Source organism: Amblyomma maculatum, chromosome 1 (assembly GCF_055883805.1).
Source record: "Amblyomma maculatum isolate TAMU_Amacu chromosome 1, ASM5588380v1, whole genome shotgun sequence".
Lineage (NCBI taxonomy): Eukaryota > Metazoa > Arthropoda > Arachnida > Ixodida > Ixodidae > Amblyomma > Amblyomma maculatum.
This window is the reverse complement of record NC_139344.1, coordinates 478,082,118-478,154,206: the sequence shown is the minus strand read 5'-3', so window position 1 is coordinate 478,154,206 and position 72,089 is coordinate 478,082,118. Positions and strand designations below refer to the sequence as shown.

Genomic DNA, 72,089 nt, shown 5'->3' with positions numbered 1-72,089 from the left:
CAGAAGTTGGACTTCTACGGTATACTTGAGTGTGGACTACACCACTGCTTTGTGGTGTTCCACAAGGCAGCATATTGGGCCCCTTGCTATTTAACCTGTATATTAATGACATTGTTAACATTAATCAGAACGCCAAATTTCTTATATACGCAGATGATACTAGCATATTTTTTTCTAGCAATAATATCGATAAACTCATCTCTGATTGTAATGACACCATAGTTCCACTGCAGCAATGGTCCTCATCCAATTGCATGAAGATTAACGAAAATAAAACAAAAGCTGTTGTCTTCCGGCCGAAAAATAAACCTGTGCCTCATGCCGATATTGTTTTAAACTCTCATCCTGTTGACATTGTTGATCATTTCAAATGTCTAGGTGTGATATTCACTGCCAATCTGTCCTGGGAAACTCATGTGAATTTTGTATTAGCCAAACTTGCTCGGATAACCGGTGTAGTCGGTCGTCTCCGATACATGCTCTCTACTAAAACAAAACTATTGGTCTATAATTCTCTTTTCTATTCGCACGCCAACTACTGCCAACTAGTCTGGGGCACAACTACATTCTCTAACACACAAAAAATATTCCGTATGAAAAACGATATCTGCGCCACGTGTACAATGCTGGTTATAATGCAACCACTGCAGAATTTTTTCACAGTGCTCATGTTATTACAGTTCACAAGCTATACCGCTACCGTTTGAGTGCTCGGTATAAATATGAAGTGAAAAAAAAAATATTCACAGCCTGGACGCCTTGGCACATTTAGAAACAAATTAGAAGTGTTATAATACTAGACGTGGAGAAAAATGGAAGGTTGCTGCACCACGCTTGAATTCTAGTATGCAGCGTTTGTGTTATTCTCTCCCATCTCTTATAAACTATTATCAATCACTGAATTTTGATTTATTTAGCTGTTTCACTGTTAAACTCAGAGACATGTTTGCTGATTGACTAAGCTGACCATCTTTTCTAGTGTTTGTTTTATCTAGCATTTCTTTTCTTCTGCATAGAACAAGTGTCTTGCTATGCTTATCGCTTGTTTACTTTTTGTGCTGACGATGTTTGTTTTACCTGGCTCAGGACCTTTTCTTTTATTCCGCATTGATTAAGTGTTGATTTGTTTATCGCGTGTTGATTATCTGGGGTTGCCTAGATGCTGCCTTATATATGGGGCTGCGAACTCGTCAAGCCGCCAAGTGGCAGCTTTTTTTCCGTAGCCCTCCATCTGTATAGCACCTGATGGAAATAAAGATTTATTATTATTATTTATTATTATTATTATTATTATTATTATTATTATTATTAAGTTTTAAGTCGTTATGTGCACAAGCTTACTGCGCCTTTCTTTTTTTAACATACACTGAGATTGCCAGTGCATGGCCAGCTTTGTGTTTAGTCACCATCTAAACGCAGACACCAAGGCTAGAATCGAAGTAGGGTTCTTCAAATCTAACAGTCAAGTTCCATAAACTGGGCCACTGCGTTGTGCTCAGACAACATGAGTACCCCCAGGCTGCCGAGCTGCAAGCTGTGATGTGAATGATGTAATTTTGGGCCTAGGAACAACACAAAGGCTTGGTAATGAGAAATTAGGGAGAGAACAAGGCAACTAACGAAGGAAACAGTTTATTTTGCAAGAGGAAATTACTGAAAAAAATTATTCTTGAAAAAAAAAAAACTCAACATAAGCAACAAGCATGCAAATGCTTGCTGCGCACTGGCCTTATTAGACAGTGACCAACTAGCATGAGCGTCTTGCTGCTGGCTGAAAACATTTTGCATGCACTTGCACAATGAAATCAGCAAAGATGTTCATAGAATGGCTGAAAAAAGAAACATGCAGTAGACTGATATCAGTGAGCACAAATAGTCTTAATATTACCTGTCAGCATTTCGAAACAAGGACCACTGAATAGGAATGCTGCATGTTCGAACTTAATGCAATTTTATACTAGAGTATTTAATAAAAATTGCATTGCAATATTCTAAATGTTACACAGATACCTCGTGAAAGATTCAGTGCGCTATGCATCACATTGTGAAATACAGAACAGCAATTTAATAATAATAATATATTATACTTTATTTTTTCTTTAATACAAGGAAAGGGAAGGAGCAGCCGCTAAAAAGCTGCTTCGAAGAGTAGCTTAATGGGGCGGCTTCCCCTGTATATGACGGCATTTAACAGTAGAGAAGTCACGCTTACACAATGAATAAATAATGAATGGAGAAATAATTACATTACAAAAAAGCACAAGGTAAATTAGGAAAAATACACGAAAATAATACAGAGACAAGCTGGAAGACAGAACACTTAATTTAAAAATATGTATTCATAGAAACATTTTGCAGATTAATTTAATGGGAGGAAAAAAGAAATCGTGACCACTATAAGGAAAGTATTGATTTAATATGGTAGGAAGCCTGAAGCGAAGCATCTGCTTGACATAGTTCGTCCGGCACGCTGTAACGTGCCAATGCTCCGGGTTATGGGTGTCGTATGTGTTTATGTTGTCTTGAAGCACTGCTATGAGTGTCAGTGTGTTGTCCTTTTTATTGATGTCTTGTTTATATAATCACAAAAGCCTGTAGGTATACAAAGACGTTACTTTACCTATTTTTAGCTCCTTAACTATTGGTCCTGTATGTTCGAGGTAAGAAGCTTTAGCAATATTTCGTATTGTACGTTTTTGAAGGAGTATTAACTTTGTAATGTTTTTTGCTGTTGTAGCCCATACTAGCAAGGAGTAGTTCAGAACTGACGAAAATAGTGAATTATAAAGCATAATGTTAATGGTAAGTGGATATACTGGAAAATGTGTGTGTTGAGAACCTATTGTGCATGGTAGTTTGTTGACTAAATATTTTATATGAACATCCCATGTCACGTGTTCTGAGAAGTACACGCCTAACGTTTTCACAGAGTGCGCAATTTCAATTTTTGTGCCACTGAGTACTATTGATAAAGCTCGATTGCTTTATTTCTAGGATGAAAGAGAACTGCTTTTGTTTTATTGTCATTGAGCTTTAGACTGTTTTGACACTCCCAGTGTTCAGTGTTTTCCAGGTTATGTTAGCCCGACTGGATAGCTCTATGCCTGAGTGACCAGAGGAAAATAGACTTGTATCATCAGCGTAAATAATGCGTTTTGCAGAAGAATCTATGGAAACAAGATCATTAATGTAGAGAATAAAAAGAAAGGGGACTAAAAGACTGCCTTGCGGTATTTCTCTGTATATCATATCGGTGGGCATGTTCCCCCCCACCCTTTTTTTTCCTGAAGTTTCGTTTAAACCCAGCCAAACACCCCATTAAAATTGCAGCATCCCATCTACTTTCAATAGGTTAACTATTGTCAATATGAGCTGCACATGCAGTTAAAAAATCACAGTGTTCGGATATCAGCAAGGACAAAGAACATACTTTCATTAACGGTATTTAACATCCCTAATGAAATCAGGTACGAAGGAGAGCGCATAAATACGTCAACGACCATTTATTGGTGCTGGGTGTTGTGACCGTGACCTACTTGCCTGCTGTAATCATTAAAGGTATTAACAGCGCTGAAAACCTCATGCCTGGATCCTTTGTTGGGGGCTTTCACTTAACAGCAAAAGCAAAGATTAAGATGCTAAACAAGCGACGATACTGCACTTATAGAGCTGACGTGACGAACAGTATGCAATTTTGTTCTGCTGTACCAGAATCGAGCTATTTTTCTGCCGAAATATTTAAATTTCTGTAAGCAGAAATGTGTTGGAGCAAAATGCTTTCAAACTTGGCATATTGCATTCATTACATTCAATTGTTGGCCTTTTGTGATTCACACAAGTATTTCAATGATGACCATTTGGAAGTGAAGTTCGGCATAGCACAACCACAAGGAAATGTGTACAAACAAATAATATATCATGATACAGAATCTTAACAGAATAGCCTGTTGTGCACATTGTTTCCATGCCCTCCGCCTGCTCAATAACCTAAAGAAAAATTAAGCAATGTAAAAAGATCATGAGCCTTAAAGGGTTGAATGTTGAAGGAGTGTAGTTTGTCATGTAAAATATTGTGATGCTGCTATCTGAAAAAGCCTGGGCCAACGGCAAATAACGATGAGACGGTTTTCAGCGTTTTGTACATGGCACAGGCCGAGCGGGAGTACATGAAGTCATGGGTAGTACCAGCACCTTGCATGAAAACAATTGCTTTAATATAAAAATATGCAACCGAAAAGCAAAGCCCCCGATGCAATGTACGGTAGCACCTTATGAAGCACCATTTTGTGAGGGCGATGATAGTGGAAATGAAATATTGTAACGGGTTTGCGCCAAACGTCCAGGCAACGCCCTGAGCCTAGAAGACTGCCGTAGTCCGAGAGCGGTCCGAGCAGCGGTCTGAGCGCGGTTCCAGGCAACCAACTTCGTCGTCTACGCCAATCAGCAACCACTTCATCGTCTACGCCAACTAGCCACTGATTGTCTCCGCTTCGTCGTCGACTACAGCTTGTATCAATATGTTACCTTATGTATTGTGTCCAATTTGCAAAAGCAAATTGCAAACCAGTATGTCCAATTTGCAAAAGCTTTTTGTTCTGCAGAACAAAATGCTACGCGTTATAACAAATTCCTCCTATGACGTCCCAACCCGTCCCATACAGATGAAATACAAAATAATTCCAGTACTTAAGCTGTTCGAGTACAGGTTTGCTTGTTTTTATAAAAAACATACCACTCGAAATGACCATTTTTGTCCCGCATTGTACAGCTGATGCCACACAACACGCCCTATGCTACAAGAAACCCTGAAATGTTTGAGGTACCCAGATGTAGAACAAACTATGGTTTTGCTATGTTGAAATATATACTGCCAATGTGTTTGCACACTTTTCTTTAAAGCAACATGAGCAAAATGACTTTTTCTTTCCTCCGAGAAATGTTCACTGATTAGGTTGTATTGATAAGGAATGCGTCTATCGACAATTCATTTTTACTTTTTCCTTGTCATTGTGTATTTGTTTTCGGTTTCAAAGCACTGTCTCATTTTGTAACGCGTGAGTTGCTCATTTTATACCGCACAAACTGCCGCTGCTGTTCATCGTCGACCTTACGGGTGGCGAAGCCCGTCAAGCTGTCATTGCGAACTGCTTTTTTTTCGTCACCCGCTCTTTTTGTACGACAAAAGCGGAATAAACATTCATTCATTCATTCATTGAAGAGCTTTTCTTCCCTTCTGTGGTGTTGTGAGCATAACTCTTTTGATCATCGATTTCTTCATCAGAATGAATACCCATGTAAAACTTGGTAACTTTTGTGTCCAACCTGTATAGCAATGAATTATTGATTATTATGGAATTGTAAGAGTGATTTAGCTACCCTGCTATACTGGTTGTCTTGATGTTATCATAGAGGGGCTCTGGCATAGCTCCCACTCTCACACTACATGTGTTCACATTCCATTAGGTAATTGTCCTGTGTCTCCCCTATGAGGGAGAGTACCCCTTGCCAAAAGTGTCAAATACTGCCTGTGTGTTGTGCGACGTCAGTGCATGCTAAAGGACCCTAGGTGGTCGAAATTTCTCGAGGCCTTCACTACGTCTCTCATAGCTTGAGTCGCTGTGGGACACCAAACCCCACGAAGCAAACCAATCGTCTGTGCCATTACAAGCCCCTCATTTTGCTACACTTTCTTTGCCAACACTGACAACATTTATTTTTATTTATTTATTTATTTACAACACTGTAAATCCTTACCGGCTGGTACAGGGTTGGAAATAAAGAGAAAACACAGAATAAAGGCACGATCATTACTGCAGGCAATACAATTCTAGTTTTTACTTGAAAGCCTCAGCTGGGCTAGTGTTATAAAAAATGTTGGGGGTTCAGGTTGCTAAATTCAACAACGGTTTTCGGAAGGAACGAGTGCTTAAACAGGCCAATTCTAGGTGTGTACGGCATGATGGCAAATTATTAGTACGGGCTGATAATCTTCGTGGGTTTGGATATACAGAGTAGAGTCTAAGTTAAACTTATTTTCATGGAGCATATAAAGAAACTTGAGGTGCGCAATTTATTCTACATGTTGCTAGTTCAGGTAGTTAAACTTGGATGCATAGAGCAGTCACTGACCGTGCTTTTTGGTAAGCGGAAATTATAGATCTTAAGGCTAATCGTTGCACCCTCTCGAGTTTATTGATCTGATACTGGCAATGTGGGTCCCATATAATACTTGCATGTTCTAACTTACGTCAGACCATACTTTTAAAATGCTTGAAGGTTAACATCAGGTGTTGAGTGTTTCAGTTTTAAGAAGCCAAGGTATCGTTGAGCTGGACCAAATATCTGATCAATGTGTACGCCCCAGTTTAAAGTTTCAGTAATTGTGACGCCTAAGTATATTAATTTGTTGTTAATATATAGGTACACAGTAGGGGAGATTTCTTGCTGGTTATGGCAACAGATTTCATTGGGTTGATTTGCATATCCAGTTTCATGCACCAATAATAGACTTTTTTCAAAGACTAATTCAGCAACATTTGATCGTCATCAGTTTTTACGTGGCAAAACAAGAGCAAATTGTGTGCGAACAGCCGCACTTCCACATGACAGTCTATATCTTCAGCAATGTCGTCATGTATATTAAAAATAATACCGGACCTAAAACAGAAGCTTGCGATACACCGGATGATACATGAGAAGTGGATGAATGTTCGCCGGCTATTTCTACAAATTGTTTCCTGCCGGAAAGGTAAGCGCGTACCAAGTTAATAATCTGGAAATCAATGCCATATGCATGCATTTCTTTAAGCAGTTTATCATGACACACTTTGTCAAAAGCTTTGCGTGGGTCTAATGCAATAACATCTGTCTGTTTCTTTGCTGCGAAGGTACGAACAGATTCAATAAGTTCAGTTATTCTCAATAAGTGACGTCGAAAACCATGTTGCCTGGGGTAAAACAGATTGTTATTTTCGAGCAAGTCCATTAAATGTTTAGCTATAACATTATCGAGTAGTTTGCACGAAATAGATATAATAGATATAAACGGATACTTTTACCAGATTTATGAACTGGAGTAACCCTCGCAAGCAGCCAATCACTCGAAATAGAACATTCACGCAGAGATACAGTAAAAACCTTCACCAAGAACTCTGAGACCCATTCGCAATAATGACTGAGGAATTCATTAGGTATTATATCGGGACCTGATGGCGTTTTCGGGTCCATCTTTAGTAACAAAGACAACACTCTTTCCTTCGAGATACCAATGTTTTGATCCTTATTACAATCAGTGTTGGTCTTATACATTGCTACCGTTGTACTATCGTCAGGCCTTAGGACAAAGACAGAGCTGAAGAAACTGTTAAACGCGTTCGCATTTATGGATGGAGTAATGCCGATATTTTCATTCACCTCGCCACCATTCAAATCAGGTTTATTTATTTATTTATTTTATGTATTGCATACTGCCAGCCTGAATGTCAGGCTTTAGGCAGGAGTGGGTGGTACAGAAGAATACAATTCGCGAGAATACATAGTACATTCAGTCTTGCGAATGACGACAACGAAAAAAAAAGGCATATCACTCGCACAGAGCAAAAAGAACGAAAAAAGTGAAGTGTAAACACCATGATATGACAATGTGAAACACCGCTATCTATCATGGAATGCACTCAGAAAAGAAGACAACGTCGAACACTCAACCACATTTGCAGGTAGGTCGTTCCAAGTACGGATAGTTTTAGGAAAATTGAGGCTTTGAACACATTTGTTCTGCACGAAAAATCGCTCACTTTCTTAGAATGAAACGAACGGGTTTGTCGTTGGGTAACTGAATGAAAGTATGTATTTCTATCTATGACAAGCTGGTTGTGGTAGATCAAATAAAACATGTTTAATCTTTCTTGGCATCGTCTTGCCTGCAGGGTTTCTAAATTAGCTGTTTATAAAAGTGCTGTTGGGGATGTTTTCCAGCTATAACAATTGTATATGAACCTGACACATTTACGCTGGACATTTTCAAGTTTGGTGACATTGATCTTTGTGTGCGGATCCCAAACAACTGCCGCATATTCTAAAACCGGTCTAATGAAAGATTTGTAGGCAAGAAGTCTGATTTCTGCTGGGGATTTAGCAAGGGTTCTCTTCAAATATCCAAGTTTCCTCATAGCTTTATTTACAGTGTACGTTATGTGGTCATTCCATTTTAAATCTGACGTGATTATAACTCCTAGATATTTGTAATTATTTACCCGAGATAACGTGTTGTTATCGACGTTGTAGCAGAACTTCAGCGGATTGACTTTTCGAGGCACAGTCATAGCTACTGTTTTGTTGTAGTTTATGCACATTTGCCAAGTTTTGCACCAGACCTGAATTTTACTCAAGGACGTATTTAACAGTACCTGATCATTCTGGCTGTAAATCTTGTGATAAAGTATACAATCATCGGCGAACAGGCGTATTTTATTCGATATGTCGGAAGCAATGTCGTTTATAAAAAGCAAAAAAAGTAATGGTCAAAGGACGGAACCCTGAGGAACGCCGGACTCAACAGGCGCGGAATCCAAACTGATTCCATCAATGGATACAGTCTGACGCCAGAATGAAAGATATGCCGCTAGCCATGAGAGGAATGAATCCTTTTTAAGGATAGGTTTCAATTTTAAAAACAGTTTTTGATGGCGTACGCGATCAAACGCTTTCTCAAAATCTAGAAATATTATGTCTACTTGACTACCCCTATCTAATGCTGCTGCGAGATCATGGACAGTTTCTATTAGTTGTGTTACCGTAGAATGTTTGCGACGGAAGCCATGCTGTCGGCTATCAATAATGCCAATCTGCTCAGCAAAAGTAGAAATGTGTGCAAATATAATGTGTTCAAATGCCTTTATACAAGTACATAGCAAGGAAATGGGCCTATATGATGAAACAAGAAGCCGGTCCTCTGCTTTCGGTATCGGGGTAATTTTTGCATGTTTCCAATCGCTTGGAAGTTCTGCGCGTGACAATGATTTTTCAAATATCAGACATAAGTACTTAGCGGACCATTCAGCGTAACGGAAAAGAAAGGAAGGAGGAATGCCGTCAATCCCCGGCGACTTTTTAACATCTAGATTGAGCAGAAGTGTTAGTACTCCTTCTTCACTGATAGCTGGAATATTTATCAGAGGAATTTCGGCAAAAGCGTTGAACTGCGGAGTAACGCCATCATCCTTGGTAAAAACAGAACAGAAATAAAGGTTTAAGGCATCAGCTACTTCCCCTTGATCCGTTACGACATTACCATTGATCAACAGATTCGAAAATGATTGCTTCTATGGCGACAAGTGACGCCAAAAGTTTTGCGGGGACTCTGTAAGAAACTGTTTTAGACGTACACTTTGATAATGGTTTTTGCTCTTTTTTATTGCATTCTTCAGAAACAGACGCAGTTCAGATAAGTGGTGTGCGCCCGCAGGAGAAGGGCGCTGTAGATATTTCTTTCTTGCTTTTTTAACCTTTCGCCCTGCATGGGCTATTTCTTTTGTCATCCAAGGTTTAGAAGTGCGTTTTATGACCTTTCTCTGGGGAATGAAGTGCTTTATGCAGTGCATAACTAGACCTTTGAAGATTTATCATAACACATCAACGGATATGCTACTACATTCATTTTTGGCAACAAAAGAAGAGAACGAATTGTCCAATGCATCAAGTACATCCACATCACTAGCGCGAGAAAAATCGAGTACAACCGTTTCCCTCTGTTTCAGCTTAAAAACATTATTCAATTTCAAGGTAAGGGACACTATTTTGTGGTCAGGAATCCCTTCAAAAATATGCACACTTGGATTCATATGTACGACCTTGTCATTCCCGAGAAATAAATCTAATGTCGACACACTTCCGCCGTGAACACGGGTAGGTAGTTTCACTAATTGCGTTAAATTGTGCATTGGAAGTACGTCAACAAAGAGTTCACCAGAATGAGAGCGCGCTTTTGGGAACTCATTTGCCGAATCGACATCCGGTACGTTAAAGTCTCCTGTCAACAGAATGCTACAAGATTGGTTCCTATGTCTGCATAGAAATTCATTCAGGTTTTCAAAAAATGCAGGACTAGAGTTAGGAGGACGATAAAATCCACCAATTAGAAGATGGAAACCATCCAGTACAATCTTGACGATGACGCACTCCATTCCAATAGGGTCAGGTAGTCTGGACGCACTCAAGCACTCCTTAAAAAGTATGGCTACTCCGCCACCTCGGGAATCTCTGTCGTTACGGTAAATTCCGTAACCTGCTGGAGTGATTTCAGCATCGCTTATATCTGGATGTAACCATGTTTCTGTAATGACTATTATTTGCGGGCTGTGGACCATAACAATACTTTCCAGATAGGTAACGCCAGAACTTATGAGGCGAACTTTGCAAATATGCTTGTAATGTGGTAGAAAAATACAATCTTCTAGCTTTCTGTAGCTCTTCTCGCACCGCCATACTAAATTTAGCAATAAGAATCGGGTTTGTTAAAATTGTTTGCCGTGCACGCAGTAGTTTTCGTTTTAAGTGAATTATGTTATGCTTTATCCATAGACTGGGTCTTTCTACTCATCGAATTTTTGTGGGTGCAAATTGAACCATACAGTCATGAACAACAGTTTTAAAATATGTCCATAAAATGCCTACATCTATAGTATTGGGGATTTGGTCGAGTGCAAACTCTAAATTGTCAAGTATTGAAGTATCGTCAGCTTGATTAAAGTTATAAGCAGTTACCCTTTTGTTGCGTGTAATGTTGTTATCCAACCAAATGTTCGCCACAGCTGTGATCAGAAATTCCATCCTCTATAGTTACATCGTACTGGAAAATACCGTCTGGTAGAAGTAAGTCCAGTATTCCGCTGCTCTGCCCTTGCACTCGAGTTGCTGGATTAGAACCACCTGATTAGACCATGCTTAGCCATTACTTCTAACGCGTAATTTTCATGCAATTTTTCTACTTTTCCTGGGATTCAAAATTTCCAGTCTACACCTGGCAGGTTGAAGTCACCCAACAGTACAATTCTGCTGCGCTTATTGGTAATATAATCATCTGTCTTCTGATAAAGTTCAAAAGAGCTACCAGGGGGCCTGTACAATATGCCAATTATCAATGCGGTATCCTTAAGAAATAACGTTCACCATACACTTTCATGGTCATCTATGGGATGGAGATGTTTGTAGGTTAAAGTTTTCTTAATTAACAAGGCGACGCCACCATCTCTTGGTTTTGGGTCTTCCCTGAGGACATGATAGTAGGGTGGAAAAAATTCGTCGTCCTGTACGTGGTCGTGCAACCAAGTTTCTGTGCCAGCAATTAAGTGCGGTTCGTGCAACACTGACAAAAATTCTAATAGTTCAGGCTTATTAACAATGCTGCGGGCATTAACATTTAGCAGACTGAGTTTCTTATTGAATATTTGTCAATGGTCTTTACCGGATAAGCTGCCGTGAGTGCTGCTCAGCTTAACACGACTGTTAGTTTCCATGTTCCAGGTATAGGCTACACGATTTACTGTCGGTTTGTCACGGATAAGTTTAACTTTTGCGCCTGCGTCTTTTGCTGATTACCTCAGCAGCTTTCACAGTAACATAATACATAAATAAATAATACATAAAGAACAAGCCATGGTTCAGAGCTGGATTTTGCTACAGCACATTTTTATCCTGATCATGCAGCCTGAGAAAAAGGTCTTCAAGATAGAGGACAGAATATTCAAGGGAGTTGGAAATATCTCTCACATTCTTAGCAAACACATAACGTACCTGCTTGCAGCAACAGGCAGTCTCAGTATTCAAAACACATTTCTCACATTTGATACAAGAGTATGAGTAGGTGAACTCTGCGAGATAATGAAAGGGCTCCAAAAGTTGCAAATGCAGTAATACATTTTAAACAGTGTATTGATACTTTGATATAAATGAACGCAATTGCCTTTTTAATTGCACAAACACTTTGCAAACATCTGCATTCTTGTGAATCACAATTTAAAAACAGGCTGGTCAGGACTTCACCAATTGTCTCCACAAAAGTGAGTGCTTAAATATGCTGGAGCCTGATACAGCAACCTTTAAAGTTTGCTAGATATGTTAGAAGTCCAACATTGGAAGCTGCAGCTTCACATGTGGTGACACTGAACGTTTCGTCACCACACAAAGCTGGCACCAACAGCACAGGTGCAACGGGTCTCACTTCTCTAGCGGCACTGTGAACATCCAAGTTGCACACAGTGCACACATAGTGCTGACAACAAGCACACATGAGCAATCAAAATAATCTGCAGCCAGTCTGACTTCTGGTGACGCTGTGAACGTCCCGGCTCCACACAATAAGCACACAGCGTTGACAGCAAACGCAACGGGGACGTATAACATCCAACCATTGTCACCCGTTAATAATTAGAAGGTATTATTAACGATGCGCTCTTAACGGTGCGCACACTTCCAGACACCCTTAGAGTGAGTGGGGGTAGCTGTTCCGGTCGCAGAGGAGATGCCCTCGACCTTCGTGGCAAGCTCAGCCGGAATTCAACTACCTTGTAGTGACAGAAGGGGTGGTCGTTTGGTGCCCAGCTGTCGCCGGTTCAAGCCACAGTAAGGGTCGGAGCCAGAAGTAAGAAACAAAACACACTTTATACACAGCAAGAGACGATACAGAGGAATACACAAGAATACTTGAAATGCACAGACGAGAGGTTCACAGGAAAACAAACGCTAAGCATCCAATTACAGAGGTATTCAATAACACAGAGGCTTTACAACACAGATCAAACACTAGAGAGACATAAACAAACACCCAATTGTTCACCGGGCACTGTTGCAGTCCGATGCCTCGAGAGTCACGATGTGGCCGCCATACAAGACGGGCGGCGCTCCCTTGCAGGTCCGTGGGCTTGCCAGCAGCAAGTGATCCCCGGGAGTCCCGCCGAAGCACAAGCGAACACGTCGCAAACACTGACTGACTGACTACACAAGCGGCGCGGCCTCAATAAATAGGGCGCACCGCGTCTGTCTGTTAAGGCGCGCTAAGGCTAGCGGGCACACACACTTAGCTTCGCTGGTTAGAGCGCTCCCTTTTCCTCCCGTCGAGCCGCGCGTCGTCATGGGCCACGACCCGTAGAACATTCTGGAACGATCTGGCGTGTTCCAGACTGATGATTCACCGTCATCCCCGGGCAATGGGAAAGAGGGTGAAGGCGACGTGTACAAAGCTACGTGCGCTCTTGCGCGGGGAAGGAGGATTTTCTTGAATTTTGTGGAACCGCCCATGTGGCGCCGCGGGGGCCTCGCGCACGCACATGCATGCGCTCACAAACTACATTGGGCAAATGTCCACGTCAAGCACATATATTGCACAAATTTCACGAACTGCAATCACAAATACAATGCACACATCAGAAGTCTCGCAAGTTTCTCAGACTCTGATGACAAATTATTTCACACATCACTACATGATGTTCACAAACATACAACACACTGTTGTCGGCTACACATAGGAATCAACAACACACAGCTTTTCAAATGCAAAGCGCACAAGCCTAAATTTCTGAGCGTCATTCCAACTTGCGATCAGTGTATGAAACGCTTCTGTCCGCCAGGGATTCTGCCTTCGCTCTAGGCTCTCGCATTTGAGGTGCTTCCATGTTCCCGGATCGGGCTACTGCAAATTTTGAAGGCATGACTAATAGTCACCTTTCAAATCACACAACCAATGTGTGCCAATAAATGTCCCTACAACCAGTAGCGCCGATGGATACACGGGAACCTGCACCAACGCGCACAGACCAACAAAAAGAATCACTGTAGTAGTGCTCTTTCCTAGGCACTGGTATTTCTTCCGCTGAAGGTGAAACATTCCAAGTAATGCCCCCATAAGAAGGAAAAACGCTTGGGCTACCTGCATCAACGACGGCCTAGGCATTCTTGACTTAAATTATTGTGTCGCTCTCTTTCTTTTCCGTTTCCTCCTGAGGTGTTTTCTTTTTTTCTTTTCACGGGGCTTTTCCTCCGGCTTCTCATGGCCTTGCTTGCCTCGCCTTGCCTTTTTCTTTTTATGTTCACTGCAGCCCACAGGCGCGGAACTTCGATCAGGATCCTCGGGAAATGTTGCGCCCTTGATATTGCCCAACACCAAACAGTAGATAGGGCGTTCCATGCAAAGGGCTGCCAATTTTCCGGAATAATATTACGTTGGCACTTTAAATTTTGCCTCAGGTAGCAACTGAACTGAGCCGTCAATTAGTCTCACAGGGCACTTCGCGCCAGTCAGATCATTCTCATGAAGTAAACTGCGTCTAACAATTACGGCACTGCTACCTGTATCTCGTAGCAGAGAAACTGAGTTTCCTCCTATCTTTCCCCTCGAAACCGGCATCCAATTCCTCGCACCTCCAGGTTGCGCATGTATTACGGCGTTCACCACCCGGATTTCCTTGTCCTCCTTCCGTTTAACAACCTTCTCTGCTTCCTCCTCTTCTAAGCCGTGCACCACGCGGACCTTCTTGTCGTTCTTCAGCTCAACAAAGCCATCGGCATCTTCTTCCTCCAGGCGACATTCCGACCCTGACAGAGTCCTCGCGCATGCCGCCTGCGGAGCTTCCTTGTCAGCGTCGGGACACGATATCGCTTTGTAACCCTTCTGTCCGCATTTCCAACACGCGGATGGACTTTTGGTTGCGAGTTTGCGGCAGTTAGGTGCATAATGGCTTTGCTGTCCGCAGAGATAGTACCTCGGGGGTGACTTTACGTTAGGTTTTGTCTGCCGAATTCGGGCTTTCTCGGGGTTTCATAATTTACAATCTTGCTAAAATTTTCGCCTCCATGGGCTTCCAAATATTGGTCTGCGAGATCGATCATTTCATCCAATGTATGCGCTTTTCTTTCTTTTAAATAAAGCGACAGACCACGGTGACAGCTGCCCAGGAATTGTTCCTTAATTAGGAGTTCGCGAAATGCGCCATACTCTAGTTTAATTTTCGAGAGTTCAGTTCAGCGGTCAAAATAATGACTCAATCGCGCAACATACAGTGTTGCCGTTTCACCGTCCTTAGGCTTTCCAGTCCTGAACTTCTCACGAAACCCATCCGTCGTAAATCTAAACCTTTTAAGTAACGCAGCTTTCACCTTGTTATAGTTGCCTGCATCATCAGGAAGAAGTCTTCCAAATACGCTTAAAGCTTCGCCACTAAGGCAAGTGCTCAAGATGGTAGCACATTCACTGTCTGTCCAATATGCATTTATGGCGATCCTTTCGAAGCGCAAGAGGAACGCGTCGAGATCGTCTCTTCTTTCGTCGTATTTCGCGATCAATTTACTTGTGTCTATCCGCAAGCTGCTATGTCCTTCACTGGGGCTATGCACTTCAGCAAAACCATTGTTGTTCCCTGAAATTTGCAGCTGAAGTTTCATAGTAATTCCTTTTCCCGCTGAAATTCCTCTTCCCGCTCCTTTCGAGCCCTCTCTCGTTCTTCCTCGGCTTCCTTTCGAGCCCTCTCTCGTTCTTCCTCGGCTTCTTTTCCAGCCCTCTCTAATTCTTTCTCGGCTTCCTTTCGAGCCCTCTCTCGTTCTTTTCCTGCTCTCTCTCTTTCTTCTTTCTCTCTCTCTCTTTTTCTCTCTGGCTAACCCATTTGCGCAGTTCGGCACCGGACAACCCCAACTGGGTGACAGCCTCAATCAGCTCTTCCAGATTCATATCTGAAGCGCGAACCGTTTGGATGTACCCTGAAGTCTGCTTAGCGAACCTCGCCTAAATTCTTCCGCGCGCCACTACCTCTCGCTATCGCTGTGCTGCAACACAGTTTACTACATATTCGTAAACTCTTCCAACTCGTTCTCCGTCCCCTGAGCTTGATTGCACCAAATGTCCTGTCGCGGACGCCAGAATAATTGTCACCCGTTATATAATTAGAAGGTATTATTAACGATGCGCCCTTAACGGTGCGTACACTCCCAGACACCCTTAGAGTGAGGGGGGGTAGCTGCTCCGGTCGCAAAGGAGATACCCTCGACCTGCGTGACAAGCTCAGCCGGAATTCAACGACCTCGTAGTGACAGAAGGGGGTGGCCGTTTGGTGTCCAGCTGTCGCCGGTTCAAGCCAGAGTAAGGGTTGCAATCAGAAGTAACAAACAAAACACACTTTATACACAGCAAGAGACGATACAGAGGAATACACAAGAACACTTGAAATGCACAGACGAGAGGTTCACAGGAAAACAAACGCTAAGCATGTAACTACAGAGGTATTCATAACACAGAGGCTTTACAACACAGATCAAACACGAGAGAGTCACATAAACAAACACCAAATTGTTCACCGGGCACTGTTGCAGTCCGACGCCTCTAGAGTCACGATGTGGCCGCCATGCAAGACGAGCGCCACTCCCTTGCAGGTCCGTTGGCTTGCCAGCAGCGGGTGATCCCCGGGAGTCCAGCCGAAGCACAAGCGAACATGTCGCAAACACTGACTGACTGACTACACAAGCGGCGCGGCCTCAATAAACAGGGCGCGCCGCGTCTGTGTGTTAAGGCGCGCTAAGGCTAGCGGGCCCACACACTTAGCTTCGCTGGTTAGAGCGCTTCCTTTTCGTCCCGTCGAGCCGCGCGTCGTCATTGGCCACGACCCGTAGAACATTCTGGAACGATCTGGCGTGTTCCAGACTGATGATTCACCGTCATCCCCGGGCAATGGGAAAGAGGGTGAAGGCGACGTGTACAAAGCTACGTGCGCTCTTGCGCGGGGAAGGAGGCTTTTCTTGAACTTTGTGGAACCGTCCATGCGGCGCCGCGGGGGCCTCGCGCCGCGCCGGCTTGATAAAAATGTGCGCCGATTTCGTGACAACCATCAACGGGCTACTTGTGAGCTGCTACCTGAGATGGCAGAACAAATGCTGTTTGAACAGCGCACAATCACTGAAGCACTAATTCGAAGACGATCAATTGGTTTTGCACGCTCTCAGATACAGCCAAGCACTAGGATCTTGAAGAGAGTGCAATAGATGGTGGCCACGACGCGTTGGAAGCCTCCCAAAGCTTTGATGTATTCACGCCAGGCCCATCCTCCGGAGAATGACGGCTGGAAACAAGACGTACGTGTTTCACTTGTGACACACGTCTCAATTTCTCTTGATTTGGAACCTACATGTAGCAGTACGAACGCATGTTTGAGCTGCATGCCCCATTTTTACACATTGAGCGGAAAGAAACAGGCGATTAGCAAGCAAGACTTATGCGAGGCTTGAAACCGGCAGCTCGTGCCGCGTTTAGATGTAGTCACACCACTGAAGGCCCCGTGGGATGTACGGTGCCAGTACACACAACAGGGAAAACGGGAAAAAAAATGTGCGTCGCAACAACTAATACGACAAATACGGAAACCAAGAAATGGCTTCTGAAACACACCATCAATTATTCTGCATCGCCCGGTATCATAGCACGAACAAAACGGTGATGAAGAGCATGACTACGTTCCGCGTACTATTATTTTTTTTTTACTGCATTCACCGTTTAATACACGAGAGACGTATCATAGCGAAGCACCCGCGCAAAGGAATGGCGAAAATTTTCAAGCTCACCTCAAGCCGACGAAGACAGCGCGACTCGCATGGCAGTCCAAAGAGCAAGGGAAGAAGGTCGACACAAGTTCCCAGTCACTAAACAACTCCGAGAGGACGCGTTTCACCTCTGCATCAACACGAAGGAGTACAGAAAAACTTAGTTGCACGTTTTCCACGCTCGAAGCGTCTGTCATGTGCATCCAGCCGTACCAGCCGCACTGCAGCCATTTTGAATCTTAATAAAGTTTGCAGTTACGACTGCCTGAACGCTGTCTTCAAGCTCCGTCTTAACCGCAGTCTTAAACGCGCAATGAACGTTTTGTGCTAGCGAATTAAGCCGTAGGGAAATCTAAGCTAAGAACGCTGGCCGTAGGCACATTCAGAGTCAACCGAGATAGGCTTGATGCCTGCACAAAGCCTATGAACGAGCTAGGCAGTCGCGACGTTTGCCGTAATATTTCACCGAGAGGTGGCAACGCCATAGAAGTAGCGGCTTGGCTTGACGCTCATATACGCGTTTTTGTTTTTGTTTTCACCCCTTACCTTTCTTGCGTTGTTTTGTCAACGCAAACAAGTTCCTTTACCGGCTAACCTCCCTGCCTTTCCTCCTCATCTTCCTCCTCCTCCTCCCATGTCAAATAAAGATGTGCGCGCCGCTCCTCGGCAGCTTTACAAAATAACTGAAACTGCACTAAATCCCGTCGTCATGTTTTGGGAGGCCGTAAAACTAAACAGATGGTCACTCGTTATGTGTTGATCGGCGTGGTCTACGTTCGTTCACGTTTTCTCGTTCGTCGAATGCCTGCGGAGCGTCAGTATCGCGTGCTGCTCGTTGCAGATCTCCACTTGTGTCGTGAACGTGCTTTCAGGGACAGGAAATATCCCTGCGAGTAGCAGCTGCAGCTGCGTTAACCGCATCCGTTAACGCAGCTCCGTTAACCGAGCCCGACTCATCGCAGTCATGCGTTAACTTCATACTGCCTGGTGCTTCTGGCGTTGAATTTTTTGCTACCGGCGGCTTTCTCATAAAGGCTGGTGAACCGGTCGGCGTGGACGGTCGACGGCAAGCCGGGCAGTAAGAAGAGTCGTTGTCGCACTGAAACGGAACGCTGCAGCCTGGACACGGTAAGAGCCGCCGTTGTCATTTCACCCATTTTGCCTATTGTGATGTTTCTTGACCAGTAGAGTCAAGGCAGGAAGAAATAGAAGAAAGTGTTTTAAATCGTATACCTTTATTTAGCGGTTGTTGTGATATACAGGGCCCGTAGCGGACGTTAGCGACAGCGAAGCAACATTTTCAGGAACGTTTTTTTTTCTTCACTTATTACGGTCATAAGCGTTTATTGCTTTGATCGAGCACAATGGTTTACTAAGTCAGATTTATAGTACCGATAATACAGGGTCTACGACAAGTTTCTTTCTTTTTTTGAAGCCTTGCCATGGAGGCATAGAATGAGGCTGTCTTTTAACTTAAAGGGAATCATGCCGTCTATTTTCTTCAAGGAATCGGAGCAAGCTCCGGCTCTTAATTTGTCCATTAACCACAAGTGTAAATGTTCCTCCTTTTTAGCCGACAGCCGATCCAACTTGTTGTAGTCGTCTTATTCTTGACGGCTGCATTCTGGGCATGTCCATAAAATGTGGCCAAAATCCACCTCGGCAGCTGGCCTTGGACACTTAGGGCATGTGCTCTGCACTGCATCCTCTTCAGAGCCCCATCGGCACATCACTGATGGAGTAAGGGACGACAAGTATTGCTGCGCTATAGCATCAGCGTGGAATTTAATCTCGGGTTTGTGCCGCCACATGATTGCCTGCAACTGTAAGCGATGAATATGCACACCAGAAGTGATATAGGCTTCCTGCTTTACAGCTGGCTATCCCAGGATGCATAAAGAAGTAACAAAATTCCCATAAAGAAAGGTGTTAGACAAGGAGACACAATCTCCCCAGTACTATTCACAGCTTGTTTAGAGGAAGTATTCAGAGACTTGGAATGGGAGCAGTTAGGGATAAGGGTAGATGGAGAATACCTCAGTAATCTGCGATTTGCTGATGACATTGCCTTGCTAAGCAACTCGGGGGATGAACTGCAAATAATGATTGATGACCTAGACAGAAAAAGTAGAAAGGTAGGCTTGAAAATCAATATGCAGAAGACTAAGGTAATGTTCAACAGCCTCGGGAAGGAACAGCAGTTTACATTAGGTAGCCAAATACTGGAAGTAGTAGGCTAATACGTCTACTTAGGACAGATAGTAACCGCAGATCCGGACCATGAAAAGGAATTAACAAGAAGAATAAGATTGGGATGGAGCGCATTTGGCAAGCACTCTCAGATTATGACTACCAGCTTACCGGTATCGCTCAAGAGGAAAGTATACAACAGTTGCATCTTACCTGTACTCACCTATGGGGCTGAAACGTGGAGGCTAACCAAGAGAGTTCTACTTAAGTTGAGGACAACCCCGAGGGCTATGGAACGAAAAATGGTAGGGGTAACATTAAGAGTTAGAAAGCGTGCAGAGTGGATCAGAGAAATAACTCAAGTTACCGACATTCTAGTGGAAATTAAGAAGAAGAAATGGACATGGGCAGGACATGTAGTGCGAAGAGAGGATAACCGATGGTCGCTGAGGGTAACCAACTGGATTCCAAGGGAAGGAAAGCGTAGCAGGGGGCGGCAGAAAGTTAGGTGGGCGGATGAGATTAAGAAGTTCGCAGGGGTCACGTGGATGCAGCTAGCGCAGAACCGGGTTAAGTGGAGAAATATGGGAGAGGCCTTCGCCCTGCAGTGGGTATAATCAGGCTGATGATGATGATGATGATCCCAGGATGAGCTGCGGGGCTGCATGAGCGACTTCTGTGCTGCTGGAGGTTTCCCTGGCATCGTGGCCGCCATCGATGCCGCTCATGTCAAGATCCAGGCCCATGAGCTGTATGAGGAAGCGTACATATAAATAGACATTTCTACCACTCCATCTTCGTGCAGCTTGTGGTAGACAGCAAGTGCCAGATCCTCGATGTGGTCTCAAAGTGGCCCGGCGGCACATACGACGCACGAGTGCTCACACACAGCGCCCTCGCTCAGCTCTTCAAATCGGGCACTTACACCGGCATCCTGGTGCAGTGGCTATCCATGCAGACTTTGGCTCCAGAATGTGGACATGTGAGACAAAAAGCGATACAGTGCAGCTCACGGCACCACCAGAGCAGTGATTGAAAGGTAGGTGCGCAGCACATTCTAAATATTGGATTGCATGGTATCCCGGACACTAACCGGCTGTGGATGCCCGTGTTGTTCGAACAGCTTGGTACAGTTGCAAGCGTTGAGCGAACAATGTATACTGAAAGAAATTGACTTTGATGTCGCATTTGTTTACTAGTTAAATAACACTGCGGTCAAATAACTTTGGTCAAGCCTGTAGGGGGGGGGGGGGGTGCAGGGGAGCTTTTCAGCGAACAAACAAATTATGGCTGGGTGTCAGTCAAGTTATGTTTGTTGAATGACACATATCAATATTTACTTAGCAATTAGATTTGTACGAAAATCATAGCATTATTTTGTCATCTGAGCATGATATATATTTCCTTAAATGAAGGTATCAAAATATTTGCATTCATTAATGGTGCAAGGGTATTTATTGCATTACATTGCACCGGACACGTTTACAGGTGGTTTGATGGCCTGGAAGAACAAATGCTGAAAGCATACATTCCATGTACAGCATATTACGAAGCTGTCAGTTCCATAAACCACAGGTTACTCAGAGCAGATGTGGCTTTATTTGAAATGCATCATTATAGAGAGAAAATCTTTATTATTCTGCATATGCATTCACTTTGCAGCAACTTGCATTACGCGCATTACCAACTTTATAGTTGCAGTGCATAGCCCACTCAACTCACCATGCTTTTTTTTTGTAGGACAATAGGGCAGCTGAAACACTGCTTCCATTCCCTCCATGATCAGCAGCACATTTCACTGGACAATGTGTGGACAAGCACCATGATGATGTGCTAACTCCACAACGTGTCCCAGGAGTATGCGTGCAGCATAGGCAAGCACATGGAAGTGCAAGATGAAGTGTCTGTACATGCTTATCCTCAATGAGGTTATAGATTTATGCTGCGCAAAGGCATGATGCAGCATGATTTCTTCTGCTTTAAGTACAGTTACGTGAAATAAATCATGTCACTGCTAGTCACCGATTTTAATGTTTTCACTGGGTGACCTCTCATGACCGGATAACTATGCAAATGTGTTTATTTCATTATGTGCTACGTCAGTCTTGTATTGACATCCTGAATCCTACGCGAGAGTGTGCATTGAAGTATTGAGGATGGGTGCAATGGATGATGCAATACAGATGCCATTCATCTGAATGAAAAGTGAACCGTTCCATTCCGCGAAGGTGAATCTCAGGTATGTTGACAGTAGCTCAAGGAAGCCTGCAGTTGAGACGCAACTCGCTTTCTGAAATTTTATGGCTCCATGCTGGTCGATACAATCCTTAATGCAATTGGCTAAGTCATCATGGGGGATGGAATAATATAAGTCCTTTACTGGATGGAAAATCAGCACGACAGACGAACACCACAGCAAAGGAACACACTGCGAGCGCTGTGTTGTGTTCCTTTGGTGTGGTGTTCGTCTGTCGCGCTGTTTTTCTATCCAATATGTTCCACCAACTCGCCCGTTTGGTTATAGTGTTGAAGTCCTTTACGTCGATAGAACATCCTGTCAATGTCATTTCGGAGTTAGCTTTTAGAAAGTCAACCACAGGTAATGCATTTCTTACCAAAAATGGGTCGTCAACAGTTAGTAGCTTGAGTTGTCTGTAAAAATGATGCAACAGGCTTCTGCCAGGTCTCCATCCCTGAAACTAGTACACGAAATGGACGATCCACCTTATGAGTTTTTACCTAGAGTTTTTACCTAGGCCCAGGTATTTATGCTGCTTTCAATTGCACTACACAGCTTTCCTAGGTGCAAATGTTCGCACAGTTTCTTAGCTCTGTTTTTTACCTTCTTTAAGGACACATTGCTGCAACCTTCGAAAGGATGTACCGATGGCTTCAAGGGTTTTTTCTATGTATAATCTTTTTGGCAAAACCGCAAAGCCCCCTTCCTTGTCCGCAGGGAGGATGCAAAGCTGATTTTCTTTGAGGTAGGTCTTCCCCACAGGCAGTGTCTTGCTAGCCGACCTTCGACGGTTCAACACGGCCACACCATCGGAGACGCAGCGATATACCTCAGTTCCCGGCGCCAGTCTGGAAACTTGTCTGGCCAAGCTCAGAAGTTCCGGAGCAGATCGCTTTCGCTCCACTACGAACTTAGGACCGCGAGCTAGAACGTCGTGGACATCCTTGGGAACCATGGCACCGTCTAGAAGGTGTACTCGGTTTCTGATCGAGAGTGGATTTCTCGGCATAAGCGTTCGAAGTCGAGTAAGCATGAGCTGCCAAAGGGATTCAGTTGTACTGTCTAAGAGTCGGGAGAAGTGCCGGAATTACTCCCCCGAGCTGCCATTAGGCTTCAAGGCTTGAGGCTGTACCACAGGTGATCCTTGAATAGACGCCGTTGTCTGTGCAATTCCGTCCGCACTAGTTTGCACAAGCGGATACCATGTCCAGTTTAGGGTTGGAAACCCCCCAGCAAGGCAAGGATATCAGGTGGCAACACCTTGTTGCGGATGCAGACGCTAAGCGACCGTGCCCTGCACGAAACTGCTGCGATGAGTGCTACCAGGTGGTGCGGATTACAGAAAGCAGAGGAAGGAGTGCCCGATGTACTAGAAATGAACTTTAAGAAAACGTTGCGGGCTAGCTGGTTCATTGCAAGGGGGGGGGGGGGCGATGACTGTTTCAAACTAGGTTGCTGTTGTATCCCTTGATGCTACTGTGTATTTACCGACGTTCCTGAAATAAACCTTCAGTTGTAAGTCAGCGCTGTGTGTGTCTCGTTCTCCCCTTTTTGTCCATGTGTAACTTGCGCTGTTCCCCCTTGCAATGAACCAACTAGCCCGCAACGTTTTGTCCAAAGACAGCAACATCTGTAAATAATATACAGGCGAGTGCTGCACATTCCTGAATCGTGCAACAGAGGGAGGAGTTGTTGTTGTGAGACATGGACACTGTTGGTCTGTTTATGCTATCGCTTTATATTTTGACGATGACGTTTGATTGAGCCTTGATTACATAGTCAAGCTGATCGCTCTTTGGGTGCCTCACCGGGTGCCAGGGCGGCTGGTGTATGGCGCTCTTCCGTGAATATTCAGTTAAACTCAAAAACAAACACGCATGATGAAGCTTCCTTGTTTATTCTGTATATTACAATATTTTTGTTGCTGTGATTGGTTTCCCCGCTAGTGACGGCAGACAACGGGAGTAATTGCACGAAACTGCGCTTGTTAACACACGACGGAGAAGTCATCGTCAAACTATAAAAAGATCGCATAATTAGGCAACCAGTATCCACATCAAATTTGGACAAACCTGCCGTGGCCACAGTATTGGAGGAGGTCAGCTTAAATCCCCATTCCAAAGAAAGGCGGCGCCAAAGATTGTTCCAACTGCGGCACGATCGCGCTTATTTCGCATGCTAGCAAGGTGATGTTGAAATTCCTCCAAGGTAGGCTGCAGCATTATATGGATCGGGAGCTTCCGGACGTGCAAGCTGGGTTTTGCAAGGGCAGAGGAACTAGAGACCAAATTGCCAGCCTTCACTGGATCATGGAAAAAGCGAGACTTCCAGAAATCCATCTACTTTATTGACCATGCGAAAGCGTTTGACTGCGTAGATCACAGCAGATTGTGGCAAGCTCTCCAAGAGATGGGAGTTCCAATTCACCTCATCTGTCTCCTCAGGAACCTGCATGAAGTGCAAGAGGCCGCAGTCAGAACTGGGCATGGTCTAACTGATTGGTTTCCGATTGAGAAAGGAGTGAGACAAGGCTGCATACTGTCGCCCTGCCTATTTAACCTATATGCTGAGTGCATCATGAGGAAGCCGGTCTGGACGAGTCTTCAGCTGGAGCGAAGATTGCTGGAAACCATATCAACAACCTTAGATATGCGGATGATACCACTTTAATGGCAGAAAGTGAAGTGGAACTCAAGAGACCTCTGATGCGCGTGCAAGAAGAGTGAGAAGTTTGGGCTTAAACTGAACATTAAAAACAAAGATCATGGTTTCAATTGCGCTATCAAGTCCTGGAGCATCAAGGGACAAGTGGAAGCTGCGACAGATTTTCTCTTCTGGGGCTCCAAAATTACCCCGGAAGGAGACTGCAGCCACGCAATTGAGTCGCCTGGTCCTGGGAAAGAGAGCCATGGCTAGCCTTGACTGGCAAGTAAAGAGCAGACACATTAATCTGCCAACTAAGATTCGTATAACTCCTGCTATGGTCTTTCCAGCTGTGATGTATGGATGCGAGAGTTGGACGGTGAAGAAGGTTGACGGCCGAAAAATTGAAGCGTTTGAATTGTGGTGCTGACGGAGGCTCTTGAGAATTCCTTGGACTGCCAGAAGATCAAATCAGTCGATATTGTCGACCATAAACCCTGACAGCTCATTCGAGGGTCAAATTCTAAAGTTAAAGCTCAGCTACTTTGGCCATTAGATGAGACAAGAGGAGTCGCTGGAGAAAGATTTGATGTTGGGAAAGGTTCAGGGTCACCGGAGAAGGGGTAGGCAGCGAACGCGATGGTTAGATGGCATACTCGAGGCGCTGCAGAGGAATTTATGTAATGTTAGGAAGATAGTGACGGACCGGAAAGTGGGGCGTGATATGGTGCATAGGGTCACGAAGAGTCGAACACGACTGAACAACTGAATTTAACTGATCTACATCTCATAACAACACGCTCGTCTCTTGCACCATTCAGAAAGATGGATTGCTCGCCTATGTATTATGAAATTCCAAGAAATGGAGAAAAATACAGCAAATTAAGAAAAAGCTTCTGAGTAGTCTAGTTTCTCTTGTAGCACAATGTTTCTCTTAGCTAGTGTGCTGAAGTGGTTAAGTTTAGGCACAGCTATATAAATGGCCGGTCAGCAAGTGCAACCGTGTCAGAAGTATTGTTCAGAATAGTATTCCCTATAGTCTGGTCTGGAAAAGGTTGCTAGGCACGTTTGCTGTTCATGATTAGCCTGACTATACCCACTGCAGGGCGAAGGCCTCTCCCACATTCTTCCAATTAACACGGTCCTGCTAATCCACTTGACGCCTGCGAACTTTTTAACCTCATCCGACCGCCTAACGTCCTGCCGACCCCTGCTACGCTTTCCTTCCCTTGGAATCCAGTTTGTTGCCCTAAGCGACCATCGGTCATCCTTTCCTCGCACTTCATGTCCTGTCCATGCCCTTTGCTTCTTGATTTCCACTAGCATGTCAGTAACCTCCGTCATTTCTCTTACCCACTGAGCAGGCTTCCAATCTCTCAACGTTGCCCCTGCCATTTTTTGTTCCATAGCCCTCTGCGTTGTCCTCAGCTTGTGTAAAAACCTTCGTTAGCCTCCACATTTCAGCTCCATAGGTGAGTGCAGGTAAGATGCAACTGTTGTATACTTTCCTCTTTAGCGATACCGGTAAGCTGCTAGTCATAATCTGCAAGTGCTTGCCAAATGTGCTCCACCACAATCCTATTCTCCTTTGTATTTTTCTTTCATCGTCTGGATCTGCGGTTACAGCCAGCCCTATGTAGTCATAATTGCCTACTACTCCCAGTGCTTCGCTACCTATCGCAAACTGCTGTTCTTTCCCGAGGCTGTTGAACATTACGTTCGTCTTCTTCATATTTATTTTCAAGTTAAACATGGAAAGCGCATAAATAACACGGACAACGCCAAAAGACGGACACACAAGCGAAGCGCTCGTGTGTCCGTCTTTTGGTGTTGTCCGAGTGTTGTTTATGCGCTTTCCAGGTTTAACATGACTAACCAACTCGCCCAAATGCAGCCATTATTAATTTTCAAGCCTAACTTTCTACATTTCCTGTCTAGGTCATCAATCATTATTTTCAGTTCATCCCCTGAGTAACTTATAACAAGGCAATGCCTATCACAAACCTTGATTGCAGTCTGCAGGTGTAAAATCGGTAAACTTGAATGCAAAATGCTAGCTTAGATTTAGTGTGGCTTTGACCTTATCTTTCAAATATTGCCACCTAGCGCGGCCAGGTGGCACACCACTCTGTAAAAAAGACGCTGACGTCGGACTCGTGCTAGCGTTCTGCGGCCGCGCTTGCTGACTGCGCTTGCCTGGCCCCAGATGTTGGACCGTTCCTCTCTGATGACTGTGTGACTTTATTTTAGAACTACATGACAGTTTGATAGAGGTGCTGGGTACGGCTAGCCCATGCACGAAACCGCTCCAGGTAGCGGTTGAGCGAGCCTTGCACGAATTGACACCCCTGTACACCGCTTCAGCCGGAGGCTCCAAGGACTCCCTTCGGAGCTTCCACAATCAGATACCGCCATGACAACACCCGCTGTTGTTCCTACGCAAGCAGCCAGCGCAACGCCAGCCCACTATACCCTGTAGACCCCGAGTGCTTCCAAGTCGTTTCACGGGGACCTTTTCGAGGATGTGGAGGACTGGTTCGTTCACTTCGAACGTGTGGCTGCCTTAAACCACCGGGAAGACACCGCGAAACTGCGAAATGTGTATTTCAGCCTCGAGGATGCAGCGCGCACCTGGTTTGAAAACCGCGAGATAGTTTTAACATCACGGTGAGAGTTCCGCTGTGCCCTGCTGGAGGCCTACACAAGCGGTGATCGCCGAGAACGAGCGGAGTATACCATTCACTCCCGCGTCCAGCTTCCGAACGAAAGCGTACAGATGTACGTCGAGGACATAGCGCGCTTCTTCAGACAAGCTGATCCAGCCATGCCCGAGGAAAAGAAACTGCGTCACTTTATGTGTGGAGTTAAGGCGCAGCTCTTCGCGAGCCTCGCGCGAAGCCCACCAACGACAGCGGCTGCCTTCCTCACCGAGGCCACAACGATGGAAAAGGTTCTTCAACAGCGTTCCGCCACCGACTAACCAGTGCATGCTGCTGTCGTCACAGCATCATTTACTCCTGCCGGACACCACCCTGATTAACTGCGTGAACTGATCCGTGCGATTGTGATGAAGAGCTGCAGAAACTGTGCACCTCATTGCAGCCTGCGCTCAGCGCCATCTCAGCTCTTGTCCGCGAGGAGGTGCAACAGGCGTTCCAGGGCCCTACTGCGATCGACACGCCACATCAGTCTGATGCCTACCACCGTTCCAGGTACGCCGACGTTACACGGCGTCCTGCTCCCGCTTCGCCGCCACCAATTCACGCCGCGCCTCTAGCCTCGCTCCCATCAGTGCAGCCGGTGCAATATTATGAGGATCAACGAACGCCTTTTCGAAAGGCACATATGACTCACATCTAACCGGCGGCCACACTGCTTTCACTGCTGGGAGCCAGGCCATCTTTATCGGGATTGTTTTTACCGACGCCTTGGCCTGCAGGACTTCTGCATGGACGCTCTGAGGCCCCGTGTCAGTCAGCGCTCTCCGGAAATTGAGAACTTCCTTGCGGACCAACGTACTCCTGCCCATCCGCAGACAGTCACGCTTACAGGTGCCTCACCCCTAACGGCGTCTCGCCATAGTCGCAAGGTCGATTCCCTAGGCCTTGCCGGGAAAAGTGAAACCAGCCACCTTCGGGGGCGAGGTCGCTGGGAGGCGCTGTGTTGAAGACCTCCCGTTTCCGCAGCTACGATCCGACCAAGAAACGACGACGCCCGCACACGAATTAAATAACCGTGGTTCTTTGGACATTTCTGTGGTAATCGATGGTTGCAGAGTCAGTGCGTTAGTGCACACAGGCGCCGATTACTCTATTTTAAGCGCATGGTTAGTGATTGTCCTGCAAAAAGTGAATAACTCTTGGCCTGGAGTGCACCTCAGAACTGCCGGTGGTCATCTAGTTACGTCCAAGAGTGTATGCGCTGCTCGCGTTGAGATAAGCCGATCCACGTTCGTTGTTTTTTTCGTCGCGCTGTGCGACTGCTCTCGGGATTCCATCATCGGCACCGACTTTCTGCGGGAATGTGGTGAGGTTATCGACCTCCGGAACCAAATCGTCACGTTTTCAACAGAACCACCTGAGTAACTCCAGCGACCGCATGGCCGCTCTTCGCATTTCAGAAGACATGTGTCAGTCTCGTGCCGAATATCCAGACGGCGACGCAGTCGCAAAACCTAACCGGTCGCTCCTTCTCATTCAAGGCATTTGTGTCGCTCGTTGCTTGCTACGAGTCGCGGTGACCGGTCTGCAATTTTCGTCGCGAATTTTTCTCCGGAACAGCGGCACCTTTTCCCTCGAACTGGCATCGCTTCTGCTGACGCTGTAAATGTTCCACTGTGTTTTGCGTCCGCAGCAGCTGCCACTGACGACCATTCACCTAGCGTCCCTGAAACCCAAAGTTTTGTGGCCATAGACATCAACTGCAATCTGTCTCTAGGCTACTGGAGTTTAAACAATGCTTTGCGTCTTAATCAAAAGTTCGTCAAATTCCCTTAACGCACCACCGCATCATTACTTATGACGACGCTCGCCCAATCCTCCCGCGTTTCTACCAAATAACGGGCAGTTATCCATTCGCAAGTGCAAGAGACGCTTGAAGATGGTGTTGTTCAATCGTCCCAAAGCCCGTGGTCTTGTCCTGTCGTTATATTCAAGACGAAGGACGGCACACTTCGATTCTGTGTCGGTTATCGAAAACTGAACAATGTCACCAAAAAGGATGTCTCATCATCATCATCAGCATAAGCTTGACTATACCCACTGCAGGGCGAAGGCCTCTTCCATATTTCTCCACTTAACCCGATTCTGTGCTAGCTGCATGCACTTGAGCCCTGCGAACTTCTTAACCTCATCCGCCCACATAACTTTCTGCCGCCCCCTGCTACGCTTTCCTTCCCTTGGAATTCAGTTTGTTACCCTAAGCGACCATCGGTTATCCTCTCTTCACACTATATGTCCTGCCTATGCCCATTTCTACTTTTAATTTCCACTAGAATGTCGGTAAGTTGAGTTATATCTCTGACCCACTGTGCACGCATCCTATCTCTTAATGTTACCCCTACCATTTTTCTTTCCATAGCCCTCTGCGTTGTCCTCAACTTAAGTAGAACTCTCTTGGTTAGCCTCCGCGTTTCAGCGCCATAGGGGAGTAAAGATAAGATGCAACTGTTATATACCTTCCTCTTGAGCGATACCGGTAATCTGCTAATCATAATCTGCGAGTGCTTGCCAAATGCGCTCCATCCGAATCTTATTCTTCTTATTTCCTTTTCATGGTCCGGATCTGCGGGTTCTACCTGTCCTAAGTAGACATATTTGCCTACTACTTCCAGTACTTCGCTACCTAATGTAAAATGCTGTTCCTTCCCGAGGCTGTTGAACATTACCTTAGTCTTCTGCATATTGATTTTCAAGCCTACCTTTTTACTTTTCCTGTCTAGGTCATCAATCAATATTTGCGGTTCATCCCACACAGTTGCTTAGCAAGGATATGTCATCAGCAAATCGCAGATTATTGAGACATTTTCCATCTACCCTTATCCCTAACTGCTCCCATTCCAAGTTTCTGAATACTTCCTCTAAGTAAGCTGTGAATAGTACTGGGGAGATTTTGTCTCCTTATCTAACACCTTTCTTTATGGGAATTTTGTTACTTTCTTTATGCAGAACTATGGTTGATGCGCAGCCACTATATACATCTTCTAGCACTTTCACGTCCGGCTCGTCTAGTTCCTGATTTCGCAACTCCTGCATCACCGCCAAGGTTTCAACTGAGCCAAATGCTTTTTCGTAATCAATGAATGCTATGTATAAGGGCTGGTTATATTCCGAGCATTTTTCTTTCCCCTGATTGATAGTGGATATGATCGATAGTAGAGTACCATTTCCGAAAACATGCTTGAATCTTTGCTTGATTGCAATCTAAGGTTGTCATGATTCTATTAGCGATTACCTTACTAAATACCTTATACGTAACAGACAGTAAGCTGATTGGTCTGTAATTTTTAACGTACTTAGAGTCCTTATTCTTATGAATGAGGATAATGTTTGCATTCTTCCATGGCTCCGGTACCGTCGATGATACCAGGCACTGCGTATACAGGGTGGCCAGTTTTTCTAGCACGATCTCCCCCCGTCCTTCAGCAAATCTATAGTTACCTGATCCTCTCCAGCTGATTTTCCCCTTTTCATAGTTTCTAAAGCTTTCTTGACCTCGTCTTTCGTCACTGGTGGAACGTCGGACCGCCAATCTCGCTACGGTCCCGACTACGTTGGCTACTGTAGCGATCTGTATAGAATTCCTCGGCTACTTTGACTATCTTGTCCATATTCGTAATGACGTTGCCCGCCTTGTCCCTTATCGCATACATCTGGTTTTTGCCAATGCCCTATTTCTTCTTTACCGCTTTAAGGCTTCCCACGGTCTTTACAGCACGTTCAATATTCTCCATGTTATACTTCCTTATATCGGCCACCTAGCGCTTATCGTTTAGCTTTGATATCTCGGCCAATTCTATCTGGTCTGTTGGATTGGAAGCTTTCATACTCTGGCGTTTCTTAATCAAATCTTTCGTCTCCTTAGACAGCTTACCGATATCCTCTCTAACTATCCTACCGCCTACTTCTACAGCACACTCAGTAATGATATGAGTGTGCTGACACACACTCATACCATTACTGAGAGACACAACACACTCAGTGCGCGTGTGTTGTGTTTCTTCTCTTTTGTTTGTGTTTGTTGCACCACATTTCTCAATACTATGCAGTACCAACTAGCCCCTCAAGCCGTTATTTTGAGTAATGATATCTCTGAAATTATTGTTCTTTACTTCTAGGGTAATGCCGCCATCCTCGGTTAGAGCTGAATATCTATTCTGTAGCGAGATCCTGAACTCTTCTGCCCTCCCTTTCACCGCTAAATCGTTGATGGGTTTCCTTCTCACTAATCTGTTACGTTCCTTCTTCAGATTTTGGCTAATTCGGGACCTCACCATCCTGTGGTCACTGAATCGCACTTTCCCGATTACCTCTACATCTTGCATAATGGCGGGGGTTGAACACATTATGAAGCCAATTACATTTGTAGTGTCCCCGTTAAGACTTTTCCATGTCCATTTCCGGTTCTTCCGTTTGCGAAAAAGGCATTCATGATTCTTAAGTTATTGCGCTCTGCAAGCTCAACTAGTTACTCCCCTAAGCTATTCAGAGACCCAATGCCTTAGTCACCTACTGCCTGGTTTCCTGGCTGATTTTTTCCCTACCTTGGCATTGAAGTCCCCCATTAGTACAGCATACTGCGTCTTTACTTTTCGCATTGCCGATTCTACATCCTCGTAGAAGCTTTCAGCTGCCTGGTCATCATAACTACATGTAGGTGCAAAGGCCTGTGCAACCTTCAGTGTATACCGCTTATTAAGGCTAATTACGTTGCCTGCCACCCTCTCCTTAATACTGTAAAATTCATCTATATTACCCGCTATATACTTATTGGCAAGAAAACCTACTCCTAGTTGTCGGCTCTCTGGTAAACCTCGATACCACAATATACATGCCCATCCTTCAGTGCAGTATATGCCTCATTCGGCCTCATAACCTCACTAAGCGCTATGACATCCCATTTCATACCCTCTAGCTCCTCTATAGCACTGCTAAACTAGCTTCACTAGCTAGTTTTCTAGCGTTAAACGTGTCTAGGGTCAGTTTCCAATGGCGGCCTGTCCAGCGGAGCCAGGAATTCTTAGCACCCCCCGCTTCGTCACAGGTCTGAAGGCCGCCGTGGTCAGTTGTTCCGCCGCCGCTGGTGACTGAGGGCCGGGGTTTCATAGAGTTCATCATGAGAAGTTGCGGCCGATTACTGCACCAGGATGGCCAATTCCTGTTCTGGTGAGGGAGTGTGTTGCCGGAGGTGTTCACCGGCATCAGGTCGCATCGCAAACCTGTTTACGCAATTCCATCGACACTCGATATTTTTAGAGCGCAGCTCTTTGGCGTCCTTTCCTGGGTTTCGCGTCGGTGTCGTCGTTGGCCTCGTAACCAGCTCCGCCCCCCTTTCATCCCCCCAGCGCTAGCAGCGACCGACTGATATCGCTGGATGCCGCTGACGCCGCTAGAGAGTCAAGATAACGTGACTGCATTGAACACCATCGCCGCCATGCAGAAAGAGGAGGGGAGGGTCCCCCCCCTCCCCCTGTTCCTGTGTGGCGGATAGGGTGCTCTTCAGTTGCCGACGCGCCGGTTATTTCACGTAGGCCCCCGCACGTCGACGAATACGTGACCACCTTCCCACGGCTAGACCTGGTTCTTGGCGCTGCGGAAGCGAGGGAATCATACTGTTTGCGTCAGAATCGGCGGCGTTGTCCCTGAAACGAACTCCGCAGCTGGGGTTGACTCACTATCGGCGTCAGCAGCATCAGTCAGTCGCTGCTATCTCTTCCCTGCTCCCTTTATCGCGTTGTCCGCTTGCTGCGCGCGCTTCTGCCCCCATCGTTTGCCGCTGGGTGTACACGCCGCCCCCCTCCCCCCTCTTCCTGCGAGTCTCCGGTTGTCAAAGCGCCGGCTCGAACTTAATTCCTTTCTTCGCTCCTCCTCCAATGCAACCCCTGTGCGGTGGCAATCAGAGAGCCAGATCGGTGGCGGGGGATTTGCCTCAATCTATCGAAAAGGTGAAACAGCTTATTTGCTGCGCTCAAATTTCGCATTAGGAAGTAACGTAATCGTCGGTAATTTTTTAAATCCGGTGGAGAATTGCGCGGCACCGGGATTTGAACCCCGGTCCTGTTGCATGCGAGGCGGATGTTCTACCACTTCGCCACTTCGCCAACGCTGCATAAGGATGTCTAGCTATTGTCAAGGATCGATGACTCCCGGGACAGACTGCGGCACGCTAAGCACTTTTCATCCATTGACTTGAAGAGCGGTTATTGGCAAATTGAAGTGGACAAATGGGACTGCGAAAAACCCGCCTTCGTTACGCCCGACGGCCTCTATTAATTCAAAGTGCTTCCTTCCGGCTTGTGCTCAGCGCCAGCAACTGTCCTCACTGGCCTCAAATGCCAATGTTGACTTGTGTACCTGGATGATGTCGTCTTTTCCGAAACATTTGTTTTGACTTTAGCGGCCCTCTCAGTGGCCAAGGCTTGAATTCCTGAGTCCGAGCTGACCAGAACGGCCTCCCTTCGCTCAAGAGAAAGAAGTTGTACTAGATATTCCTGTGGAGGTTTTTCTTTACATTGCCATAGCATGTGATCATACGTGGCTGTTTCGCCACACATCCTGCACGTGGTGTTAAAGTCATGCGGGTACATTTTTGCTAAAAGAAAGGAACTCGTCTGGATTCTCCTACAAGCGGTCTCCTGCTCCTTATCCAACATTTTGTCAGGTGGGGGGAATTTGTGCCGCCCCAATCTGTAGTGACGTTTGTTATTGTGAAAAGATCAGCCCTGCTTGAGGTAAACCACGAATACGAACGACCCACCGACTCGGTTGACGAAACCTTGAACCATGTTATGGGTCGCACCATTTCCCGGATTCCCCGAGTGAGCCCGCTCCCATATCACCTCCATTTCTTTGTATGGCTGTCTGGTCAGTTTCAGTATCTGCTGTGCTGCAGTTGAGATTCCCCCCCCCCCCCAAAGCTACGGGCGACAAATTTAGAATCGGAGAAGATAGTATCCGCGTCGATGCTAGCTATGGCTAGTGCAAGTTTCCTCTTCAGCTGTTTCCGAAGATTTTGCCACTACCGACCCTGATGCCCGCAGCCGCCCGTGCACGTCTACCACCGCCAGTGAGAACACTCCGCTTGATGTGCATTCTGCCGCGTCAAAATAGACATCTCCTTCGCTCGTTGAGTATTTTTCGTGTAGAGTTATTTCCCTAGCTTTCCTCCTTCCTTTTGTGGTGGGAAGGTTGAATATTTTTTGGTAGTGGTTTGATCATCAGTCGCTTCCTAAGGAGTTTGGATAGCTGTGTTTTCGTATCCTCGGAGGTGAAGTTCCACGCCTATACCTAAGCGATCTAGTATGGCTCTGCCTGCCTTGGTGCGCTTAATTAAACCGATTTTTTCTTTGCATTGTGAGGTGAGCCTCCTTGAGCTCCTCTACTGTGTTATATATTGTGAGCACTGTGTGGCGCTTCATCTTCCACATGGCTGAACGTGCTGCAGCAACCGTAGTGCTGCTTCATCTTCATCCTGCTCCCTCTTGTAGATACCCATCGTCATCGCGGAGTGTGTTTGGCTGCAGTGTGCGACCAAGGCTTCAGGTCTGCAATAAAGCCTGATTCCCCAAGTCCGACCTTCGCGTTACCTTACACGTGGTGGAGGTGCGCCTTGATTTCCCCGCTGCTTCGTCACCTGCATCCACCTGGAGCTTCGTTCTGGCCGCCGTTTGACCCCGACCACCATCGTCATGACTCAAGAGGGCCACTCCGCTATTCCGGCTTCTACCAACTTGACTCCAGCTCCCCTTGCCACTTGGACTGTCAGTAGCCGTCAGCGCGACCCGCAGATGTTCGCCGGTCTCCGCGGCGACGACGCTGATGACTGGCTCGACAGCTACGACCGGGTCAGTGCTTTCAACCGGTGGGACGATTCTCTTAAACTAATTAATGTGTCCTTTTATTTGACGGATGTGGCCAAAACGTGGTTTCTAAATCATGAATCGACGATTCCTGACTGGGCTACCTTTAAACAAAAGTTACGCCAGATTTTCTGCGCTCCTACTGTTCGCACGGAGTCCGCCAAGAAGAAGCTAGAAGCCCGACTTCAGCGGTCCAATGAGACCTATACCTCTTATATCGAAGATGTTCTAGCACTTTGTCGTCGCATAAATGACACCATGCCAGAGGCCGAGCGGGTTCGGCACGTCCTTAAAGGTATTGGGCCACTCGCCTATAACGCCCTGGCCGTGCAGAACCCTACCACAATTGACGCCATCATATCGACCTGCCAACGCCTTGACGAACTACAGTCAATACGCCTGCAGCCTGATCCCACTTCATTTGGTTTCACTGCCGAAGCTGACCTCCGTGCGCTTATTCGCGGATTAATTCGTGAAGAGCTCTCGGCTCAAGGTAATTTGTGCCGCCCCGCATCTGAGCCACATCCTTCAAGTGCCGGCCTGCGTAGCATTGTCAAAGAAGAGCTGGCCTCAATGACCTATTCCCCGCCAACATCGGTCGCTCCTACCACCTGTCAGGTGCCAACGTACGCCCAGGTCACATCCTTGCCGCCTGCAGTTGGAGCGCCTACGCCACCGGCGCCTACCACTGCTCATGTTGCTGCATTGGCACCACCTGCCGCGGCGCCGGCATACTACCCCAACTGGCGCCCAGCCCGCCCTGTTTGTTATTACTGCGGGTACCGAGGCCATATTTCCCGCTTCTGTCGTCGCAGGCTCCAGAATGAACGCCGCGGCTACGAATCATTTGAAGCAGACTACCCTCCTCGCTTTTCCGGCTCTAACCACCGTTCATTCCCTGATTACTCCCGACGTTCATCACCCCCGCCAGAAAGCCCCGCTCCGCCTGCTGGTTACAGGCCTTCAAGACGCCGTTCTACTTCGCCTTTTCGCCGCTCAACCTCGCCTCTCCGTCAAGCTTCTCTGACGACCCCCCGCCTGTCGGAAAACTGACCACTGCAGTTTTAGGAGGGAAAACTGCACTCTTCGACCATCCCAAAAATCCTCCGGAACGTCCCTGGAATATTATTTTAGTGCGGATTGAAGGTTTATCTGTTGAGGCTTTGGTTGACACGGGCGCCGCTGTTTCTGTGATAGACACTGACTTGCGCTCCCGCTTGCGAAAAGTGAAAACGCCTTATGATGGACCTGAACTCCGTGGAGCTAATGGTGCAATAATTCGGCCTTCTGCTAAGTGTACTGTGCGAGTTTTTGTTGATGGTGTCCGCCACCATGTACAATTTGCCGTGATGTCACCGTGCGCTCACCCAATTATTTTAGGCTGGGATTTTCTGTCTGCCGCATCAGCCAGCATTTCGTGTCGCGACAGGGTCATTTACGTGACCGAGAGCGATCCGTCTTCTGAACCTCCCGAGGCCCGTTATCGCCTACTTGCCGCTACTGACTCAGTGTTGACCCCTGTATGCGAACAACTTGTTGCGCTTACTTCTACTGACATTGATAACGGAGATGTACTAATCGTGCCTTCTGATCGCCATCTGACCCGTGGAATCGCGCTACCACCAAGTCTTGTTCGGTTTGAGCATTGCACAACGCTTGTCGCTGCTTCGAACACTTCCCCAGAGCCCATTGTGCTGACTAAAGGGACATGTTTTCCTTGTGCCCTGGACATTCACCCGGTGTCCCTCACCCCCTTACCGCCCCCTCTTCCTCACCAGCAGCTTCTTCCGATGCTTCTCTCTGTGTTCTCTTTGGCACCATCAATCCTGACCTTCCTGCGACTCACCGCCAAGCTTTGCAGGAATTACTTCGAAAACACCAAGCCTCCTTTGATGTCACTTCTCCGACCTTGGGCCGAACGTCTTCTGCACAGCACCGCATTATTACAGAAGGTACTTCTATTGTTAGCCGCCGCCCTTACCGTGTTTCCTTATCACAACGTAAAATCATAGAAGATAATGTGAATGATATGCTCCGACGAGACATTATTCGGCCATCAGCTAGCCCCTGGTCATCTCCGGTCGTCTTGGTCAAAAAAAATGATGGGTCCGTGCGCTTTTGCGTTGATTACCGCACACTTAACAAAGTCACTCGCAAAGATGTTTACCCTACGCCACGAATTGACGACTCCCTCGACTGTCTTCAGGGCGCCGAATATTTCTCCACTTTGGATTTGCGTTCCGGTTATTGGCAGATACCGATGCACGAAGCCGACAAAGAAAAAAACCGCATTCGCTACTCCCGATGGGCTTTACGAATTCAATGTCATGCCTTTTGGACTTTGTAATGCCCCCGCTACGTTTGAGTGCATGACTGACACTGTTCTTAGAGGACTTAAGTGGAAAACATGCTTGTGCTACCTGGACGACATAGTTATTTTCTCTGCGACTTTTTCTGATCATTTATGCCGCCTTGATCAAGTATTAACGTGCCTGGCATCCGCCGGTCTCCAGCTGAACACAAAAAAAGTGTAATTTCGCCAGGAAAGAAATAAAGATCCTGGGCCACCTCGTCAGCCGCGATGGCATTCGACCCGACCCTGACAAGCTTGCTGCAGTTTTGAACTTTGCACGCCCTCAGAGGACTAAGGAACTACGTAGTTTCCTTGGCCTGTCTTCGTACTTTCGCCGTTTCATTCGCAATTTCGCTACCATTGCTGCACCGCTCCACCGCCTCCTTACCGACCGTACTACGTTCAATTGGTCCGAAGAATGCGAAAAAGCTTTCCAAACCCTAAAGAATGCCCTCACTTCGGACCCTGTTCTCGCTCACTTCGACGACACTGCTGCCATCATTCTTCACACCGATGCCAGCAGCCTCGGTATCGGCGCCGTACTTCTGCAACGTGATACCGCTTCTCGGGAAAAGGTAATTGCGTTTGCCAGTCGAACTCTAACACCAGCGGAACGCAACTACACCATCACTGAGCAAGAGTGCCTCGCCGTCGTTTGGGCAGTTCTGAAATTCCGCCCCTACCTCTACGGCCGCCATTTCACGATTGTTACCGATCACCACGCTCTGTGCTGGTTATCAACCCTCAAGAATTTGACTGGACGCCTGGGCCGTTGGATTCTGCGTTTGCAGGAATACCACTTCGATGTCATATTCAAATCGGGGCGCAAACATCGAGATGCCGATGCTCTTTCCCGCTGCCCGTTATCAGAATCACCACCTAGTGCTTCTTCGCGCCTTCCTGCGTGCACCCTCGACGTCCCAAGGTCCTCCAGAGCTCCAAACATCACCTGTGCTACTCCTGCCGCTGCTCTAGACCGCTACGCCATTATTTCACATCAGCGAGCAGATCCCTACTGTATTTCCCTAATCAACCTTCTCACCGGTGCTTCTCACCCTCCTACCGCTAGGATGCGCAGGCAACTCCAAAAGTTCAAACTTCACAACGGCGTGCTCTCCCGTTATATTTATTGCTCTGAAGGCACCCGTTGGGTCCCCGTTATTCCGAGAGCGCTTCGCACCCGTATCCTGGCGGCTTTCCACGATGATGCTACAGCCGGTCACTTAGGCTTTCATAAAACTTACCACCGCGTGAAAAGCCGTTCCTTCTGGCCAGGCCTCGCCTCAGGTGTGGCAAAATACGTCGCCTCTTGTCTGCCATGTCAGCGCCGCAAACGGCCCACTTCTCCTCCTGCTGGCCTACTACAGCCGCTCCCTTGCCCTGCTACTCCTTTTGGCGTTGTTGGCATAGACTTATACGGGCCACTTCCATTGTCCGAACGAGGTAATCGCTGGATCGTCACCGCCGTCGACCACCTAACACGCTACGCTGAGACCGCTTCCCTGCCTAATGGCTGAGCACAAGAGGTCGCGACCTTCTTTTTGGAATCGCTCGTACTGCGCCATGGGGCCCCTCAAGTGCTTCTCAGCGATCGTGGTCGGACATTTCTGTCGACGATTGTAGCCGAAGTTATTGAGGCCTCAACCACACATCACAAATTGACCTCCAACTATCACCCGCAGACCAATGGGTTGACTGAGCGGTTCCACCGCAAGCTTTCTGACATGTTGTCTATGTACGTCGACCAGGACCACCGAAACTGGGACGTAATACTTCCTTTTGTTACGTTCGTCTACAATACGGCTGTACAGCGGACCGCAGGTTACATCCCGTTTTTCCTCGTTTACGGCCGTTCTCCCGCTACCTTTCTTGACGCCTCTTTTCTTTCTACGCATGCCAGTTCCTCACCCTCTCTTCCTGACCAGTTCCTTTCCCGAGTGGCCAAATCTCGCCGGCTTGCTCGCGTCAACACGGAAGCTAGCCAGGAAGACCGCAAGTGCCGCTATGATGCAACCCATCTCCAAGTTTCGTTCCGTCCCGGCGACGAGGTGCTACTTCGGACCCCATTACGCACTCCTGGCCTTTGTGACAAGTTACAGCACCGTTACATTGGTTCTTTTACAGTTCTTGCAAAAACCTCCCCGGTCAACTATCGCGTCTCCCCTGTTTACCCTCCTCCGGACTGTCGTTACCGTGGCACTGAAGTTGTCAACGTTTCACGTATGAAACCTTTTATTCGGCGCAATCCTGCGGACTAATTGCGGCCAGGCTGGCCGCTTCAACTGCGCGGGCGAAATAGTGTGCGCACTGTGTGGCGCTTCATCTTCCACACGGCTGAACGTGCTGCAGCCACAGTAGTGCTGCTTCATCTTCATCCTGCTCCCTCTTGTAGATACCCATCGTCATCGCGGAGTGTGTTTGGCTGCAGTGTGCGACCAAGGCTTCAGGCCAGCAATAAAGCCTGATTCCCCAAGTCCGACCTTCGCGTTACCTTACAATATTCCCAGTCCCATGACCCGCGGTCGATGTGTAGTTCGGCAGCCCCAAGGCTGCTTTGTATGCTTGCCTCATAACTGCTTCGGCTTTGCCTTTCTCCGCAGCATCTAGCTTTCAGTGCATCCATCATCCTGCTCAGGAAAAATGCCTGAACTATCCTATAGAGGTCTTTTTCTTTGACTCCTCTCCTACAGTTGGCAATTCATCTGATTAGCCTAACTGACATATTAACTGATGTTTTCAGCTTTTGCAGGGCTTCTTTGTTTTTTTCTAATAGCTGTAGATACCGCCCCAAGATTCTTATTTGCACCTACGTGATTGGAAGTCCCCCCACATACACCTTAACGGGGTTGAGGGCGCTTGGCTCCTTGAACCGGGAATTTCTTCGCAGCCCTCCACTACGGCTCCTCTTTCCGTCTTTCCACTTTCACTCCCACCTTCCGCCTTCCCTTACAGTGTGGTTCAGCTGTCCACAAAGGCAAATATGAGAGACATTGAGCCTTTTCTTTCCTGTGAAACAATTATTATTAAAATGTAAATTTCAGATGTCTGCCCGACACCACCTTACATTAATAGGTACGTGGTTCAGGTCGTGTCTACACGAAGCATACTGTGCCTTCCTTCCCACAAAACCTAAAGTAGCGGTGCAGACATCGCACAGCACACGAACGCCATTTCGTTTGGTGGTGGTGGAGGAGGAGGAGGAGGAAAAACTTTATTAGCCCTATATTATTTGGCGGTTTTAGACGTCTTCAGAGATGCCTGCTTGTTGTATCCACAAGAGTCTTCTCCGTCGACTTCGTCCACTTTTTCACAATGGTCGGTTGCCCTCAGTCCAGGGCTCCGCTGGCTGCTGCCGCCCGTTGGGCTCGCTGTACCAAACCTTGCTGGTCATCGCAGCGGTCACTGGACAGCAGAGTATCCCATTGCTCCGCACTCGGGTTTCGAATTTTGGGGACCACATCTATGTTTTGACATGCCCATGTGATGTGATATAGTGTTGGTTTTTCATCGCACCACGGACATCTGTCAGCGTATATGGTAGGGTGCATTTTGTTTAGTATGTGCAGGTTTGGGTATGAACCCGTCTGTAATTGTCTCCATATGACAGTTTCCTCTCTGGTGAGAGAACTGTGCGGTGGGGGATATCGCATTCTTCTTCCTCTATAGTTTTCTAGTATGGCCGAGTATGACTTGGGTGTTGGCAAAAGTTCCGCGGACTCGTCGGATGCTCGGAAAGTAGTGTATGCTCGAGCTATCCTGTCAGCCTCTAGGTTCCCTGCCACCCCCATGTGCCCCGGTACCCATATAATTTTGTGTCTGGTCTTGTTTTCTTTGTGGTTGTTAATTCTGTCGCTCGCTTTGAGAAGTATAGGGAGCGCGTGACGACCAATCCTACCATTCATAAACTTTGGACAGGCTGTTTGAGAGTCCGTGAGTATCGTTAGCGACCGCCCAGCTCTATAGCCCTCCGCCACCGCTAGAGAAATGGCCACTTCCTCGGCCTCTGCTACTGTGCAGTGTCGGATAGAGGCGCTGGTCACTTCACGTAGAGACGAATTGACCACCGTGGCCACTGCAATTTTGTTGTGTCCTCCTCTCGAGGACGCGTCTGCATACACAGTCGTGTCTTGAGGAGCGTATGTTTTTTGAATAAAATCGGCCCTTGCTTCTCTTCTACCTTGGTGGAGGTTCGGGTCCATGTTTCTTGGGATTGGAGCTACCTTGAGGGACTTGCGAAGTTCGTCGGGGATCGTTACCGTCCTCGCTATTTCTCGCATCTGCTCACAGTATCCGAATCTCTGTAAGAGCGCTCTTCCAGTCGTTGTCTGCAGCAGCCTGAGTTTTTGCGACTCAAGCTGCGCCTCGCGTAGTTCTTCGAATGTGTTTTGCAATCCAAGCGCCATGAGCTTTTCTGTAGACGTGTTGCGCGGTAATCGGAGCGCCGTCTTATACGCTTTGCGTAGCAGGGCATCCGCTTGTTGTATTTCACTCTTGTTGAGGCACTGGTAGGGCAGGCTGTACATAATTCGGCTCACTACCAGGTTTCTAACTAGTTTTAGTGTGTCCTCTTCGCGCATGCCATGCCGCCTATTGGTGATGCGGGTGATCATGCGTGTCACTTGTAGCGTTGTTTTTTTGAGCTTGGTAAAAGTGTGACTACTGCGTTGGTTCGATTGAACCCACATACCTAATATTCTTATTGTTGTCTTTTCAGGGATGGGCATTCCTTCCAGGTAGATGTTGAGTTTCAGGTTCTCACTGGTTGGGACGGTCCGGTTTTCTTTGCCTCTCCACACTCGAAGCAGTTCCGATTTCTCGGTAGAGCATGCGAGTCCTCTTTCTCCGAGATATTTCTGTACACAGGAGGCCGCTTCCTGTAGTTTTTCTTCCTTCTCCCCGAGGGAACCGGTGTTCGTCCAGACTGTTATGTCGTCTGCATACATGGCGTGCCGGATGCCTTCGATCTTCTCTAGTTTTCGTGCTAGACCTATCATAGCTATATTGAAGAGGATAGGTGAGATGACTGATCCTTGTGGTGTTCCTTTGTTTGGCACGTGAATTTTGTTCGATCGAAGGTCTCCCATGCCGATGGTGGCAGTTCTATCTGACAGGAAGGCTTTGACGTACCCGTGGATTCTGCGTCCGCAGTCCAAGTCGTCTAGGCCTCTAAGGATCGCTTCGTGACTGACGTTATCAAATGCTCCCTTGATGTCAAGGGCCATTATGACATTTTCACCTGTTCGGGGTACGTTGCGGAGCACATCTTCTTGTATTTGAAGCAGCACGTCCTGCGTCGAGAGTTTTGCTCTGAAGCCGAACATGGTATGGGGTACATGCTCATTATCTTCCATGAAATTTTGCAGTCTGAGCATCACCACCCGCTCGTAAAGCTTGCCGACGCACGACGTGAGCGAGATGGGCCTGAGATTTTCAATTTTGAGCTGTTTGCCAGGTTTAGGTATCATAATTACTTCGGCGTGTTTCCAGTCTTCGGGAACCGTCTCCGCCTCCCAGTGTTTGTTTAGAAAGCTTACGAGCTCTTGTATGAAGTCATCACTCAGGTTTCGGATCAGGGCATTGTCGATTCTGTCGGCTCCTGCTGCCGTGTTTCTGGTCGTATTCCTTATGGCCGCGTAAACTTCTTCCACAGTTATTGGGCGGTCGAGTCTCTCGTTTTCGGCTCCGCGATAGGTTCCTTGGTATCGTGAGGGGTTGTGATCACCGAAACATTTTTTTCGTGCCTTCTCTAAAAGGTCGGTGTCCGAACCCTGGAAGGAGTGGATGAATCTGTGGATACTTTTATTGTTTTCTGATTTTGTTTTGGTCGGATCGATTAGTGCTCTTAGGAGATTCCAGGTTCTGGCCGTACCTAAGGTTCCCTTAAGCGAGTCGCTGAATTGTTATCAATTTTGTCTCGCGAGTAGCGCTGCGTATTCTTCAGCTTTTGCCGTAACTTCTGCTATCTTTAGTTTTAGTTTCCTGTTGTGTTTTTGCTTCCGCCATCTTTTGGTGAGACTGCGTCTGGCTTCCCATAAGCGCAGAAGATGCCCGTCTACTTCGGGCGTTGTTGTTGTTCGTCTTACACTTTTTGTGCATTTGTCTCGCGTTTCTGTCAACATGCCGCTCCAGTCTTCTAGTGATTGAATGCCGCCTTCAGATTTTTTGCAAGCCCCGCGGAACGCGTTCCAGTCCGTGAGTTTTGCATGTCCGATCCGGCATCTTATCCTTTCCGATGCTATTCGCGTCCGGAGGATAAAGTGATCGCTACCTAGGTTTTCCATCATGTTTTCCCACTGTGACTCCTTGCTCTTCCTTACGAACGTGAGGTCCGGGCAAGTGTCCGTGCTCACACTATTACCGATTCTCGTGGGGGTCGCGGGATCTGTGATTAGCTTACAGCCAAAATATTCGGCTACGTCCGCTAATGTTCTTCCCTTGATATCTTGCTTCCGGTATCCCCAACTCGTGTCCATGGCGTTGAAATCTCCCACGATTATGAGTGCATTTTCTTTGGCCAGCTTGTGCGCTCCGTGGAAGAGTTCAAAGAATTTGGCTTTTCTTTGTCTTGGCGGGCTGTACACGTTCAATACGAATGTGCTCCTTCCCTTTCGCTTTTTCGGAATGATTTCGACAAGCGCGTGCTCGATGTCCGTGTCGGCGATGGTATCGTGCCTGATTGCGGTGATGGCTTTGATGACTAGAACGGCTGCTTTACCCCCGTTTTGGCTCTCGTAAACATCGTACCCCTGTAAAGAGGGCCTGGTTCCAGTCTCTTGGAGCGCAATCACATCGGGGGGTGTAAGCTGTGTGTTTATGTATTGTTTTAGTAGGGCCTGTTTTTTGCGGTAGCCTCTGCAGTTCCATTGCCAAATTTCTAAGTTTTCTTGGTCTTGCTGACGCGTCTTGGTCATGTTTACGTGTTCGTGCTGTTGCCTTGTTCGACAGCGAACGCCGTTAACGCTGGACGGTTGTACGCTCTTTCCCTAATGTTTTCGTTATGTCTTTGTTTTCGAAAAGCACTTTTGATTTCTGAGATCTGCCCCTGAAATTGTGCTTGCATCTGCTGCATTTGAGATTGGATTTGCCGCATCATATCCTGCATCATCTGCTGCATCATCTGTTGCATTCGTGTTTCAAGTTCTCCATTGTTGGATGCTTGTGGCTGTTTTGGAAAGGCTCTAGTGATTTCAAGCTCCCGCTGTTGTGCCTTTAGTGTTTTTGTTAGTTCCTCGACCTTGCGTTCGAGCTCATTTTGTTTGAGTCGAGCGAGTTCAAGCTCGCGTCTGAGTTCATCACTGCTCGCGTCTTTAGCTTCTTTGACATGAATATTTTTGTTGTTTGTATTGTTTGTGTTACTATTGTCTACCGAGTGCGGATCAATGGTAGATGCCCACCTTACCTTGCTGCCGCCTTGCTGGGAAAGCTTCTTTTTCTGCTTTTCTTGTTTGTTCCCCTCCTGTGAACCAGCCGGCGACAGAGGTGGGAAGGAATTGGACCTTGATCGGCTCCTCGAGGTCTCTCCTTCTGAGCTGAACCATCGCTTGCGTGGTCGCCCGCGTTGGCCACTGCGCCCTCTTTCCCCGCTGGGCTTTGGTCTCGCCTTTTTCAGTCTCTCGGGGCACTCTTTGGATCCGGTGAGATGTGCCTCACCGCATATTAGGCACTTGAGCTCGCACACATGGTCTTTCGTCGGATTTTTATCTCCGCACAGTCCGCACACAATAATGTCCGGTGTGGGGCACACATCGGAGCGGTGTCCTTGCTGGAAACAGACGTAGCACACTTGCCTCGTGGGGCGGTACTGGTAGCACGGTAGTTCACCTCCGTAGTATATTACGAATTTCGGCAAGATCGGGCCGTCGAACGTGATCACTGCGGTCTTGGATTTTCCAAGCATCCTTGCCTGGAGAATGGTTACTCCTTGAGTTCTGACTCGTAGGTGTGCTTTCAGCTCTTCGGGAGACGTACCTGGGTCAACACCGTGTATTACGCCGCGAAAGACGTCCTCCGGAGCTGCCACGTAAGCGTTGACCTCGTACGACTTTCCGGCGAATTTAAGACGGGTAATGCGCCGCACCAGGTGAGCTCTGGGGTAAGGCTTAGTGTCCTTCCCCTCACAAACACTAGGTGGAGTCCTTAGTACGGGACCCCCCTCCAGTGGCTTACGCTGCCGCCATTGCTCTTTTGACCAAGGCCTTTTGGGCTTTCAAGTCGGAGCAGGCGAGTAGGGCCGCCTCCCAGTCCTCCCGTGTGGTGTTTTGGTTAGGTGCAAAGGCAGGGTTGGAGGGGCACGCCCACACCATGTGGAAAAGGTCCGAGGACATTTCCCTGCAGTGCGGGCACTCCCCGGAGAAGGCACTGTCAAAGTGTTTAAGTGACGCCGGGCACATCATGGTATGCGTAAGGAGGCGAAGAAACATGCGTTCCTCCGCTCTTGTTAACCCTTTACACGGGGGGGGGGGGTAAATATTGTGTCTGTTTTGGCACAGCTGCGTAATTTTTCTGAAAGTGTAGGCTGGTGTGAATTCTTCTGAGGAGGAAGGAGACGAGGTTGCCCGGTTAGAAAGCGCGCGGGCGGCGGCATCTGCTGCCTCGTTTCCTTCTAGCCCAGAATGGGCCGGAGCCCAGACTATGAAGCGGCGGGATGGACTTTCCACGTACGAGCTGTTTGCAGTAGTTGGTATGCCAGGCCCGAGCTGTTTTTTAGTAGCCGGTAGGCCAGGTTGAAAGTTCCTACACGCCCCTCGCGAGTCAGTTATGATTGTTTTTCAATCAGAGTGTGTTGCTGCTAACGCGATGGCGACCTCCTCTGCCTGTGTTGCGCTTCGGGCTTTAAATGTGAGCCCGTTTACCGTTTTGGACTCGTGGATCACTGCCGCCGTGTACCACCCGCCTTGGTGCGGGTCGGACGCGTCCACATAGTACACTCCGGGTTTCCCTTCGTAGTGATGAGCTAAGGCCTCTGCCCCGGCCATGCGCCTACCCTCGTGGTCGTCCTTGGACATATTAGAGTGGAGTGGTTTTACGTGCAGGGCGTATCGCTACTCCTGGGGAAGCCTTACTCTTTCCTCGGTTACAGTCGTGTGTTGTATATGTAGACGGGTTAATACGCGACGCCCCGACGGTGTCTGCGATAGTCGCGTGTATTGACTCGTGAGGTGGCCTTCTCTCAGCTCCTCGAATGAGTTCGTCATACCCAGACCTTGAAGTCTCATGTTCGACGTGGTTATAGGGAGGTCGAGGGCCTTCTTCGCTATTTTGCGCGTGATCACCTCGAGGATGTTCTCGTCGTGTTTCTTGAGGTGGAGAAAGGGGGTCGAGTGCAGGATTCTGCTTGTTACAAAAGCATTGGCCAGCCGTAGACCATCTTTGCTTCTCAGTCCCCCTTTCTTGTTTGAGACTCTGCAGACCATTCGGCCCACCTGGTCTCCCACCTTTTTTAGCTTGTCGAGCGTGGTCGTCGCTAGGTTACGCTGGTGAATGAAAAGGCCCAGTACTCTAATTTTCTCTCTCTCGGGTATTGGTTCTGATCCAAGTCGCAATTCTATCTTGTCTGTGCATTTTTTGGAGGGATGAATATGGACGAATTCGGATTTTTTTGGTGAGCACTGATGGCCGCATTTTTTCGCGTACTCATTTACAGCGATGGCTGCCTCCTGCAAGCTGGCCTCCATTTCTCCGAGAGAGCCCCGCGTGGCCCATATGGAGATGTCGTCCGCGTACAGCGCGTACTGCACATCCGAGACTTTCTCCAGGCGGACCGGGAGATTTTTCATTGCCATGTTGAAAAGAAGCGGGGATAGCACCCTGTGGTGTACCTCTCGTACCACTCGTGCCTAATAGAAAAGGACCGTGGTCTGCGTTCTGGATCCTCACATAGGCCTGTCTGTCTGAGAGGAAGCGTTCTATATACTCGATCGCGTTCTTTCCACACCCCGTCTCCGAAAGGTGTGTCAGGATGGCCTCGTGCATCACATTATCGAAGGCTCCCTTCAGATTTAGGGCCAGCACTATCTTATGCCTGTTCGGATGTTCTATTGGATTTAATTTTTCTCTGCTAAGCTGTAGCAGGACGTCCTGAGGCCATTTATTTGGCCTGAAGCCATACATCGAGTCGGCGAAGACTCGCTTATTTTCAAGATACTCGGAAAGTCTGTCTCTGACCATTGTTTCCATCAATTTGCCTAGCAGGACGTGAGAGAAATGGGCCTGAGGTTGTCCGTATCTATGGCTTCGCCTGCCTTTGGGATGAAAGTTATGAGTGCCGTCTTCCATTCTGTCAGAAGAGGAACTTTGCCCGTGCAGATCGAATTGAAGTGTTCTAGAAAGAATTGGTAGGCGTGGTCTGGTAGGTTTGCTAGGAGTTTTACCGTGATCCCATCTTTTGCTGGCGCGCCCCTAGAAAAAATTCTGATACAATAAACTGATTAAAAACCTACCAGTTTTGTCTATTGCATTATGAAACGATACAACTAATACACTCATAAAATTTCTTTTAGTTCTATTGTGACCTATCAGTGCTATTTTTTCTATTAGGGTAATAGTGTATTTGTATTGGTATATAAATTCTATGGTTTATCAGTTTCTATGTGTTGTATAGTTGTAATGCAATGACAAGAAACAAGCTTTCGGAAACAAGTGAAAAATGTATATTATCACAAAAGGCAATACATATATTTCAAATGACAAAGCTCACAATTTGTGAAGGAAACGTTAAACAAATCTAAACACACACACATACACACACATATATATACATATATAAAACAACACTAAAAGGCTTCTTTATCACATTTAACAACAGGTTTTTACATTAAAAGCAATGAAACCCTCAGGCGACTCGGCATTGCTTTGGCTTGAAGGTGGCCAAAAAATCTACCGAAAAAATAAATAACTGCAATTAAAGCTATCATACCATAGGTGAAGGGACATACAAAATATGCAAAAATTGCCTCCCCTACTTAGCAAAAACCAAAAAACTAAAACAAAAGGAGTCAGTGTCTAGAATAAGAGCAATGAAACCCATACCTGCTTTGGCTTGCAGGCGGCAAAAAAATCCGCTATAGGAAAATAACTAAATGAAAAAAAAAATCTATCTCACCATGGGTAAAGTTACATATAAAAGATATGCAAAAATTGGCTCCCCTATCTGGCAGGAACCAAAAAACTAAAAGGCAAGGAGCCAGAGACTAGTATAAAAGCAATGAAACCCTCAGGCGACTCGGCATTGCTTTGGCTTGAAGGTGGCCAAAAAATCTACCGAAAAAATAAATAACTGCAATTAAAGCTATCATACCATAGGTGAAGGGAGACACAAAATATGCAAAAATTGCCTCCCCTACTTAGCAAAAACCAAAAAACTAAAACAAAAGGAGTCAGTGTCTAGAATAAGAGCAATGAAACCCATACCTGCTTTGGCTTGCAGGCGGCAAAAAATCCGCTATAGGAAAATAACTAAATGAAAAAAAAAAAATCTATCTCACCATGGGTAAAGTTACATATAAAAGATATGCAAAAATTGGCTCCCCTATCTGGCAGGAACCAAAAAACTAAAAGGCAAGGAGCCAGAGACTAGTATAAAAGCAATGAAACCCACAGCCCACTCCCACTTGCTTTGGCTTGCAGGCGGCCAAAAAATCCGCTACAGGAAAATAACTAAATGCAATTAAGGCTTTCACACCACACTTGAAGTAACATAAAATATGCAAAAGTTGTCTCCCCTATCTGGCAGAAACCAAAAAACTAATATTCAAGGAGCCAGTGACTAGAAATTCACAAGTAAACACATAACGCGATATCAAGTGGGCGGCAAAAATATCTTTTAGTTCAATAATGAAAATCGCAACCTAGACCCACAAGCAATAAAACAATTGCCATGAGAAAGTAGCTAAATGTAATTAACATCAACCACATCACATGGTTGAGCACAAAAAAAAAATTTCAGGTAATCGCTGAAAGTGATGAACATTAACCACACCATAGGTGGAGCGACAAAAAAAATCATGTTTTCATTTTTTTTCTTTCAGACAAACCAAAAAGTAAACGAATAGCCACTGACTAGTACTTTACGCTGCACTGTGCTGCTGTGCAGACTTCTTATGAGGCACACACAGGAATGAAAAAAACAGCAAAATATTGCAGTCACAGCCAAGAACTAAAAGGTTCAAGGAACTTTTGAAACCATTAAAAATAACCAAAATAAACACAGCATAGGTGGATGTCTCTCACTGCTTGTCTGTGATAAGGGGCTTTGCAGCAGAAACGTCTGAAAGTTTCGAAGCAAGGTGGCGACCAAACATCTTTAGCCGTTTTTTTTTTGCGTCTTCATCTGATGACCCCGACGTAAAAAATTGATGAAAAAAACCTGGGCAGGAAAGCAGTACAGTTACAGGTATAATTTTTCATGATGCAAGTGAATGTTATTTCTGGGCTGTGCTGCAGTCATATGTAACAATGCTACAGAGGAAAACAGCAGGCCTGAAAGAATGTTAAAAAGACTGCGCTGTATATTCTTGCATTTTTTTCAGGTCATTTCTTATATATTTTACTTTGCAAATAAATGTGTCAGTATTGAATACAACAAAATCTGTGGCATACTCAAGCACATACAACAGTAAAAGTTACGTCTCTCATAGCCTGAGTTGCTCTGGGACATTAAACCCCATAAACCAACCAAGAGCAATGGGTTGCGTATCCTTGTATTCACTAGCAGGCATGAGCCCCACTGTGGTGGCGCAGTGGTTAGGGATGCTCGACTTCTGTGCCCAAGCATGAGGGATCGAATCCCAGCACAGCGGCCACTTAGTGGTGGAGGCGAAAGAAAAGGCATCCGTGTGCTGTGTGATGTCAGTGCACATTAAAGAACCCTAGGTGGTCAAAATTTCCAGAGCCCTCCACTATGGCACCTCTCATAGGCTGAGTTGCTTTGGGTCATAAACCAAACCAAATCAAACTGGCAGGCATGAATGACTCTGTGCACTTCCAAACAGTTTCAAATGTTGGAGAGCAGAAGATGTGACAAAACGATGCACTTGTCTGTAGTTCAGCAAAAAATACTGAACATTTACAGAAAACCACAGTGCCTCCAATGAAAGGTGCTACATTCAGTCTTATTAGCATCCCTCAGCTAAATAACAATTATATGTGCAAAAGGACACAAAACCTATTTTGTAATTAAGAGTTTGATGTGGCTAATAAGTAACCCACCTTTCCATGTCAGCCTAGCTACAGCACTTTTATGAAGACATCTGCACATGCTGGAAGGCGCCACTAATACAGTAAAGGACCTATGTATTACTTTGGTAGTTTAAATTGCCATTGACATTTCATTTACTTTGTCTAATAAAATGATCAAGTAAGTGCAGTAAAACTGCTATACCTTTTAGTGCATCCAGTTTCTGTTTATTCAAAGGAGGCTTCGGTGGTGTTTTCGTCCTGTTAGATGGTTTCCCAGTCACGCTCCTATTGATAAGGCCAGCTGTTGAGAAGATTCGTGTAGCGGCATCTCTCACAAATGTGGAATCGTTTCTTGATCTCATTATTTCATTGAAGTCTGAAGTCGGCAAGCTTACATGCTGGCTTATCTAGACCTGGAAAAAGTTGCAGCCAACTTAGGAATACAAATTGCTGACACAAGGCTTGACACAAGTAAAATGCAACAGTGATGGTTACCTGGCCTTCACTTTCTTGAAAAAGTATTCGTTTGTTGTCCTCGCTGTTTCTCTGGCTTTGTGTAACTGCGACTTGAACACTTGGCGAAGGTGGTAGCTCTAACAGGTGAAAAAAAAAATCAGATCGGAGGGAAATGAATTAGCAGCATGGTGCTTTGACCATCCACATGACTCAAAACCATTAGAGTAACATGCACCAATTTCAAAAATGCAAATCACCATGTCTGTCGGAGCACACGCTACTGGCATCCTCGGGGTTCACTTGCTTGATTTGCTGTGCAAATCCCTTTGGCTGCAGGCTGTCATGCCTCTGAGACACTAAGAAAAAAAACATAGTGAAGGTCCACTGACCATAGAAGTAGCCAAATAATGACTGTTACCTGTGACTGATTTTCATGCAAAACATTACTGAATCTAAATACCTTTTGATGAATAAACAATGCAGTTTTAACCAATAAGAAAAATGCAATGAACAAGTTATCTCCAAAAGCTATAGGTATGAAAAACCCAACCCATAAAAAACAGTAAGAAACCCAGACGTGAGTTGCCTAGTACCTTTTCCAAGTGCAGGACTCCTTGTTTCTTCCACATGCAGTGGCACACAATCTGACGGTGGGTGGGACGTTGGGTGGCTATCTGAGAGGAAAATAGTCACACAAAAAAGAGATGTTGCATCTACATTTGGTATTAAACATCAAAGTAATGGACAATTTTTATGTATTATGTGTCTAAACTCATGTAAGCTCTCAAGGGAGATTTCTCTCCTTTAGCAAAGCCAGTGCCTCAAGCATAACAAGCGTACGTCATGAAAGGTCTTCACAGCTCAATACACCTACCGTTATTCCTAAGTGCCTTAATAAATTTCCTTATCGTTGCATGACACCAGACTGCATCATAACACTCAGAGCAATATTGTGCTATGCATGCACTCTTGCCCAGTTTTCCATGCATAATGCTATGCTGACGTGTGTGTCAACTGTCTGCAGTTTATACTTAACTGTGAAAGTGCCATACAATGCATTACATCATCCTTAAAACGCACATGAAAATTTTATTAGGTGCATATTTTGCACGAGAGCGTGCTGGGCTCATGCAAAAAAGCTGTTCCGGTACCGCAGAATTGTGGGGTAAAACCTGGCATCGTTCCAAATGTGACAGAAAATATATGCACGTGATTTCATATAAAAATTATTAGACCACCGTTATTGGTGCAAAGTTTAAGGTGATGTCATACCATTTCACTTCCTATTTAGCATCCATCTCCTAGTAAAGTTGGAGTCTAGTTTTGCAACAGGGATTCAACCCAATGATATGTGTACCTCGAATTATATTCTGTTAATTGTAGGTTTAAATATCCACTGTGAACTGAGACAGATGCTGCACCTTCCTTCCCCTAAAACCAACTTAAAGAATATTTTAAAAATTCTCTGAATTTCCAGGCAGAGCTGAGGAACACTGCACTTTGAGCATCCAGTTTTTTTTTTGTCTCATTAAAAGGCTTCGCGACTTGAGTGGTCGAGTCCGTAGGGGTTTTGTTAGAAAAGCAGTGAAAAAATTTGATCAGTGTATCTGCCCAATTTTACGTAGACTGATGATGGAAACCATGAGCAGCGAGCGACCTCAACGATTTCATGTCATTAGAAGTAATGTACTAAAAGCTAATATAAATCTCATCCACAGACACTAATTAGACATTTATTTAGTGCATAGTGGCATCCGTCTTAGTTTCCCCACCCAAGGCTGTTATAGCACAGGAATGCAAGCCTCATCGACGAATGTTTTACTGGGCCGTGGTCACTGGTTCAACCAAGGAATTCGAAACACTGCCGCACCATCTTTTGGCAAGCACTAAAAGCACATCACATACTATGCAGAAGAAGTTTTTTTTATCTACGGGTGCACTGGAGAGAGCGTAAAATAGAATAAAACAAGGCATGCACTCTTGAAGGATTATGCAGTTAAGAAAATCAGTGACACTTTGCTGACATGTGGCCATGTGGGGTACTACAGTGATAATTACATGTTGCAAGAGCCTTCTCTGGTTTCTGGAAGAGAACACTTTACATGATTTTCTATAGTATGCCTTATGACAAGTCTGCGAAAAAAAAAAGTTCACTTGAGTCCTTTTTGTGAGATTTTCAGTGCCAAAATAAAATTATAGATTCTCGTTTCTTCGATATTGCAGTGCTCAATCTATAATACATGAGGCAAGATTATTTTGTTTGCACCTTAATCTCATTACACATTTTGGTTAGTGTTGTGTCCCTCTGAAGGCATATCATGTCTACTCATAAGCTAAGCTTGACCATCCCCCTAATTTTCATACCAGTCCAATACACTACACATAACTAAACGATTTTAAATGTGCTAGCTTATAAAACCCCTCATGAGAAGTGTAAGGCCGCGGTGAAAAGCGACTCGCACGTGCAGTCGCGCTGGCGGTCGATGCCCCCCCCCCCCCCCCCACGCGCCGAGGCAAAGGAGCGAGCGCTGTTTTTTTTTTTTTTTTCTCCCTGCCCCCCCCCCCTTTTCTTGGCCGCGGGCTCGCGGGGCGCGCTGGAGGCCTGGTTGGTTTCACCCTTTGTCTCGAGGCGTCGCCAAGACGCGAACGCAGCCGGGATCAACAGTGGTACGCTTCTGCGAACCAGCTTACGGTCAGCAGAGGGCGACAATAGGCGCGACACCTGCCCCCCTCCCCCGAAGTAGGCAATCAGCCCAGCGTTCTCCCGCTGTGGCCGGGACATTCCGACCGACGGCGACTATACACTGCTCAGGGACAGTGCCCCTCGCCCCCTTTTCCTCGAACGGGACGGCTGAGTGACCTCGACGTTTCTTTTACAAAGGCGCAGCTGCAAGGTCGCGTCGCAAACAGGCTGAGGAGTGGAGACAAAGACAGGCACCCTGTGAGAGGGCTTGGGAACCGGCGAGTGGAAAGAGTGTGTGTTTTGAATGTTGTATTTTTTTTATTTGAAGTAATTAAGGACCTGGGTCGGAGATTATTCCCAACCCACGGGGGTTGTGGCATGTTTTTCAATAATTTGATTGGTTGCTTTATTTACGAGGCGGGTCACCTAAGGTGACCGCCCTCAGGCCTTTGTTGATGTTTGCCATCAAAAAGCGGTCCTCGGACCATGTTTGTCAGTCAAGTTTGAGGCTCCGTGCTTAGCACGTATTTACAGTCCCTAGGCTTTAACCAAAATGCTCGGTAGAAAAGTAAGGGCTTGTAGTGGGACTTCTCTGTGTGAGAGTCTGTTTTTGTTTTAAGTTGCAGTGTCTGTGTGACTTGTTACTGTAACTTACAGTTTGCCAATGTATAATATTTTTCATCTGTAAATATACATCCCCTCTTGATCATCGTTGACTGAGCCGTCGTCCACTAGTTCTTCACTGCATTCGAAGCCAGCATAACATCACTGGCACAGCCGACAGGATTCGGCACCCTACTACAAAGAAGCAAGCAACAAGGCCTCGGGCAGCAGCAGCGGCAGCCAAAGGACGACTGCAAGCTACCTGCCGAGGACGACCAGCCAAGGCGTGACTCCCGGGCTGTGTGCTACTACCCGCAGCGACGCTGGTGACGGGTGAGTGGGATTTCTCGCGTCTGGTCGAGGTTGCCTTGGCTTGTGCTAGGGAAAGTGAGGTACTAGGCAGTAAGGACGCCAGATATGATTGAAAGCAGGGCTTACGCATATCCCCTGACGGAGGAAGCGCGTCTGGTAATTCGGCAACTTGAATTGGATTTTGAGCGAAAAAAACGGGAAATTCTAAAAGAGGAAGAGAGATTGATGAGAGCGCTCATGCGTGAGCAGGCCGGCGGCGGAAAGGCTAAAACTGCATCCGAAGCAACGGAGCAGCGACAGTTAGACCTTGGCCCCGTGGCAGAAAGCTCTAGTGCAGTTGAGGGCTGCCCCTCCCGGTATTCGACGAATACAGATAGCCTGGGCGAGCGAAGCGTTGCTAGCTCAGGGCAGGGAGCGGCGGAAACTGCTAGTGCAGCCCCACAGGCGCAGCTAGAGGAGCTAGCGTTAGGGGGCGAGACGAACTGCCCGAGCAGTGTCGTGGCACGATTGGTAATGCGCGAAAAAACGGACGAGCCGTTAGCAGGATTGGAGCCCGACGGCAGCGGCGCGGATCACGCGAACAGAAATTTCGCTACCGAAGTGCGAGCAGATCAGCTGACGGAAACGGAGTGCGCTCCTTGTGTGGATCTACGCGCAACAGGTGTTGAGGCTGAGCCTACGGTGAGGGTGCCCGCCCCACTTGAAACGGAGGGCGCAGTAATGGATTCTGGCCAGTTCGATATCTCTGGTCAAGAGAGCGAACGCGCTCAACTACAGCACAGGAGTGGCGAGGAGTACGCAGGTGGGCCTCTCAAAGTTCACGCAGGCAGGACAGCAATGGGCAGCCTCCGAAAGTTGAGGCCGCCAGAGGTAAGGTGCGACGACGTGCCGGTTGTAACCAACAATTTGCCAGTGAGGGTCAGTGAGAGGATCTCAAGCGCTAGGGCCGCGAGAGGTGACAACGGTGCACCGCAGGCGCTGAAAACTCCTAATGCACGACAACGCGTGCGCCGAGGCGCGCACGAGATCGTACCGGCTTCGAATGATAGCAGCGGGCGCCTGCTCAACTCGCTTCGTCAGCGCAGGAAACTGCATGGGCATGGGCTAGCCTCGTCATTGGAGCCCCCGTACAAATCTTGCGCAAAGTACCGGGACGAAGAAAGCCTCACTGTCCAATTTTGTATCTGGTTGTTTGGCATAGCCATGCTGGCCTCACCAGGCGTGAGGGTTCCTGCTTACCCAACGGGTGGCGTGCACGGAGCTGTTTGGCGGCACTAAAAAGTGGTGTAAAGACAGTGCAGTGTGTCATGTGACCGGTGGAGTGCACGTGAACTTGACGTGAGGACATCCAATTGCTCGCGCGCGGAACTTTCACGAACACTGTCCGGTCCGCCAATGCGAATGTGTGATCTGTTTTGTCTTTTACCCATCTTGTGTCGCGAGTTTCATTTGGTGTTTCATTCACGTGCGAAGTGTCTTACATGTTTTGTTTTCTTCGCGGGTTGTTGCGGCCTTTGTTATATTAGGCTGAAATGACCGGATTCCAAGCTCATTTACCCTCTTGGGAGGGGCGTGTAAGGCCGCAGTGAAAAGCGACTCGCACGTGCAGTCGCGCTGGCGGTCGATGCCCCCCCCCCCCACGCGCCGAGGCAAAGGAGCGAGCGCTGTTTTTTTTTTTTTTTCTCCCTGCCCCCCCCTTTTCTTGGGCGCGGGCTCGCGGGGCGCGCTGGAGGCCTGGTTGGTTTCACCCTTTGTCTCGAGGCGTCGCCAAGATGCGAACGCAGCCGGGATCAACAGTGGTACGCTTCTGCGAACCAGCTTACGGTCAGCAGAGGGCGACAATAGGCGCGACACCTGCCCCCCTCCCCCGAAGTAGGCAATCAGCCCAGCGTTCTCCCGCTGTGGCCGGGACATTCCGACCGACGGCGACTATACACTGCTCAGGGACAGTGCCCCTCGCCCCCTTTTCCTCGAACGGGACGGCTGAGTGACCTCGACGTTTCTTTTACAAAGGCGCAGCTGCAAGGTCGCGTCGCAAACAGGCTGAGGAGTGGAGACAAAGACAGGCACCCTGTGAGAGGGCTTGGGAACCGGCAAGTGGAAAGAGTGTGTTTTGAATGTTGTATTTTTTTTTATTTGAAGTAATTAAGGACCTAGGTCCGAGATTATTCCCAACCCACGGGGGTTGTGGCATGTTTTTCAATAATTTGATTGGTTGCTTTATTTACGAGGCGGGTCACCTAAGGTGACCGCCCTCAGGCCTTTGTTGATGTTTGCCATCAAAAAGCGGTCCTCGGACCATGTTTGTCAGTCAAGTATGAGGCTCCGTGCTTAGCACGTATTTAGAGTCCCTAGGCTTTAACCAAAATGCTCGGTAGAAAAGTAAGGGCTTGTAGTGGGACTTCTCTGTGTGAGAGTCTGTTTTTGTTTTAAGTTGCAGTGTCTGTGTGACTTGTTACTGCAACTTACAGTTTGCCAATGTATAATATTTTTCATCTGTAAATATACATCCCCTCTTGATCATCATCATATCCTCGTCTACTGTTCTCATCGTCTGCTTCGGTACCCGCCGAACAACGAACCTATCATCACTAGAAGGAAGGAAAGTTTAAAACACAGCGACACCTGCAATATCGCAGTTTACACCCACGCTCACAATGAAACAAGCTTATTACACCAAGGCTTCTTATTAGGTGCCTGAAAGAAATGCCACAGTGCTACGCTTGATATTTTAGTAAAGGTTCCAAATGCAGCCCAACAATTCGAATTAATGCTTTCCGCTTTTCATTCGCATGAGCTAAACTTCCTGGCAGCCCCGAAATATATGGGATGAAAAACATCATATATATACTTACCTGTCAAAATTTTTTGCAGTCGAATGTTCAGCTCCCTAAGTAGGCCATTTTCTTTTTTCAATGTCCGATTTTCTTGCAAAAGTGCCTTGTTTTTTTCTCGAAGAGTTTTAACTTCCGAACGAGCCACTAGCTCGTCACTCGGGCTGCTGTCACTTTCCAGCAGTCTGCGTTGATGTTGCTTCATTTGTTTTGCAGAAGGTGTACGCACTTTCGGTCTGTCCTGCACCTGTTGCAGAGATTGTATATTAATTGGCCGCCAAGGCACAGTGCAGTCATTACTTACCATTTCGTCACTGCTTGACCCCGAGTCCATGATCGGTGGTACTGAGAACCGCTTGCGCTGCACTTTTAACTCCGCTTCTTCGCGAGTTTCTGGAAATTTTCAGAGCCGTTAGCTTTTTAGCTATAAGGTGCAAGCCTCAGTAAAACTGCCCTCCCGATCACAATCCCTTCTCAATGGAATATTGTACGTGACCCGCGGCTTTCGCACTACTGTAGGGCACTAACAGCCCTACGTTCGTTTCCCGCGAACAATAATACTTGAAGATAAAACATTAAAAATGTATAACATTCGCAGTAAAAAACGTGTTACACCGAGTGTATAAAATTGAATCACAATAACGTAAAAAACAGCATGCATTATACATAGTTTGGTTTAAGACATTCAAAATACGTCGGCTGGTAAATGCCATAAACGTTTGCTGTCTGGCCTAGCGCACCATAGAGTACAAAGAAACTTACCGAATACTTCCAATATCTTTGCACCAAAATATCCGTCTTGCACTTTGTCAGACCACTTCACACTGTACACTTTCCTACGCACAAACTTCGAAGAGCCGTCAGGGTGAAAGTTCAGAATATCTTCAACGGGCACAATGTGCCTCTCCTTGTCATCAACAAACTTGACATAAGCATACATGCTTTGTCATAAAAACATGCCTCCCATCCACGGCGCTCCCGTCTAAACCCTTTGTTTTGATGTGGCGCGCAGCTAGAATAGGGCCCATGTGGCGCGCAGGTAGAACAATGACTAGACTGTTGGCGCGCTAAAATGAGCGGCTTCGGCTAGAACCAACAATGGCTAGCACCTACTTCTGCCATGCTAGTACTTTGTAAAACCCTAAATTAAATTAAAAAGAAATTAAATTAATTAAAAGCATTCTAAAAATTTGTAAGAAAAACGATGTACGAAAATCGTTTGCTTGTTTATTTGGATTTCTGACTGGTTTCGCAAGTGTCCTAGCCGAATTACATAAGCATCCCTACAGTCTATTATTCTTCAAGGAATTTTTATTGCACGACGTAAGTCATTGCTTTCTAATTGTTTTCACTGTTGCTTCTACCAGAGCTTTCAACATCCCAAAGTGCAGCCCAATCGCCATAAAGCAGTCGTCGAGAGTCTAGACGGGAACAGGCGGGAATCCAAGTGCCTGCTCAAAAGCACCGTGCGTGCTTGAAAGCCATTCCGGCATATTGCCGTGGTTGGAGCATTGAACTTTAAGTAGAACAGCATGTTCTGTAGTCTCTCTTCTTGCTGAAATACCGCACTTCGCCCCGCCAAAGCAACAAAGGGTTTACTGAGGTTAGATTTTTTTATTGAATTACGACATTACTGTGAAAAGGCAAAGCGTTCAGTTAGGTAGCAATTAACATTGATGTACACACAATTTGACCATTGTTACAGGTTGGTAAATTCTTGTGCAGCGTCACTGTAGTTTTTAAACGATCACCTTCCAGCTTTTCTCAGCAGTGTGAAGAAACTTCATGGTGTTCATATCGCAATTGTGCGAAAGGTCCCGGAGTCACTCGCATCAGTGCCTGCTCGCATGACATGATATGACAGCATGTTCAACGCGCACAGCCGAAAATTTTCTCAAGAGGGGCTTGAGCGCCGCAGTTAACCGAAACAAAGCCGGATGCTTCTGTTTCCACTCCTGTTGCTGTCCGCAGTCGAATTAGCGTGGTATAATGGCTTCTACTTCACAACCAAGTGCAATAGACGTCACCTCTGTGAACCGCCCGAAGAAGAGAAAGTTGTACCTTGAGCCGGACGCACTGTGTGGCATTCCAAGGACGACAAAATGGCGGAAGAAATCTCGGTTGTCCCAACTAGACGCGGATGTAAATAGTGCATCTGAGGCTACGATAACCCAGCAGGAGCAAGACTCATCTGAGATCTTCCTCGAACCCGCGGAGGACAGCGATGACTGCATGCCTGCCACAATGAATGATGGTAAGTAGGCTGGTCATAATTTATGTATGACCTGTTTGCTCACGAAAAAAAGATATCAGTCTGTTTAATTTGCCCTGGCAATATTCCAATAAAAAAGGATGAGAGTTGAAATATTTAAACCATCTGCAAATTCCTGCAGTCAAGCCTTAAACATTCTCTCAAAATTTAATGCCTGCCCGCGTTTCCATTTTATGTCGTCTGTTCACACCGGCTATTAACTTCAAGATTAAGTTGAACTCTCATCGCTGTGGAAGTTAGTACTTGGGTAACTAGTAAAATTTGGTGTCGGGACATTTTAAAAGGCCCGGCTCCCTTCTTAGGCAAATTTGTTTCCACGAAGCATGGGGCAAATGTAACACACTTTTTTTTTGTTCTAGGTTTTAGTGCGGTGGCAATTAGCACGTATGTTAACTGTTATTGGGCACACGTTAAGATGCTTTTTTTTGTCAGATGCTGACTGGCTCACTGTTGAAAGCGACATTTCATCCAACCCGAACGCTGACAGCGACAGCGACAGCTCAGCTAGTGGCACTTCCACAGAGGACAACACGTTGTTCGATGGTTGGCAAGAGGCGTCAAAGAGGACACTCCCAAATTGTACAGTTACAGTTGCAGAAGCGTTGCTGGGAATTCTGAACTACAGTATCGTGTCAGGTTTGAACTGGGTGCAAATTGAAGGCCTTACCAGACTGGTCAACTTCTTGCTTGGCAGCCCCGTCATTCCAAGCTCACAATATGCACTACGAAAACTGTGGGCAAGTTCAATAACAGAGACAGTGCACCATCATTTTTTGGTCCTTCCTGTATGACTTATGCCGGTAAGCCAGCCAAACAGCATGTATCCTGCAGCAAATGCGGCAGCAACATACCCATATCCAACTTCAAACATAGAAACTTTTTTTCTACTTTGGATATCAAACTCCAACTTCAAGAACTTCTACAAGATAATGCGGTGGCAGAAGCTTTGTATCAAAATCTGAAGAACAGGGACATGTCTGAGGGTATTACGGATATTAGTGATGGTTCACTTGTCAGAAAGGTCAGAGAGAATTCCAGCTGGTGTGACATCACGCTCACACTGAACACGGATGGTGCAAGGGTGTTCAACTGCAGCAAAGATTCTTTATGGCCAATCCAACTGGTAGTGAACGAACTGCCCATTTTCATGAGATGGTCCAATGTGCTCTTGGGTGGCTTGTGGTTTGGCAGTGGCCATCCTGACATGCAAATGTTCCTAGGAACATTCCTAAATGAACTCATGAGTGCAACTTTTGTTGTATGGAAGCACAGTGGCAAAACAATAAGGTCTGCACTAAAGGTGGCAGGTGTCTGTGTGGATACACCTGCCCGGGCAATGGTGCTTCACATGAAGAACTTCAATGGACATTATGGTTGTAGTATCTGCCTGCTGCGTGGAAAATTAGCTCATGGTGAGTTTTAATATCCCAACTTTGAAATGACTCGTAAAATTTCATAAAGTGTGATGCTAACCTTAAAAGCACAAATGGTGTTATGGCCAGTAATGTTTTGGTGTTATTTCTTGTTGATTCTTTCAGGGGCCCTGAGGTATATCCTTCCTGATCATGGAGGAGCTGCCATGGAAAGGACTTCCAACAGCAAGAAGGCAGATGGGAAAAAAGCACAACATACAAATGTTGTTGTGAATGGTATGAAGGGCAGAACAGTGCTATCGGAGCTGCCTGGTTACGATCTAGTTTGGGGAACAAGCCCAGACTATATGCATGTGGTTCTTGAAGGTGTGGCTAAGCAATTTTGTTCCTTGTGGCTACATTCGAGAGGTGCTGAATATTACATTGGTGCACGAGAAACAGTGAACTCTTTAAACAGGAGGTTATTGGCAATTAAGCCCCCAAATTGGTTCACACGTACACCTCGAAGATTATCTGACTTCGCTATCTGGAAAGCCAGCGAATGGAAGTGGTGGGTTCATCATTATTCACTACCGTGTCTTCGTGGCTCTTTGCCAGATATTTACATAAAACATTTCAGTTTGCTTGTAGAGGGAATCTACATACTTCTACAGGACACCATATCATCAGATGATATTCTCAGGTCATCAGATCTTCTGTCAGAGTTTGTTGTGCAAACACAGTCATTGTATGGATTGTTTGCAATGACCTACAATGTACACCAACTTCTGCATCTGCCAAAGAGTGTGGCTAAACTAGGACCTCTTTGGTCACATTCTTCATTTGCATTTGAAGGTGGAAATGGACTTCTCGTTAAACTGGTGAGTGGAGCTAATGGTGTTCCTCTGCAAATATTAGAACGTTACATACTTGAATAACACGATCTGTCCTATCTTATTCTTCTTTTTCCTCTGATTGTGTTCGCGCTGCTGATACATATGTTACATACTTGCTCGAAAGTTACAGACAGCGAAAGCAACTTTAAACCTTTCACCAGGAGCAGTAAATTTTCTGGGTGTACAGAGGAAAAGAACCAGTCAGCAAACAGTTTTGCTAGGCACTGGAAAGCCATGCTTAAACTTGGATTCAAGTGAAAAGCAGGCTATTGCTGATAAGCTTGGCTGTGACTCAAGTGTTATTGAATATAACCAAGTGGTCAGCAGTCAGCAAACATTTCACTCTGATCAGTATACCAGGCCTATAAAGACTAACAACAGTGCATTTATCAGCTTTTCTGGCTCTTTTTTTCTAATTCATAGAATTCTTAGTGGCGAAAATTCTTGCATAATTTTGCAGTGCCAGGAACTACTACTTGTCGAAAGGCTCTATGCAAAGCACCTATTGATTTGTGTCAAAAGAGAAGAGCCGTTAGTTTACATAAAACCCAGTGAAGTTATGCGCCTGTGTGTGTTTATGGAAATAGACCACATTATTTTTGTTTCAACGATTCCAAACCTCTATGAAAAAGACTAACTCTCATGCTCAAAACAGTCTGGTGAACAGTATTCAGCCATGATACCGGAGGTCTTGGCTTGGAACTGTATGCGTACAAATAATGTTTGTACTTTTCTGGTTATACATTTAAAAATGTGGCATATACTGTTTCAGAATACATTTCAGCTGAGAGATTGCAAATATAAGGTTTTTGTAAATACACCATTGTCACATAATCAATTTTACGCTCATTTGACGGAATGGGTGGGGAACTGCATAGTATGCATTTTGACAGCAGTAATGTAGCTGCCAACAATCACAGTAGCCAAAAAATGACAATTTTTGGTGGCAATTATGCATGGTTTGGGTCAGTGCCCTACAAGTAGTGCAGAACCATATGCAACTGCCCTCATTTGGTGATGACAGTGATCGAATCAACAGCACTTCAATAGCAGATGATGATGACGCAAAGCTCCTCAATATATATGCAGTCATGCTAGGCAGCTGAATGATATCTGAAAAGCGCAGTTGTTTTTGACAGAATGGCATCACTGTTACACCTTGCCTCAAGCCTGTTTGCTTTGCTGTTTTCCTTTGAGTTATTATAGCTGTTTCAAATTTGCCAGTTAGCTGTGGTGGCACAACCAAGACAATGACTGTTTGGACAAAACCGAATTTCCAAAAATGAATTTGATTTACATCTATCAGTGTTTTTGAGTTTGTATCGACGACCCCAAACCCTGTATATGGCCCTCATGCTGATAGTTTTGGTTGCTGTGGTATGTAGAAGGCTGTTCAAATTAAATTTCTCTTTCCCATTGCGACATGTAGTGGTCAGACTAAGAGCTCGCAGTGGAAGAATTATCTCTTCTGTTCTTACAATGTGTGCCTTATGTTTGACAGTTCTTTCCGTGAGTATAGGGTTGTACAAACGCATATGCTTGCTTGCATGAGCAAGCTCTGCAAGTTGTATTAACTGTTGTCTAAATAATGCTGTGTTTTCATGTTTTAATGTGTCTTATAGTAATAATACTGCATGCATACTTTTTGCTCCTTGTCGATATTCCATGATAAATTGCCGTTTTTCAAGTTCATTCACTCAATAGTGCTTTGTCATTTATCACAATAGTTCCTGGATGAAGGAAAAACCGCAGTGTGTACAAAGTGCCATGATCTCAATTTTGAATATGATAGTGACATCCTTAAATTAGTTTTGGCATTTTATACAACTAAAAATCATGTTCACACTGGTCCTTTTTTAGATGATAAGCTGGCTCCTTATTAATGACTTCACTGTTGGTGGTCTAAAGTACTCTCATTCATGTGTCTATCTAAATTTGCTTAAATCTGGTTGTTTACTTATAGGCGTTGAAAGTATATATAGTCATGTTGTAAGAGTTGAATTTATGGTATTCACACTCAGGCTGACATATGAGAGCTAGACTGAAGTATGTGAATAGTATTCACAAGGAGGTCATCACCCACCGTTCTCCTGCCTTTGTAAATATATTTCAAAGCAATATTTCTGTTTAGATACGCATTAGTTGCTGTAGTCTCTCTCATGTAAATGGCATATAATGCAATAAAGTTGAGCACGCCTGTCATGAAACTGTAAAGGTGCTTTATTTATTCAAATTTCATATTACATTTTCACAAAATAGATATTGCTGCTGCACTTCAAAAGACATGTGCATTGAATTAAAATGCATTTAAGGTTATGCATATCAACTGAAAAAAAAATTCATCAATAACAACAAACTAGCCTGTATTTCAACGAATGAAAAAAAGAGATTATCATAGTATCACAGTTTAGTCTGAGTTCATTTCATTTTATATTCTATTATTGCATTGAATATGCAACTGTGTTTAATAATCTGTACACATGGCAGGCAGCCCATTGGGGGTTGTTGTCATCAGGTGTGGAGGTGCCATATAAGTTCATGTTATCTCTACTATGGCTTTATTATTGCTTCAGTTAGATTTATGTGCGCTGTGTGATGAACTCTATTTGGCTGTAAAAGACTGATACATCATCATTTCAGGTTTGTATTAGGGCACACAATGAGATCTGATCGATAGTAGAGTACCGTTTCCGAAACCGTGCTTGATCCTTTGCTTGATTGCAGTCTAAGGTTATCCTGATTCTATTAGCGATTACCTTAGTAAATACCTTATACGTAACAGACAGTAAGCTGATTGGTCTGTAATTTTTAAGGTCCTTAGAGTCCCCTTTCTTGTGAATGAGGATAATGTTTGCATTCTTCCATGCTTCCGGTACCGTCGATGACACCAGGCACTGCGTATACAGGGTGGCCAGTTTTTCTAGCACGATATCCCCCCCGTCCTTCAGCAAATCTGTAGTTATCTGATCCTCTCCAGCTGATTTCCCCCTTTTCATAGTTTCTAGTGCTTTCTTGACCTCGTCCTTCGTCACTGGTGGAACGTCTGACTGTTTTTCCCTGACGCCAATCTCATTACGGTCCTGACTACTTTGGCTACTGTAGAGATCTGTATAGAACTCCTCGGCTACTTTGACTATCTTGTCCATATTAGTGATGACGTTGCCCGCCTTGTCCCTTAACGCATACATCTGGTTTTTGCCTATGCCCAATTTCTTCTTTACCGCTTTAAGGCTTCCCCCGTTCTTTACAGCATGCTCAATTTTCTCCATGTTATACTTCCTTATATCGGCCACCTTGCGCTTATTGATTAGCTTTGATATCTCGGCCAATTCGATCTGGTCTGTTGGAATGGAAGCTTTCATACTCTGCCGTTTCTTAATCAAATCTTTCGTCTCCTTAGACAGCTTACCGGTATCCTCTCTAACTATCCTACCGCCTACTTCTACCGCGCACTCAGTAATGATATCTCTGAAATTATTGTTCCTTGCCTCTAGAATAATGTCGCCATCCTCAGTTAGAGCTGAATACCTATTCTGTAGCGAGATCCTGAACTCTTCTGCCCTCCCCCTCACCGCTAATTCGTTGATGGGTTTCTTTCTTCTCCTCTCTCTACTATCGATCATATCCATACCATCAATCAGGTGATAGAAAAATGCGCGGAATATAACCAGCCCTTATACATAGCATTCATTGATTACGAAAAAGCATTTGACTCAGTTGAAACCTCGGCGGTGATGCAGGCATTGCGAAATCAGGGGGTAGACGAGCCGTACGTGAAAGTGCTGGAAGATATATATAGTGGCTGCACAGCAACCATAGTTCTGCATAAAGAAAGTAACAAAATTCCCATAAAGAAAGGTGTTAGGCAAGGAGACACAATCTCCCCAGTACTATTCACAGCTTGTTTAGAGGAAGTATTCAGAGACTTGGAATGGGAGCAGTTAGGGATAAGGCTAGATGGAGAATACCTCAGTAATCTGCGATTTGCTGATGACATTGCCTTGCTAAGCAACTCGGGAGATGAACTGCAAATAATGATTGATGACCTAGACAGGAAAATTAGAAAGGTAGGCTTGAAAATCAATATGCAGAAGACTAAGGTAATGTTCAACAGCCTCGGGAAGGAACAGGAGTTTACATTAGGTAGCGAAATACTGGAAGTAGTAGGCGAATATATCTACTTAGGACAGGTAGTAACCGCAGATCCGGACCATGAAAAGGAAATAACAAGAAGAATAAGATTGGGATGGAGCGCATTTGGCAAGCACTCGCAGATTATGACTAGCAGCTTACCGGTATCGCTCAAGAGGAAAGTATACAACAGTTGCATCTTGCCTGTACTCACCTATGGGGCTGAAACGTGCAGGCTAACCAAGAGAGTTCTACTTAAGTTGAGGACAACCCAGAGGGCTATGGAACGAAAAATGGTAGGGGTAACATTAAGAGATAGAAAGCGTGCAGAGTGGGTCAGAGAAATAACTCAAGTTAACGACATTCTAGTGGAAATTAAGAAGAAGAAATGGACATGGGCAGGGCATGTAGTGCGAAGAGAGGATAACCGATGGTCGCTGAGGGTAACAAACTGGATTCCAAGGGAAGGAAAGCGTAGCAGGGGGCGGCAGAAAGTTAGGTGGGCGGATGAGATTAAGAAGTTCGCAGGGGTCAAGTGGATGCAGCTAGCACAGAACCGGGTTAAGTGGAGAGATATGGGAGAGGCCTTCGCCCTGCAGTGGGTATAATTAGGCTGATGATGATGATGATGACACAATGAGATCTATGTGCTGTCTATCAGTTTTGTAAAGAGGTTTATGGGTCAGGTAGGAATATGTACCAGACTTGTAGAAGGACCCATAGGTGACATATTGATATCTATATGCCGTATACAAGTCTGGTAAAAAGTTCTATTGGTCAGGTAGGGATATCTACCAGACTCATAGAAGGACCTACAGGACTTATACATATTCCTAAGAGACTTGTAGAAATTTGTATCAGTTTTTTTGCTAGGGGCGGTCCCGCGTTTCATTGTCGCTAGGGCTGCCTTGAGCTCGTATAGTTTGAAAGGTTCATCTAGCTCAATATCTTCGTCTCCACTGTACCTGTATCTCCCCTTGGGTCTTGGATCGTGCTCAAGTACTGGTCTCGGAGCTTCAGCGCTAACTGGGCCGTATTTCCTCGATACGCGTGTATTGCTCTCTGCAGGTGTTTTTGCGACTAGGGGCGCGCCTGGTTGCGTATTGACAAACCATATCCCGTAGGAGCACTCGAGCAGACGACGCTCTGACGCACAAGCACGTGACACGCCGTCACTTCCTTTAAGTTGTTTTTTGCTTGTTTCTATTTTTTTTCACGCCAAAGGAAGATGGCGGCGCACACGCGCGCGCCGTTGCTTCGCCGACGCTGGCGTTGGGGCGTTGATTAACCAGACAAACGCGTATCCTTCTACTATGGCTTAGTGGTAGTGCCTGTGGCTTAAGGGGTGCTGCGGCCGCAGTTTTGAGGCTTTATAAATGCAGTGGCCCAAGCCGTGCCATTTGGATGCTGGATACTGTGATGTTTGCAGTTCGAAACAAGTGTCTTGGCCGTCATCTCGAAGTCTGGTGTTTGACTCCGACAGCAAGCGATTTTGTGAAGCCACGACTGCTGAACTTTTGCTGCCTAAACATGCTGGATGCCGACTGTGCTGGTGCTGGATGTGCAAGTGTGTCGATTCCAAGAAAGCTGCGTAGCGCCGTTGGAGCTCGCCTTGGAGCCACTAATCGTTGAAAGTGCCTTGGTTAGTAGCACTGCAATATTTAGATAAGCACCGCTGGAATATGGGGGGTAAAAAGGGGGGAAAAAGAGAGAGAAAAAAAAAACGTGGTTACGTGGTGTATTTGTGAAACATTTGCTGTGATGCTGCATCGCTGCTCGGGGGTCTTCGCTAAGGATGCTAAAGCTACTGGGCTACCCAAGGGCAAATGTAGACTACTACCGATGCTAAATTACATCTCAAAGGCCGTCTCTCATTTTATGCTACCTTGTGAGCAGCTGTTTTCACTCAGGATTTTTTCATTTTTTTTTTTCCAGTTTCCGGCATTTTAATACGGAAATGTTTCTATATGGCAATATGCTGGAACAGCGAAGCCAGTTTTCTGAAATTAGCGGTAATAATCCTTGAAATGAAAACATGCTCTCGTTTTGTGAACGCACGCATGATTACGACGCCCTGGTCATAGCGGCAACTCGATAACCAAGTACTCACACTTCTGTGGCTAAAAACAGCGCTGACACGAGACGAAGCAGAGGGTACACGACGCTGTTTCGTCTGCTTCGTCTCGTGTTAGCGCTGTTTTTAGCCACAGATCATGCACCAACCAGCCTGAATTTCCACCCTCTTAAAGTACTCACGCTTGTTTGAGAGCACTGCGTTGAATAGGCATTTGTTGAGCGCAATAGCTAACTTAACTGCACCTGTTAAGCAGAGGCAGTGGCATAGCATGCTGTGCAATTTGTTTTTTGTAACTCTTTATGTATGTGATTGGTATTCTGCTCAAGTGTCATGGCAAGAAGAAACAACAGTGTTTATTTTTGAAGTTGTGGGCACCCCATAACATGCTTACACAGAATGGTGCAGTTCAATATTGAGTCAAATAAGTAAGTGCTGGTTTTCGCAACTGTTTATTCCTTGTATACATCTCAAAGTGACCTTGGCTAACTTGAATTCCAAACTATCTTACAGCCGCTTCAAAAGCTTCCGAATTAGGTGACATGTTGTACATGCACCATTATGCCTACCAATCTTTTTGAAGAAGGAATCATTGCTACAAAATTAAAGGATTAAGCTCACAAATTATAGCAACACTTGAAGAGGGGAGAACCAGAGTATTTTGACATCACTCCCTTATGGTTTGCACACTGGTCAGCTAGCAATCCAAGATTTCAAAGAAACGCTTAATGTCATCATCATGTGCCACAAGTGTGTTTATAGTAAATTAGGTACTACAAGGACTTGTAGCTATAGTAAATTAGGTACTACAAGGCTACCCCGATGAAAGTCGTCTAGGAAATAGTATGAAACAACCAGTTTTAGGCATTTAAATTTGAGGAACCTGAGTTCGATCCCAGCCATTGTGACCATGTTTTGATAGAGAAAAATGTAAGGCACCCATTTACTGTGTGATGTCAGTGCATGTTAAAAAAAAATCATTGGTCAAAAATGAGCCGGAGACCTACACTACAGAATCCTGCAAAGCCTAAGTCAATTTGGGAACTATACTAAACAAAACTGAAATACACTGCTTCTAAATTTAGGTGAAACAATGCCTTTGCTGTTTAGTAAATGTACGGCAAGCAATACATTGTAAACTATTTATGCAGAAGCAGTTTGTTTTACTGGCAAATGCCTTCAACTTTTTGGCAGGAAAAAGTGGCAGATGTGACTTCAGTTCTACAAATGACACTGGGCAGCCATGCAGCCATCAAAGAACCTACTTTGAATTGCAAATAGCCACATTTGTGTTTGCAAGGAGGCCCAAAGCACAGTGAATAAGCAAGATAGCGATAAAAATAATTCAACGAAAAGAAAGGTGGAGAGTTCAGCCAGCAGCAATATGACCCTAGCGTGCTGCTCCACACTAGAGAAGGGAGAAAAGGGAAATAAAATGAGAATGAGGATACAAATGGTTGATGACAATGTTGTAGTGCAGTGAATTGGTTCGAGTTATAGAGAAGACCACGCACACAGTGGATTGCACTTGTCTCGCATAGTCGACATATAACACATGAAGTGCATGTTCTCCACATGCACCAGTTGTCATTGCACACACTTTCACTCTCATATTCTGGTCCAAATGCATACACAGGCTCGCCACGCACTGATTCTGAAAAAGCTCAAACTAGACAGAAACATGATTGATCGCACTGTAAGCAGCTGTATAGCATGCGAAGCACAGCACTAACAATTTGTGGTGTGTCACATATGGAATGGTTTGACTGTTAAATTGGCAGGGTACCATGCCATCAACTAATGTCTAAAAGCTGAGATGATGGCTTTGGTTGGAAGTAATCTAAGCCCTTGGCGATGCAAGTACACAAACGTAATCCAAATGCATTGTTCTTGAATGGCTGCTTTCCAAATTGTTGATATTTAAATTAAAGTAGTGTGGTGCTGTATGTTTTTCTGAAAAAATCTTGCTGTGCAGCTAACTTCATTGCAACATCTGATTGAAGCTGGAACACCTGCAGCAGTACCACACAGCAAGACAAAAGTGTCCACGCAGATTGCAGAACTTTTGTAGACATGGAAAACAATAAAGTATGATTCATACTTATGAAACCTTTGCCTTTGTCTTCATTTTGATAGTGTGGCCCTAGGCAGCTGCTGCACCAAGATTTTCATAGGTCAACAGGCCCACCAGAACCAATGCACCCAACCGACCTTCTGCAGGGAAACCCAGCCGCTACCGATTCCAGTGGCTATGGGGAATGTGTTTATAAACCAGTACTACTGGAATTAGTAGGATCCCCGCAAGAAACCAGTAGGAAATTTTTACCTTGGATAAACAATTATCTTCTTTGGCACTTTTCTGCAATTGCTCTGATCCCTAAAAAGATGTTGGCTACATATCTACAGAATATCATTTAATATCTCATCAAGAGATGTGTGGGCATATGTGAGTATTCGGTACATGTCCACTTTCTACTCTCTTCAACGTGGACATTATAATGTATACTATAATGATATATTATTAACATTTGCGGCAGATATTCACTAGATGTTCACTCAGTATAAGTTCTTTGGCTAACATTTTTTTTTTTTTCTGTAAACTGATTTTACGAACGTTTACAAGGGAAAGTTATCAGATTGACGGCATGTGACTAGCACTTTGTGTCATCATTTCTACAATTAGTCATTTAGCTTCGAGGTGATGACTTCCTTCAAAAGTCTCTTCTCTCGCGCTTGCCAGCTAACTGCATTGGTCTGCATGGAAACTATCGTCTAATATATTGCGCTCGTGTACTTTCGACTCCAGCATAAGCGAGAAATGTAGCTCCACTTTTTATTAAATTGACTGAAATTCAACCCACATATAGCACTAGCCGAGTATAAATTATTTGACAATGATTGAAATATACTGCTATGAGCAATACTGGCTGATCGGCAAAGTACGTATCTTTCTCCATCCTTTTGAACCTTTTGCACAATCCAAGACTTGTTGGTTTCGACGCTGTAGGCTTCCAGCCATTCGTTGACGGCTGCCTCGTTTGTCAGGTTCGCGCGATACACTGATCCGAGCCCTTTTGACGCGAGCTCATCTTTTACGAGCTCGAGCGGCTCTGGGAGCTCGTCCATCATCTCTAGTTATCCGCAATTGACACACAAGTTCGCCAAGCACAAAATCACCCTGGTTAGCGCAGCGCGCAACGGATGAGCCAAGTGCACGTGCGTACAACCCAGAAGCACCGGACGAAATGCGTGGATATATGCGGATGGGGAGAAGTGCGAACTTCGGGGTGTAGCCGAGCCGAGCGACGATTCCAGAAAATACCAGAACAAGAACAGCCGCGCAAGTGACCACTGGACTGAAATTTACGTAACACGTGACCGGTAACCGACCGACGTTTACAGAACACCAGAGTAAAATGCCCGCGCAGTGGTCACTGGACCGAAATTAACGTGATCGCGTGACCGAACTTTTAGCCGACGGCAATTCGCGTTATTTTTACGTGAACTTCAGCCGACAGCCGTGCGAAAATACGGGCGCTGCGCGAAAACGACACCGAAACATGAGTACCTTTGACAAACACCAGCGGGAAAAAAACGTAAATGCGAGCCCTGCGTGAAACGAAACTGAAACCATGAGTAGTCTCGTCACAAGGCGCTAGGGAGAAACAGCGTCGCTGCTACTCGCAGAAGTGACGTTGTGTCACGTGCTTGCGCGTCAGAGCGTC

General features: G+C 46.0%; 1 protein-coding gene, 1 long non-coding RNA gene and 1 pseudogene across 2 annotated transcripts; 2 read left to right on the top strand and 1 right to left on the bottom strand.

Annotated features, from left to right (window-relative positions):
- Positions 1-51,246: 51,246 nt before the first annotated feature.
- On the bottom strand, positions 51,247-57,785 carry LOC146210054 (uncharacterized). The gene is made up of 4 exons (XR_014703503.1): positions 57,661-57,785; positions 51,801-51,881; positions 51,465-51,563; positions 51,247-51,344 (listed from the first exon to the last, which is right to left on the bottom strand). It is a non-coding gene; the product is annotated as an uncharacterized LOC146210054 (long non-coding RNA).
- A 2,098-nt stretch (positions 57,786-59,883) lies between these two features.
- Positions 59,884-62,317, top strand: LOC146210053 (uncharacterized; annotated as a pseudogene).
- On the top strand, positions 62,269-63,576 carry LOC146210052 (uncharacterized; the record flags this gene model as incomplete). Its single annotated transcript, XM_084581664.1, has 1 exon — positions 62,269-63,576. A coding segment is annotated over one exon (528 nt), but the record flags the coding sequence as incomplete, so codon positions are not given.
- Between the last annotated feature and the right edge of the window lie 8,513 nt (positions 63,577-72,089).